General features: G+C 40.9%; 1 protein-coding gene and 1 long non-coding RNA gene across 3 annotated transcripts; both read left to right on the top strand.

Moving 5' to 3' along the window:
• Positions 1-35319: 35319 nt before the first annotated feature.
• LOC104604175 (pumilio homolog 12-like) lies at positions 35320-40087 on the top strand. Of its 2 annotated transcripts, XM_010268437.3 has the most exons (7): positions 35321-35548; positions 36143-36289; positions 37229-37830; positions 37913-38075; positions 38310-38473; positions 39037-39286; positions 39666-40087. In XM_010268437.3, exons 3-7 carry the CDS (start codon positions 37259-37261, stop codon positions 39780-39782), a joined length of 1266 nt encoding a protein of 421 aa, XP_010266739.1. In that variant the 5' UTR covers positions 35321-35548; positions 36143-36289; positions 37229-37258; the 3' UTR covers positions 39783-40087. The 2 variants fall into 2 exon arrangements, with proteins under 2 accessions (XP_010266740.1, XP_010266739.1); XM_010268438.3 differs by having other exon boundaries at positions 35320-36289; positions 39037-39276.
• A 10576-nt stretch (positions 40088-50663) lies between these two features.
• Positions 50664-66619, top strand: LOC104604174 (uncharacterized). Its single transcript, XR_736371.3, has 2 exons — positions 50664-51547; positions 66135-66619. It is a non-coding gene; the product is annotated as an uncharacterized LOC104604174 (long non-coding RNA).
• Positions 66620-72089: the final 5470 nt, after the last annotated feature.

Genomic DNA, 72089 nt, shown 5'->3' with positions numbered 1-72089 from the left:
GGTAGTCGCGACTCCCTCCCCCTACAATGCCATAGTAGGTCGGCCCATAATGCATGTTCTACGCACGGTAGTATCCACTTACTATTTGGCGATGAAGTTCCCAACTGATTACGGGGTGGGAGTCGTGCGAGGTGACCAACTCGAATTGCACAGATGCTACGTAGCTGCTCTTAAAAGAAAAGTGAAGCTAGGAGAAGATGTCGAGCTCGAGCGACCTGCGAAGTACACCGATGAGTGAGCTACCCCGACAGAGGAGACGGTCCACATACCGGTCTCTATTGACGAACCGGCCAAGACTCTCTAGATCGGTGCCTCAATCAACGAACCACTCCGCACCCAGCTAGTAAGTTTCTTACTCGAAAATTAGATATTTTTGCTTGGTTCGCGTAGAAATGTCTGGAATTGATTAAAAAATTATAACTCACAAGTTGAACACCGACCCTTTAGTTAGGCCAGTGAGGCAGAAGAAGCGTATCCTCGCCCCGGAACGTTGGAGGGTAGTCGATGAAGAGGTTGGGAAGCTCCTAGCGGCAAACTTCATCAGGGAAGTCCATTACCCGAGCTGGGTGGCTAACCCGGTTCTGGTGAAAAAGGCTAATGGCAAGTGGCGCATGTGCGTCAATTACACCGACCTGAATAGAGCCTGTCCGAAAGATTGCTTCCCGCTACCCAAGATCGACCGCCTAGTGGACGCGACCTTAGGGCATGAGTTGCTGAGCTTCTTGGACGCCTATTTCGGTTACAACCATATTAGGATGGATCCTGTTGACGAAGAGAAGACCGCCTTCATAACCAAGCTCGGGTTATACTATTACAAGGTCATGCCCTTCAGATTAAAAAATGTTGGGGCAACCTTTCAGAGTGTTATGTTGATAACATGGTTGTAAAGACCCAGTTTTTGGATTTTTTATTGAATGATTTAAAAAGTGTTTTTCAAATTTACGTAGATATAACATGAAGCTAAATCCAAATAAGTGCATCTTCGGAGTCACATCGAATAAATTTCTAGGCTATATAGTCGATCGACGTGGCATCGAGGCCAACCCGGATAAAATAAAAACCATTCTAGTATGAAACACCTCGGAAAATAAAAGAAGTTCAGAGACTGACTGGTCGGGTAGCTACCCTAAGTCGCTTCATGTCCAAGTCAGCAGATCGGTGCTTACCCTTCTTTAAAGCGATAAAAAAGAGTAAGACTTCGAATGAACTGAAGAATGCCAACTCGCCTTTGATGAGCTAAAAAGATACCTAGGTACCGCCCCAGTTTTAACCCGACACGAAGAAGGGGACGTGTTAAAACTATATCTCTCTACGAGCGACGAGGTGGGCAGCTCGGTACTAATCAAAGAAGTAGATCAAGTCCAATGACCCATCTACTATGTTAGTAAAATTTTGCAGGACATAGAAACCAAGTATCCGGAAATCGAGAAATTAGCGTACGCACTAATCATAGCAGCTCGAAAGCTTCGCCCATACTTCTAGGCCCACACTATCGTTGTTCTCACCAACAAACTTGAGGCAGATCCTGCTCAAACTCGAGGTATCTGGGAGATTGACGAAGTGGTCCATCGAACTGAGCGAGTATGATATCCAGTATAAGCCTCGGCCAACAATCAAAGCTCAAGTATTGGCCGATTTTGTAGCAGAATGCACGTTCAGCACAGCGACCCCTGAGTTGGTCAAGCTCGATCACATGACGGGAGCTTCAACCAGTGTGGTGCCAGTCCCGGTCAGAGCGGAACCGACCTGGGACAAGGAGCCCTGGATCCTCCACGTTGACGGCTCGTCCAACCAGCAGGGAAGCGGTGTAGGACTGATACTGTATGGCCCGAGCGAGGTGAAGCTGGAATATGCTCTATGGTTCGGATTCGAGGCGTCAAACAACGAGGTGGAATACAAAGCATTGGTCACTGGGTTAACCTTAGCAAGGGAAATGAAGGCCAAGAACCTCATTGTATGTAGTGACTCACAACTGGTGGTTAACCAAGTCACTAGCGAGTACGAAGCCCATGACCCCACTATGGCAGCTTACTTGGCCAAAGTCAAAGAGATCCTGTGCAACTTTGTCTCCTACTACATCAGGCAGATTCCGAGGTCCGAGAACGTTGAGGCCGATGCCTTGTCACGACTAGCTATCACAAGCAGCAGTTCCATGTGAACTGTGTACATAGAGGATATACCTCGGCTCAACATTCTCGGGGGGCAGAAGAGGTCGCTCCCATATCACAAGCGGAACCGAGCTGGATTGACCCGCTCGTGAGTTATTTGCTCCATGGGACCCTACCTGCAGAATGTAACACAACCCAAAGGGTAGAGCGCCAGTCAGCTAAATACGTCCTCATAGACGGGCAGCTGTACAGGAGGTCTTTCACACACCCTTACTTGCGCTGCTTGCGACCTTTAGAAGCTGAGCATGTGCTTCGCAACACCTATGAAGGCTTGTGTGGCGGACACTTGGGGGGCAGAGCTCTCGTACAAAAAGCGTTAAGGCAAGGCTACTATTGACCCACGATGAAAGCATATGCACTCGAGCTCATAAAAAAATGTGACAGGTGCCAAAGGCATGCCAGCATTCACCATCAACCTGTTGCTGATCTGAAATACCTTACTAGCTCGTGGCCTTTCGCGTAGTGGAGAATTGACATCCTTGGTCATTTCCCCCCCAGCAACAGGGTAGAGGAGGTTCTTCGTTGTAGCAGTAGATTACTTTACGAAGTGGGTGGAAGCTGAACCCTTAGTAACGATCACAACCCGCAATGTACAAAACTTCTTCTGGAAAAACATAGTATGTCGCTTCAGACTACCTTGGGTGCTGATATCCGACAACGGGAAACAGTTCGAAGATATTAAGTTTCAAAACTGGTGTGCCGAAATAGGGATCCAACAGAATTTTACCTCGGAGGCACACCCTTAGGTGAATGGGCAAGCAGAGGTCACTAATAGAGTGATACTTCGTGGACTGAAAGCTTGCTTAGCTCGAGCCAAAGGATTGTGGGTGGACGAATTACCCAGTGTCCTTTGGGCCTACCGAACTACTATTAAGACTGCCATAGGTGAAACCCCTTTCAACCTCATGTATGACACAGAAGCGGTGATCCCAACGGAAATCAAGGTGCCCACATTGCGGTTGGAGGCTTACGATAAGGAGGCGAACGGTGACAAGCTCCGTACCAACCTAGACCTAATAGAAGAGGTACAAGACCTGGCTTACATTCGAACCATTGCTTACCAACAAAGAGTAGCTCTGTACTATAACGCCTGGGTCAGAAAGCGACATTTTCGCATCGACGACCTGGTTCTTCGGAAGGTTATGGTACCTGAGCCCAGTGTTGGCAAGCTCGGACCAAATTGGGAAGGTCCGTACCAAGTAAAACGGGTATTCGGGGAAGGCACATATGAGCTCGAAACTTTAGAAGGGAAGCAGGTACCCCAAGCATGGAATATTGATAACCTAAGAAGGAATTACTCGTGAACTTGCAACCCAGAGGTGAAATTTTCCCACTCCCAGAAGCCTACGGGCTACGGCATCGAGCTGATAGAAGACCTCGACAATGCAACAAGTCCTAGTCGCCTCCTTGGCATTGGCAGACTCGCCTCCTCGGCATTGACAAACAAGTCCTAGTAGCCTCCTCGGCATAGGCAGACAAGTCCAAGTCACCTCTTCGGCATAGGCGGATGAGTCTTAGTTGCCTACGAGGCATAGACAGCTCGGGTGCAAACCCTATGGTGTCTAATTCACCTCGGTGTACAACAACATAAGGTTAATTCCACATGGAGCCTAGCTCGTTAACTCGACATTTAGGGATAACCGACACTTAGACAAATAAGAGACCCAGGCATAGACAGGTCGGGTATGTACCCTACAATGTCTGATCGTCCTGGCATGCAACAACAATTAGATCATTCCTAGTAGTGTCGAGCTCACCAGCTCGGCATCAACCTATACTTAGGAAAAGTTCACTCCTATTTGGTTTAGCTCGCTAGCTCGGGAGTAATTTACAGTTAGAAAAATTTTTGCACACGAAGATTGCCAAAAACACTCATATTTCATTCATGTAGAACTTTGAGTACAAAAAAAAAAAAAACTATTATAACCGAGCTCGGAGGCCCGGACTGTACATTGCATATAAAGAGGTCCAAGAAAAGAGGCACAATTATACGTCCAAACTGCCAGGTAGGTCGGTTTCCATGTGATCCTCCTTCGCGTCCTCTCGACCCGCCTCTCTTGACGGCCCTACCTCAAGGACTTCATCGTTGCTTTCCTCTTCGGAGGAGTTGGGTTCTTCATTAGCCTCCTTCGCCATCTATGGAGTGACATCCGACATGGAAACAGCTCCGAAGTCGAGCTCGGGAAACTTTCGCCGCATCAACCACTTGCAAAGTTTGAAACCGGACCTGTACGAGCTTGACCCCTACTCAACCTGGAGATCGTGAAACTCTAGAGACTCCTTGAAATCTTCAACGGCGCACTCTCTCTTCTGAACCCGCACCTCCTGGATGGCGGTGTCAAAGATCTCGGTAAGCTCCTTGATCATTGCCTCGAGGTTCTCATTCTCACGCTTGAGTTTCTCCTTCTCCTCCGTCAATATGATGATCATCTCCTACTAGCTTTGAGCTCCCTTCTTAGCTCGAAAAACCTCACCTCGAGTTAAGTCCAGCTCGCGGTAAAGCTTCTAAGTGTTCTCCTCGGCTTCTCGAGCTCACTTCAAGCGGGTCTCGGACTGATAGACAAGTGAATGAATAGTGGAGTTCACCTGGCGAATAGAAAGCAGATGTAAGTACCATTAACAGAAGAATAAGGAAACAGAACAGAAGGGCAAGTTACTCACCACCATGCAGTAACTGGTTGCCCTACCCCCGAGCTGACTTGTGGGCATGTCAGCCCATTTTGCGACTTCTGCAGGAAAAACGACGTCCTTACTCTTGAGGAGCCCGAGCCACGAGGTCATTATGCTTTCCTTTGAGAGCTGAGGCTCGAGCACCGAAGCACCCTTGGGCTCGTGAGGCCGGGCTTCCTCATCCTGGTCTTCGTCTAGGTCTACGACTGGAGGTTTGGGATAGACCTCCTCCTCCGGGAGCTCGGTCGAGATCGGCTCCGGTGCGGCGACCTCGGATTTATTGGGAACCGAAGCACCGGCCTCCCCCCGACGAGACTTCTTTGAGGCCTTCCTCTTCTTCCCCCTCTGGACGCTCCTCAGAAGGTTTTATGCATCCACGTCTCTCATAGCTTCTACAAGAGAAAAAGGAAGAAGTTAGTTACGAACTGAAGTACAAAGTAAGAAAGAGTAGTATGAGCACCGAGGTGGAGGCCTACCAGGAGGACTAAGCCCAGCTCGTACAAGCTTCTCCTCAACCAAGAAATCTTTTATTTCTAGGCCGAGGTCCCTCCAGGAATTAACGACTGCCCTGGTCTCAGCATATAGCCTCACCCCAGGGTCCTTGATGGCCACTCGCCAGTGAGTCGGGAATGGCCACCCCTCAGGGTTCCTAACGAAAAAGTACCTCCTCTTCCAGGGCGGTACTTTGTTCGGGCTACTGAACAGGATTTTGAACCCGGGGCGGGGGGAAATGTAATAACTCTATTGGGTATCCCTACGCAGGCAAGTGGAGTTCTTCTTGATCGAGCAGATCGAACTAAAGGTGTCTAAAGAAGAGGTTGGTTATACTCGTGGAACAAAGAGATCGTGCCAACTATGGTTCGGATGGAGTTCGGGTGTAACTGGTCGATGGTAATATCAAAGAACTTAATAATCTCTCTGATGAAAGGGTAGAGCGGGAAGCACAACCCAGCTACGAGTTGCTCCTCAAAACCGCGAGCTCATGATGACCGTGAACCCAAGGGTACTAACCCAAAGGAATACTAAAAGTAAGGGTGTCGGGAAGACGGTAACGGGCTACCAAGGACAGCAATCTGTCCGAGGTCATCATGGAAGGGTCAAAGTCATCCGGATCTCGACCCCGAGAAGAAGATAGGACCCCCGCTCTGGAGGTCGGTCCCTCTACCCGAGCTTCAGGTTCCTCAGGCCGAGATGGCCCGATGTCGGGTAAAGATGTTTCTCCTAAAAGGTGAAGAAAGGATCCCTTCGGCGAAGAGCTAACCCACCGACGGGAGCCGAGGACTGCACCTCAGCACCCTCGGGCTCACTAGAATCACTAAGTAGCCTATATATACTAGCACTAGACGTACTGGACAGGAAAAGGAAAGGAGAACAAACTAATGAAAAAAGACGAACTCACCAAAAAGACAAAAACAATCTCGGAAACAAAGGAAAGAGTGGCGAGCTAAAAGACTCCGACGCGACCTCAGGAGAGCTCAATCACAAGACTTTTGGCGAAGAAAAGGGGCCCTTCGGTCCCCTATTTATAGTTCACCGCATAACGATCAACGACTGAGACCTATGCGATCCAACGGCTCCCATGAAAGCTGGCTGCACAATACCCGAGGATGAAATTGGTTGAGCGCGCTCTTGGACATCTACTGAATCTATAAACAGTGTGACATTCGCGCATGCCCGAGACATGACCTGGGTCATTTCGTGGTCGAGCCTGACGGTTGAACTGGCCCGACCAACAGTTTGCTCTCCAAATTGACTGGACCTCGCGCCAAATCCACCTAGACCCTTCGTAAACTCCTCGCACCGGGTTGGGACCCCTGGCATGAGGAGTGGGGGGCAATTGTTGAAGGGTGATTTGACACGACCTAAAAGGAAGGGGACACGTAGGCGCGATCTGATTGAAGGATGACAACTCAGCCAGGCAAGCCCAGTTCGCAACATTCGCAGTTCGGGCATCCAGCCACCTCAGCCCAAAACCTACCTCGACATAGAGGCACCTCGACATCCAATTCAGTTTGGGACTGAAGAATCGAAGTTCCAGCTTGGAATTAACGAAGCCAAAGCGTCGTAACCAACTCCAAAAGCCTCCCCAATAGATCCCTAATCTCTTCGGGTCACGATGAGCCAACGGATCCCAAATCTCCCGAGATCATCATAAAAACTCATCCCAGTTCCGCCTAAATCGGAGGTGGACGATAAGCCTCATCCACGTACTGCTCTCCTTCAAAAACGGAACCAACCTTATCTCTACAGCCTGGAGAACCCGGAGCTCTTTCGTAAAGCCCACGGCTACTCCAGTATATAAAGACTCAAAATCTCAAGGCAAAGGTACGCGTGATTACTCTACTCACTAGCACTCAAGCTCTCAAGCATTCAGCTCGCATTTACAGCATAATTACTAACTTAAGCATCGGAGCGACCTCACTGGGTTAGCTACCCCGGGTTCTTTGACACACTGTTTTGCAGATCAATCCAGCTCGACCTCCACCTGGAGTTCGGATCGCTCTCTAGCTAGGAGTAGTCAGATCGTGCTCCATCAATCATAAACAAAAAAACTAACCTTCTAATGGCACAAAAAAAACCCAAGAACACCCAAATCTATTATAAACAGAATGCACTGAGCAAAATGCAAATGGAATTTTTTTTAAATATATTTTAAATGTTAGCAAAATTATTTAAATGTTAACAATATTATGGAAAATTATTAACACTAATATTTGTAAAATTTATTAAATATATTTTAAAATACTAGAAAAATTATTTAATAATATTTAAATGTTTTTGATTTGATAAATTATTCAATAGTTTTGTTTAAGCATCTGTTTGGCATCAATGTCGTTGCTCTAGAAAATGGTGACAAATCAGCGCCACATCGGAAAAACAGTGCTCCAGGAAACACCTGTTTGTTTGGGATCATATTTTCATAAAAAGTGGTGCTCCAAGCCACGCCTTGGAAATTGAGAAGGCATGGTTTGGAGCAACGCCAAATTTGGCATTTTCTCATATTGCAGCTTGTTGCTGCCAATGAGGACATGATGTGGTAGTGACGTGGACTTCCTATAATGGGTACCAATGCTGAAAACAGAAATGGAGCGCTGGTGCCAAATAGAAAGTGTTGTTGTTGCTCTAGGAAACATCCTTAGCAATGTTTCCAAACAGAAAAAATACACCGTTCTCAGAAAATGGTGCTTCCAACCCACACACCAGTTGTTGTATCTGCAGCATCGATGCTAAACATATAACAAATGTTAGCAATTTGGTTTCATTATGTTTAAAATTATTAAATATATTTTAAATGTTGGTAATTATAATTATTAGCAATATAACAAATTTGTTTATGGTAAATTGTGGTAAGTTAGTAATTTTTTTAATTTTAATATTAATTGTCATGATTTTTAGTAATAATTTTCTAATAAACTTTGTTAATTTTGTGGTAAGTTAATTATTAATATAATTAATTAGTACTGTTAATTATTAATAATTAAAAGTATCAATACTACTAATTAATAGTGTTAATTAAATTTTTAAAACATGTCGGATATGGGTCGGGTAACAATCATATCCACATCGAACCCTGTCCATTTAACTTAAGCCACGTCACATTATTAGTTAAATGGGCCGGGTTGAATATTGTAACCCGTACCCAGAGCACCAATCATCTTCGAGAGGGAACATAGTAGATGTAAACAGATAAAAAATTGCTCGAAACAGCAAGAAAAGTCATTCTCAGATGGGTTTTAAGGGTCAAAACGAATATCAAAGACTAAAAAAATTAAAAATATTGCATATAATAGACCAAAAACGAAAAAAAAAAGTAAATAACAGACCAAAAAAACACAAAAAGTAATTAGAAAATAATATACTTGTGTTTCAGAAAAATCCAAAGTTAGATGGAGTAGATTGATCAAGTGGTTGAAGTAGATTCAAAGAAATCCAAAGATCCGATCAAACTATGAAGACAAAAAGCTGTGAATACAAAGAACTGTTTCGCCCCTGCTTCGTCCAAAATGATGAGTAATGGGAACATAACTGTGTTTCCAAAAAGAAAACCAATACTAAGAGTAGATGCAATGGCACAGGAGATTCAAAGAACTGTGAAGACAAAACAGTTCCACCCTGTTTTCCACAACTCCGAAGACATTGTGTCAAGAGAAAGAACTATTCTGCCATGTTTTCTAGAGAGTGATGATTATAGAGAGAATGGCGATTAAGGAATGGCAGGATGTGGAGAAAAGGATGGGTTAGTTACCGAGGATAAAAGGATAGAAGTAATGTGTTGGCACTGCATTGACACGTTATTCGAAAATTCGATTTAGAATTCGATATTCAACATAATTGTATCGAATTTGGATAATTTGAATATCTAATTGGTCAAATTTGGATATTCTATTCATACCGAATAGTTAATCGGATTTGAATTCGAATATGACCTGATTCGATTCAATAAATATCTGAATTTGACTGATTATTTAATTCTTATATGTAATATATAAAATATTTTATATAATTTATATATAATAATTAAGTTATATAAATAATTTATATATTTATATACTTTATATCAATAAAATATTTATTAATTATCTAAAATAATTAATTACTCGAATTCGAATCGAATATTCGAATATTTAATCGGATTCGAATTCGGATATCGAATTTTCTAATCGATTTGAGTTTGGATATTGCCTGATCCTATTCGAATTCAATCCATTTACATCCCTATGTTGAGGTGGCCCTGTTTTCTTGTTTTTCTTCCTAAATTATTGAGGCAAAAAGGGGAAATTTCCGTGTTGACATGGCAACTCGTAGTGCTCCTAGAGGGAATTTTGCACCCCCTCTAGAATTGTTCCCTTGGGGTAATGGAGCACAATGAGTATATATGTATATATATATATAGATAGATAGATAGATATACATATAGATATATATATACATAATATATAAGAATATATATATATATATATGTATGCAAGTATATATATGTATATATCTATATGTATATAGATAGATAGATAGATAGATGACCTGTAGTATATATATGTATGTATGTATGTATGTATGTATGTATGTGATGCTGCTTAATCCGAGGTGGTGCACGAACTAAGGAGAGCAACTAGATAGTCCTTGCTGACAGGGCGAGGCCGAGCTACAAGGACGAGGTCGCGCTTCAAAACCTGTGATCAAGAAAGGAGAAGTCAGAGGCCCGAGGAGTTATCCCTGGGTAGGTACTCCGACGCTCAAGTCAGTAGAAGGTAGTGGATGATCGGGCCGAGCTACATAGGTGCTGGTCCGAGCTGAGTAACAGTATGGGTGTCAGAAGTTAGATGCCTTACCTTGAGCATGGAGTACCTTTTTATAGTCGAAGATCTGTGTCCTTGTCGGATTGGGCTTCCGGGGTTGTCGGGATGAGGTTAGCCATCGAGGTATTCGGGATTGAGTCCCATTCCCCAGCGGAGTCATCTTCCTTACTCTTCTTTGTCCGGAGTTGTGCTCATCCGTGTGACGTGTATCTGACGTGGTTGAAAGGATAAGATGGGGGGCCATAATAATAGCGTAGCTCGACTGAGCTAAGCCGACGTGGTCGGGCGATGACTGGGCGGCCACGTGTCTCTCAAGATCAGCTCAGCCATGACCCGAACACCACTCCCCCAGTTTTGAAGTCGAGGAATGAAGTATTCCCAATTTGTTCCTCAGCTGAGGAACTTCCAAGTTGAAGTCTGGTCCCTTTGGTGTTCCTCTGCACCTACCATAATCTTGGGGTCTGGGCAATATGGAATGTGGTCGAGGAATCCTTCCATCGTCGGCTGTAGAACTCCAAGAATTCTAACTTCAGAATCCGATAACCACTCCCCCAATTCTAGAGCCGAGGAGGGGGAATTCTCGGTCCAAAGTGTTGCACGGTCACGTAGCTCAGTAGAGCACCGAGGTGTCGAACTGAGTTTCGAGGTCCATCTTCTTGGTGGGGCCGAGGAAGGGCTCTCTGATTCCCGATGAAAGTCGAATTTCGGTGTTGAGGTCACTGTGAGGCTGAGATTCGGAGTTGATGTTGTTGCGATGCTTGGCCATGGTGCACCGAGCTACGAAGTCAAGGACCTTAGAGGTGTCGAGCTACATAGCTGAGGCCATTGTGATGCTCGGCCATGGTATGCCGAGCTACGGAGTCGGGGTCTCTGCTCTTCGACAGAGGAACTTGTACTTGAAATTTTAGAATTCGAGGACCACTCCCCTAGTTCCGAAGTCAAAGGGTGGAGTGCTCGTCTAAGAAACGGTGAGGCCTCCTTTGGTCGGTATTTGTTGTTCGGCGTCCCGAAGAAACCAGAGAAACTGGTTGACTCGATGGTCCTAGGCGAACCTCGAGCATCTGCGACGTTGGTTGGATTGCTGCTACAGGGTGGGCCGGGGAAGTTAATGCCTTGGCCATTGCTTGTCAAGGTCATCGCTTCGGTTCCCAAGGCCTTGCGCATGCAGTAGCAGTTGCGCCAATTGGTCTTCCCAAGCTTTGTTAGAGCAATGCTTGATTCTCATCGTAGATCTGGCATCGATTCGCGTTCCTGTGAGTTATAAGAAGGGGTGGACAAGCATTTTCCCTTTGCCATTTGCAAAAGGAGTTGCTTGGATAGCTCGATAGGGTGTTGTCAGCGTTGCTCGGCATTTGTTTTTTATTCTTCGGCTTCAAGCTCGGTAAGATGTCTTCCTCATCCTCCCATTCTTCTTCCGCTTCTAGCTCTTCGGGTTCTAGTGAGTCTGATTATGAGTCCGAGGTTGGGGATTTTGAGGATGCCGAGGTTGAGGAGGCTGAGGTTGGTCCCTCTAGGGTGGAAGCCGAGCTTCCCTTGTAGACTAGTCGCAAGTTTGGAACCACACCCTGCGTCTTGACCCTCGAGGATATGGCTTGGATCCGAGCTATGTACCACATTCCTGAGGAATTTTGGGTGAGGTGCCCGCAGCCTAGTGAGATGGCAACCAATGCTTGGCCCGACGAGATTTGTGTGTACAAGAACAATTTGGAAGTCGGGCTATGGTTTCCTCTGAATGAAGGGGTTGCCAAGGTGCTTGCATGGTACCGGGTATTGCCGGTGCAGCTGATCCTGAACTCCATTAGGTTTTTGTTTAGCTTACGTCCTACTGCGCTGTTCATGATATCAAACTGACCCTAGGTATGGTGAGCTTCGTTCTTCAGCTCAAACCTCACCAACAGGGCTATTACTACTTCTCGACTAGGAAGAACATCAAAATGCTGGTATGGGCCCCTTCCTCTATGAAGCATTGGAAGGAGACTTTCTTCTTTGTCCACTGTCCCAGGGGCCTCCCCTTCCTGGCGGTGCTACAAGAGCCGAGGATGAGAGTGCCCCCAACCTCAATGGTCTGCACTTACCTGGGAGGAGAGGTTGGCTCTGAGCATGATTCACGAGATAGACGTAGCTGCGTACACATGCTGGGAGATATTGATGCTCAGCGGGTTGATGCGTAGGTTGGCCGGTCCATCCTTTTCGTTGCTTTGTTTGCTCGTACTTTCTTTGCTTCCTTGATCTTGTATTTATTATCGTGCTTCCGCGGTGCAGGTGTAGAAATGGCGAGTGAGGAGGAAATTGTACATTGGATGAAGGAGAATCGATAGAGGCAAACTGAGCTGGCGTGCTGCCACAGGTCCGTCCCGAGGAAATTCCTCCTCCAAGGTCTACTGAGAGGGTGCCTCGTCGCTAAAAAAGAGCTCGACAACAGGGAAATGACGATGAGGATGTTGTGGTCGTGGATCCTAGGGAAGATCGCCAGGCTTCCTTCCCTTCGCAAGTTGAGGTGGGGAGCAGTAGCTCAGATATCCATATGCCGCGTTGGATGGTCCATAGCCAGGACGGGCTAGAGACCCCTGGAGTTCCCAAGCAGTTGCTCCATGGGATGATGACGGCATACATCACCAAAGAGGTCGGGAGTACTGTGTGTAGCACCTTAGAGTGATCACTTATTTGGGTTACGGCTCAGGGAAGTTCGTACTTGCCTTTGTTGTTTTAAGCATGTTTCTTCGTACTAAAAATGCTTCTTGTGTCCGCAGAATGCATGCTCGGCCATTGTCGTGGTTGATCGTCTTCGTCAGGGGCAGAGATTGTATGAGGAGCATACCGAGAACATATAGGTGAAGGCCCAATTGGCTGAGCTTCAGGCAGTCGGGGAGTAGTTCGCTGCATTCGAGAAGGATGTGGCTGAGTTGAAGGCTTAGCTGGCCGAGCAAGTAGATTTGGTCTGTGGGCTAAAGCACGAGATTATCAAGCTAAAGGCAAAGAGGGAACAACTTAAGCAAGAGGCCGCCGAAGAGGCAGTGGCGTGGTACAAGGACTCGGTGGAGCTTCGATAGGACATGGATCAGTTGCCTCGGCTTTCTTCGAGGTTGGGTTCAACATCTTCTAGCGGAGAGCACTGCACCACTGTCCTGAGCTAGCCGGCATTGTGCAGACTTGGGAGGCCAATGACGACGAAACACCCTCGGCCTCGGATGAACTCGTTGATGAGGAGGGCAGAGGTGGCGATGATGATGAAGATGGTGGTGATGAGGCCGCTAATCTCCCTTCTTCGGGTTGAACTGCTAGGGGTTCTTTCCTTTTTTTTGGTCCTATAATGGCTCGGTATGCCGAGCTTTCATCTACTGTACTAACTATTTGACTTAATGAAACTTTCTGGTTCTAAACTTGTGTGCATTCATAAATTTTTTTTTGGGTTCCTCGGCCTTACCTTGTCCGAGACCTTCAGCCTCCGACTGGTGAAGCGGGAGTGTATTCCGAGCTCTCATCTTTGGGATCCTCAGTTTCCGGTCTCGGGAGCCTTTGGGGCCCTTCGAGGGTTAGCCGTGGCTCGGCTAGCTCTGACCGAATGTTAGGCGGTAGGTGAGTGGAGTTAATGACCATCCTCAAGCCATGATGGACGGGGGCGTTCTTCTCTGCTTTAGGCTCAGGCCATGGGCAGTCGAGTCAAGTTGGTCGGAAATACGCTGCCGAGCTATGCATTGTCGGCTTGGGCCATTCGGAGATCAGTCGAGTCAATGAATTGTACTAAGCTACACATGTGTTGTGTAGTCATGTAGCACAGTCGTGTAGCTTGATCGTGTAGTGCAGTCATGTAGCTCAGTCGTGTAGCGCGGTCGAGTAGAGTGGTTGTGTGGCGCGGTGCTCATGCAATGTTGTGTGTGCACTATGTTGCATCGTGTAGGGTGCGTGTATGTGGTGTGTCGGGCAATCAACACCTTGCTTGAATAAGGTACGCTTCATTATCATCGAATCATTGATAGTACATTCGATGGTTTCCTATGTTCCAACTCCTCAATATTGGTCGGCCATCAAGGTCTTTGATCCTGTAGGTGCTCGGACCAAGAACCTTGGTGACTCTACATGGACCTTTCCAATTTGGTCCGAGTTTGCCTTCCCCGGGCATGGGCACAATGACTTTGTGGAGGATGAGGTCACCTGTCTTGAACTTGCGTTTTCTGACTTTGGTGTCATAGTTTTTTCCATCCTCTGATGCTGTGCTACCATCCTGACATGTGCTTGGTCCCAGGCTTCCCCGATCAGGTCTAATTCTGTATGGAGATCCTTGTCGCTCTGGTCTTCATCGAAGAGCTCGGTCCAGAGGGTTGGAGAGCCAATCTCTACGGGTACCATAGCTTCGTCTCCGTTGGTCATGCTAAAGGGAGTATCTCCGGTGGCCAACCACGGAGTAGTCCTATATGCCTAGAGTATGCTCGGCAATTCCTCGACCCACCTCCCCTTGGCCTAGTCTAACTGAGTTTTCAGGTCGTGCAATAAGGTTCGATTGGTTACCTCAGCCTGCCCATTGCTTTAGGGTTGGTATATGGCAGTGGTCCAATGGTCGATCTTCAGGTCGGTGTAGAGGGCCTTGAACTTTCGATCGGTGAACTGTGTCCCGTTGTCTGTGATGAGGATGTGTGGAATACCAAATCGGCAGACAATACTTTACCAAAAGAAGTTCCGAGCATTGTGCGCAGTAATGCATGCTAGAGCTTCGGCTTCCACCCATTTGGTGAAGTAATCCATCACCACCAGGAGGAACTTTTCTGTGCAACCGCGGTGGGGAAAGGGCCGAGGATGTCCATCCCCCACTGTGGGAACGGCCATGGGCTGGTGATCAGCTTCAGGGGGACTACAGGCTGATGATGGAGATTGGAGTGTCGTTGACAACTATCACATTTCCTAACCAGCTGGATTGCATCTTGCTTCATCGTCGGCCAAAAAAAACCTTGTCGGGGTGCCTTGTGTGCAAGGGTGCATGCACCAGGATGGTCTCCACATATACCTTCATGGATTTCCCTGAGTATGTAGTTTTCATCGGATGGGGAGAGGCATTTCAGGTAGGGGAGAGTGTGTGAGCGGCGGTAGAACTGACCTTGGATAGGGTAGTAAATGAGCTGATCTGTGCTAGAGTCTCTTTGCTTCTACCCGATCATCTAGAAGTGTACCTTCTCAGAGGTACTATGTGATGGGGTCCATCCAGGACGGATCGTGCTGTATCGGGAGGATGAGGGGAGCTGTCAGTGTGATGCTTGGCTGGGCTAGTGTGTCCAACCGTGTTGTCTTGCTGAGATCGGTTTTTGGAGAGCTAGCTAACTTGGATAACGCATTGGCTCGTATGTTCTTAGCTTGAGGGATCTACTGGATGTTGAAGTGCTCAAGTCGGTGGATGAGCTCTTGCACCTTCTATAGAAAGCTTGCCATTGTGGAAATTTGTGTCTCAAACTGTCCGTGGATCTGGTTGACTACCAACTGAGAATCACTGAAGGCTTCTATTCTTCGAGCTCCCAGGTCTAGAGCAAGGCGTAGTTCGGTGATCAAGGCCTCATACTCAGCCTCGTTGTTGGATGCTTTAAACACGAGCCTGAGAGCATGCTCTAACACTGTGTCTTATGGGCCAAGGAGAATGAAGCTGGCCCCACTGCCTTGTTGGTTTAAAGGGCCAACCACATGCAGGGTCCATACTTGTGGTGGCGGGGCAGGATCCTCAGCGGTGAATGTGCATTTGGCAATGAAGTCGGCTAGGGACTAAGCTTTGATCGCGGGTCGGGGTGCATATTCGATATCGAACTCACTTAACTCTATGCTCCATTTGATCAAGCAGCCAAATGCTTACGGCCTTTGGAGGACTTGTTTGAGCTATTGGTCCATGAGTACTCGAATACTGTGGGCCTAAAAGTACAGCCTAAGCTTTCTGGCTGAGGTAACCAGAGCTAGAGCCATTTTTTCCAAGTTGGAGTACCGGGTTTCCGTGCCGCTGAGGACTTTGCTGGTGTAGTAGATCAGCCTCTGTACCCGATCTTCCTCCTTAACTAGCATCGAGCTGACGACCTCATCCTCGACCGAGAGGTAGAGCAATAGCTCATCCCCTGGGATCGGCATGGTGAGGAGAGGCGGCGAGCTCAGGTACCGCTTCAGTTCTTGAAAGGACCGTTTGCATTCCTCGGTCCACTGGAAGTCCTTTAACCGCTTGAGGGCTTTGAAGAAGGGCAGGCACCGGTCCGTGGATTTGAACATGAATCTGCTAAGGGCGGCTACTCTACCAGTGAGTCGTTGCACCTCTTTGTGAGTCCGGGGCAACTACATGTCGAGGATGGCCTATATTTTCTCTGGATTCTCTTCAATCCCCCTTTGTGTCACCATGAACCCCAGGAATTTATCGGAGCTGACCCCAAAGGCGCATTTGGTCGGGTTTAGCTTCATCTTATACTTCCTGAGGGTGCCAAAGACTTCCTTTAGGTTGGCAAGGTGATGCTTGGCTTTTTTGCTCTTCACGAGCATGTCGTCGACGTACGCTTCTATGTTTCGGCCGAGTTGATCCTTGAATACCTCATTCACCAGCCACTAATAAGTGACGCCAGTGTTTTTTAGGCCGAAGGGCATCACCTTGTAGCCTTACAAGTTGCGGTCGGTGATGAAAGCCATTTTCTCCTGGTCGACTTTGATTGTACCCTGAGAATGCGTCCATGAAGCTTAAGAGTTCATGCCTTGTTGTTGTGTTGACGAGCTGATCGATCCTCGATAGGGGGAAACTATCCTTGGGGTAGGCTTTGTTTACGTCATTGAAGTCGATGCATATCCTCCATTTTCCATTGGCCTTCTTCACCATCACCTCGTTGGCCAGCCAATCGGGGTATTTGACTTCCCGGATGAAGTTAGCATTGAGTAACATCTGCACTTCATCAATGGTCACTTGCCACCGCTCTATAGTGAAGCTTCTCTTCCTATGCTTGATAGGTTGGTAGCGAGAGTCAGCATTCAAGCAGTGTGTGATGACGTCAAGGTCGATCCCCGGCATATCCGTCGCCGACCAAGCGAACATGTCAGCGTGATCTCTTAGTAGCTACACAAGTTCTTCCCGGAGGTGGTCATCTAGAAGAGAGCCAACCTGGACCGTCCTCTTGGGGTCTTCTTCATTGAGCGGCACCTAGATGAGGTCTTTGACAGGTTGGCCGCATTGTGTTCTCACCTCGTCCCTTAGGTCATAGGCTTTTGCCATCAATGTTTCCGCGGTCGGGCATGGTCCTCGACAGGAGAGCAAGTAGCACTGTCGCGCAGTTCCTTGGCCCCACGTGCTACCCCTATGTCATATTTGGTGGGGAACTTCATCGCGAGGTGGAATGTGGAGACCGTAGCCTGTAGAGCATTAAAGGTCGACAAACCGAGGATGGCGCTGTATGAAGAGGGACAACGAACCATAATGAGTCCACCATGGTTGTCGTAGTAATGTCACCATCTCTAATCAGTATGGGAAGGGTTATCCTCCCAGTGGGCAGGAGTGGCTCCCCAGAGAAGCCCATCAGGGGAGTGTTGACGGGGGTGAGGCGCTCTTTGTCGATATCGAGCTTCTCAAATGCGTCCTCGAAGAGTACATCGGCGGAGCTGCCAGTATCAACCAGAATCCACCATATCTTGAAGTTGGCAACCTTGCTTGTGATTACCAAGGCGTCGTCATGAGGGGTCTGAACCCCCTAGAGGTCATCGCCGGTGAATGTGATAGATTGGTCTTACTTCTTCTTGTGCCCCCGGTTGTCAGTCTCGTACAGTCATGCATACTTCTTGTGCCCCGAGCTACTTTCCCCTCTTGCGGCAATTCCTCCTGATATGACGTGGATCACACCAGTAGGAGGGGCTCTAGGCAGTGACCAAGCATTCTCCGCATGTTTTTCTTCCTGTGTCGGCTTCTCGCTTTTGTCGACGAACCCATGGAGGTACCTGCACTTGATTAGGTCTTGATGTGGTTGTGCAGGTCGAAGTAATTCTCTGTGTTGTGGCCATGATCTCTATGGAACTCACAATACTTGTCGCGGTTGCTTTTGTTGCTTTGCGTTTTCATCTTCTCAGGCCAACGAACGTAATTGCAGTCACGGATTTGCATTAGGACTTCAGACCACGGCATATTGAGCAGCGTGAAGTTCCGATATGTCAGCGGGGGTGTTCGTGGTCTATGATCGGGTCGGCGGTCTTGCTTCTTATGGTTCCGGTCTGATCTTTCTAACTTCCGCTCCTTAGTATCTCTCCTCTTCTTGTCGGGCCTCTCTTCCTCGTCCCATAGTTGTGTTTATGCCTCTTCTGCATTGATGTACTTCTGCACATGACTCATCAACACAGCTAGGGTTTGCGGAGGGTTCTTGGAGATGGAGAAGTTGAATGGCGATGGGCGGAGGCCATGTTGAATAGCGGTGACAGCCACGGACTAGTTCAAGTTTCTGACCTGAAGTGCTTCTTTGTTGAATCTCGCTAGCATGGAGGCAGAGAGGAATACCAGGTTAGGGCTGGACCTGTGAGGGTGGCCACTAGGGCTTTGCACATTAGGCCCTTGGAAGATCCATGCAACATTAGATGAGCCTTCAGTGCCTTGATGTGGTTGGCAGGATCTGTGTTTCCATCGTAGTTGTCAAGCTGAGGTTCCCGCCATCCTGTGGGAGGTACCTCGTCCACAATCTCCTAAGTGAAAGGTGGTTCCTTGGCAGTTGGCGCAGATAGTTGCGCGGGCTGATCTACAACCGGCGCCGTGCATCTCTGGCCTTGGCTGCGCTCCATCTCTTCCAAGCGCTATCGGAGTTCTCAAATCTCGTTATCCCTATGGTCCAAGGCCGTAGTGTGCGTTGCCCTTTCCTTCTTAGGGTGTGCGGTGCGGTCTTTCACGGAGTTGGACTTAGTGATGGAGACCATGCAAGGTGGCGTTCATCTACCGAGCCTTTCTTTGCCGGGGATCCGTGTGGTTTGGTGCATCCTGCTGTAAGAGCGGACGGAGGGGCCGACCTTCTTGTTGTATCTTGCTTTTCTTGGTTGGACCGCGCTACACCCTTGTCCGCCCGGCGTTCTTTGGGGTCCTCAAGGTGAGGATCATCCTTCGTACGCATCGAGGCATGAGGGGGGATGGTCTTGTTAGGTGGTGCTGCGGATCCTAGGCTCTGCATCATTTCATAGATCTTGTCGACCTTCTCTTGCATTGCTTGGAACTGTGCAGGATCAACTGCACTGGAGACTATGGAATTTCTTGATGCGGAGGGTTGCGATGCTAAGACTCCCGAGATGGGGATCATCCTGTTGATTGTTCAGGCTGGTTCTTGGGCATCTTGATCGCTTTCTTGATTGCACGGTGAGGAAGGAAGGATTTTCGGAAAAGGCTTTTTGTGTGTTTCCTACAGACGATGCCAATCTGATGCTGCTCAATCCGAGGTGGTGCACGAACTGAGGAGAGCAACCAGATAGTCCTTGCTAACAGGGCGGGGCCAAGTTACAAGGATGAGGCCGCGCTTCAAGACCTGTGATCAAGAAAGGGGAAGTCAGAGGCCCAAGGAGTTATCCCCGAGTAGGTACTTCGACACTCAAGTCAGTAGGAGGTAGTGGATGGTCGGGCCAAGCTACGTAGGTGCTGGTCCGAGCTGAGTAATAGTATGGGTGTCAGAAGTTAGATGCCTTACCTTGAGCATGGAGTACCCTTTTATAGCCAAAGATCCGTGTCCTAGTCGGATTGGGCTTCTAGGGTTGTCGGGATGAGGTTAGCCGCTGAGGTATTCGGGATATAGTCCCATTCCCAACGGAGTCGTCTTCCTTACTCCTCTTTATCTAGAGTTGTGCTCATCCATGTGACATCTAGCTGACGTGGCTGAAAGGATAAGATGGGGGGCCACAATAATAGCATAGCTCGGTCGAGCTATGCTGACGTTGTTGAGCTATGCTGACGTTGTCGAGCTATGCTGGCCGAGCTAAGCTAATGTGGTCGGGCGATGACTAGGCAGCCACGTGTCTCTCAGGACGAGCTCAGCCATGACCCGAACAATATGTATATGCCATGTCACCATGGTTCGACCCTGGTTGAACCTCTGACCTGTGAACCTCTACCTTCTTCGGTTCTAAGCCCAGTCTAGTTCTCTAAACATTGATGGAACCCAAAGTGTGATTCCAACCTATGTTGTGTAAGGTTTAACTGTGTTGAGTAAGGTCTAGCTATGTTGGGTAATGTCTAGTTGAGTTCGGTGAGGTTGTGATACTACAATACCCAGGGTGTGGTTCAAACCTGCACTAGGTAAGATCTAACAGCATAGGGTACTAGGGTGCATGGTCAAATCACAATTGGTATTGTAACAATGCCTACCTGCGATTCTCATATTGCAATTGGTATCAATGTGATGTCAATTTGCAATTTGATCATGATACCAGACTATGATTAGCATCTTTGTAGTGTCAATCATGACTCCAAATCGCAATGAACATCAATTTTGTGCTAATTGCAATTCAAGATTGTGATTGATATTGCTAATTAAGATGCTAATTGCGACTCTAAATCACAAACTAGCAATACTTAACTTCGTAAATTTGAACCTAATTGCACACAACTTGGGTGAAATGTTAAGCCTAAGCAACTCCTAATAATAGTCTATAACTTATCTCCCTCGTGAAGTTGCTAATTATAAGCTCCAAGAAGCTTATGATTGGCTCAAGAAAAGGAGTCGCCACCCATTTTTCTAGAGGAAACGGGCCCTCATTTCAGCTTAGAAATTTGACCTTATTTTCTTGATAGTTACTCCAATTCTCCATGGCAAAAACATTCAACCAAGAGATCTTGGATTCAAATGGATTGAGAAGGGAAGGTGTTTGACACCTTTCTTTGTAAGTTGCTAAGCAACCCAATATGAGAGTTTTTAGGCTTAATTTTTCAAGGAAACCAATAAGAAAGATTGTTAAAAATTTCCACCATCTTGGGAAAAAATGCTTCCAACTTTTTCTAAAACTTGTTTGAGGAGATGTTATTGGGCATTAGGTGCTAATTTTCTTAAGACCCTCACCTCTCTTATTTATGCAAGTTCATTTATTTCTTGGAACTTACAACAACCCAAAACTAGAATAAGCCAAGGAATTAAGAACCTAGGGAGAAAAAAGATAGAGCCAAGGAATTAACCTTGACAAGGAATTTTTAGTCGAACCAAATTGAAATGATGTTTGAATGAGCTTTTTAGCTTGTGATGTGCTTCTAGTCAAGGGAAATTTGAAATTGTCAATAGGGGTGAGTTGGACATAATGGGGAAGATTTGAAGCTCAATGCTCAAGACTTAGAGATTTCTTGTTAGAAAACACAAATAGGAACTCTATAAAGGTTGGGAATTCTGCCAAGTTCTCTTCTCATTCCAGGCTTAATTCAGGTCTCTTTTGTATTGATAAGAGGGGGAAATAGGTCTAGAACTTTCCAGTCACAAAGGTAGGATTCTAGGCAGCTGTTTTCATGAAATAGCCAAGGTTTTTCAAATGAAAATTGTTTGCATTTAACCTTTCTTACTAGGTGCTAACATTTCTCCTATATTTGGGTATAATTTCCATGGGCTTTGTGAGTCCAATGAATGTTTGGGGGCTCTTGACAATAGAAGGCTTGTATTTGGGGCTCCAATAGCATAAAATATAAATTTGAATTAACCATAAATTCCATTCTTTGAATTTTGGAGCATTTTAAATTTACTGGACTCAACTTTATTAGTCCAGGTGTTTCAAAAGGTTAAGTATAGGGTTGACATCAGCCCCTACCCTCTTAATGTCTTAGGTTGGATCCAATTAATGTGTCAAATAATCTTTCTAGTTTAATAATCAAACGAGTGAATTTAGTTGTGAAATTTAACATACTAGGTTTTCTTTTGGATCTTTAAGCATGCCAGTGAGGTTTGGTTCATCAAATGAGTTTTTGATGATGGAAATTTACAGTTGATAAGCTCTAATCAATGAGATTTGTTGAAACAAAATTAACTTGATAACAGGTCAAATGAAGGAATCTTGGGTTGAAATTTGGTCAATAGGAATTTTTTACTGTCTTGATTATGATGGAAGAGATGGATCTTTGGTAAGAGATGTGGTTTAAAATATTTGACTAAGATTAAGGTTTTACCTTTTGGCTCATCAACCAATGAGAAGACTTAAAATGGAATATTATGTGTTTTGGAAGGGAATGAAGAAATTTTAGATTGAATTTGGACATATGGGTTATTCTTAAGATTTTGGACTTAATAAGAGGGGGTTGTTGCTTGGGTTACAATTTCTTATATGATTCAATCATAAACATTAAATTGTTATCTTTGTTGATCGTATGATTAAACAAATGAAACTTGAATTAAAATTTGGCACGCAGGTAGGGGTGGATTTGAGTCGAGCTGAGCCGAACACTTGGATATTCGAGCTTGGCTTGCTGAAATTATGTTAGGCTCAAGCTAGAGCTCGGCTCACTTAAAAGCTTGCAAGTTCGTGCTTGGCTTGGCTCGAGCTCGATTGTAAGCCAAGTTTTTTTCTAAAAAATAAAAATTATAAATATAAAAATATTTTTATTTTATATACAAAAAATTAAGAATTATAAAATGTATTTATTATTATACATATAAAAAATGTTTTTATTTTACATACAAAAAATAAGAATTATAAAAATTATTTACTATTATACATAAAAAATAAAAATATTATATATAGTAAAAATGATTTATGATATATATTTATATATGTATATATATGTATATGTATGTATGTATGTATGTATGCATGTATGTATGTATATAGTAAAAAATATTTATTTATTATACTAGGCTCGATTAAGCTCACGAGCCTTACGAGCTGAGCTACATTAAGCGCGAGCTCGACTCTGCTCGATTAGAAAACAAGCCTACATACCAAGCTCGAGCTTGGCTTGAAGCTCATTTTAAACTGAGTCGAGCTGAGCTTTTCACAATCCAAGCTCGAATTGTTTGTGAGAAGCTCGGCTCGTGGCCACCCCTACATGCAGGTATGGATTAAGATGAGGAATCGAGTGATAGGTTTGGATCTGAGAAAGAATTTGTCAACTTTGGTTGTCTAGTTTTATTCATCCAAGGCTATCAAAATGAAATCTTGGATTTTTTATGATTGATCATTGTAAATTTGAGGTAGGATTTTGAGGTTGATTATATCTTGTATTCTTAAGGCAATTGATGTATCGGATTTGATTTTGTGAAGTCAAAGTTCAAACATTACGTAGATTGGGATCATTAAGTGGAAGCTTTTAGATCAAAGAATGAATTTTTTTATCTTGGTTGTCTAGTTTTATTCATCCAAGGTTGTTCAAATGAAATCTTGGCATTTTTATGGTTGATCATCGTAGATTTGCGGTGGGATTTGGGGGTTGATTGTATCTTGTATCCTTGAGGTAATGGATGTGCCAAATTTGATCTTGTGAAGTCAAGGTTTGAAAATTATGTAGATCGGGGCCATTATAAGGAAAAATGGTATAGTGAACGGTGGATTGTTGTAGTTTGGTCATGAAATTCAACATACAACTAAGTTATAAATTCAAAAGTTTGGGGATTGTGTTTAATTAAGGTACTAAAGCCTATGTATTGTTAGATGTTGATCTCAATGTTCTCACTAATTAGAGGTTAACTGTATTGGTGTAGCTTAGTCAAGCATTTGACATATAGATTGTGGCAAAAAATAGAGAGAATTTTGGGTTTTGGTAGGTTTTTAATTCTTTTTTATAAATAAAAGGCCAAAATTTGAGTTTTTTATTGTGGAGTTGCAACCTTGTAACCCGTGACCCAATGGTTGGGACAAAAGGGTCAATGGTTCAAGTGCCTAGATTGAATAAGTCTTTACTAAATCAGCAATTTTTAACAGAATAGTAGATTTAAGAAAAACTAGAATTGTGAATAAAGCTAAGTCATTATTTGAACGATTTAGTCTGCCAAGTCAATGATGGTTTGAAAACATTGAATAAAACATCATAAAAATTATAATCCATTTATATTATATTTAAAAATAAAAAAAAAATAATTAACTATAGTAAAAATAATTTTGTACATTTTTTAAATAAAATAAAAATAATTATTAATTATTATTATTGATACAAGTACATTTATAATATAATAAAAATCAATTAACTAATAAAAACATAAGATAAATTAAAAATGATATCTATTTAAAATTAATATAAAACTAATACAAATTTATCTAAAAATATTAGTTTATAACTAATTCCTACTAATTTAAAACCAACTTGAATTCCATTGAAAAATAAAATATTTAATATATCTAATTAAAATAAGTAAGGATTAATAAAAACAAAAAGTTAATAAAATTTATTCAGTTAAATATAGTTTAATTAATTTATAATCAATTTAAATTCCATTTAAAATAGGGAAAATTATAATAACCTTCTTTGGTTTTCTAATAAACCTATGAGCCTCCCCTATGTTTGGACCTTAACAAAAACCTCCCCTATTGTTTTGAAAGAAAGGTAAAATATCTTCCTTCTGTTAGTATTCCAAATGGAAAATCTTGTGTAATGCATTAATTTTTATAGAAAATCAAACTTACCCTTAGCCAACTTCATTCAAATGTAAATTTACTAAAATACCTTGAAAAAAAAGATTTGCTCCGTTTTCCTTCGCTCTAGCCTTTCAACCTTTGTCCAAAAAGAATAGAGAGAATTACTCTTTGAAAGTTGTCAAGTAAATTAAATTAGTGGAGGACAAAGTTGAAACTTTAAATTATGAATCATAACACCTTAACAATGATAAGGGTATTTTAATAACTTCAATGTCTTTGTTATTGAAAAGCTAATGGAAATGAGGTATTTTCACTTTTCTCCAAACTATTGGGGAGGTTTTTGTTAGGACCAAAACAAATGGGTGGTTAATAGAATTGTGATAAGGGAAGCTCTTTTATATAATTTTACCTAAAAATAATACAAAAAACAATAACAAACCAATAAAATTTAAAAAATAACAAAAACAAGCATTAAGATATATATATATATATATATATATATATATATATATATATATAAAAACAATACATGCAATGCTAGCAGCATGCCTCTCCTTTCACGAAAACTTATCTATTTCTCTTTTTTTTGTTTGCATTTTTCTTATCTTATTTTACTTTAAAAATATGAAAAAAAATCATTGTCAATTTTGATTGGACAACTATATCATGTCATCAATAAAGGTGTACACTATTATGGTAGGCACATAATTAAGAGAGAGAGAGAGAGAGAGAGAGAAGAGATATCATATTATTAAATAGAAAGAAACGTTTTGGTTTTCCAAGGCATATCATTTCAATGCATGTTATTATACATCTAAAAAAGACATTCTAGAGAGAGAGAGAGAGAGAGAAATGGAGGAAATAATAATACAACATAATACAATAAAAATATCAATTTAAATTAACCAAAATACATTTAGGCTAAAAAAATAAAAGTATTGTTCTAAAAAATAATAACTTCCACTTAAAAATAATTACTAATAATGATTAATAAATCAAATAACCTAAATAAGTTGAGGCTAAACAAAAAACATAAAACAACACAAATAAAAGTATAATTTAAAAATATTAATTCAAAATCCATTAAATTTCCACTTAAAAGTAATAACTATTAATAAAACTCAATAAAAATTAAAATACATGTATCTTATAAAAGTTAATAAAAATTAATAAATTTGGTTTCCTTAATGTGTTAATTAAAAATATTTCAATTCCACTTAAAAATCAAACCTAATAAACATGTATAAAAATAAGAAATTTAAATACAAAAAATATTAATGGATAGTTTTAATAATATTATGATTTAAAATCCATTGGACATAATAAACACAAGTTTGATATATTGCACATAGAACTCGTGTTCTAATGTTGTATCATTTTTTGTTTATTCTTTTTATTTTATTAGATAACTATATATTAATGCATTTTAAATTAATTAATAATATTATTAAAATGAATAATCTTTTTGAGTTGGGACCATTACTATGCATAATGCACAAATTACATAAGAGACTTATATAAAACAAAGGACCCGATAAAAATGATATAATATAAAAAATAATACAAATTTTAAATCCATTTAGATTCCATTTAAAAAAGTTTGGGTTGGACTTGGACTACCTCAACTCAAATGGGAATTATCTTAAAGCTCCTTTACAACATTGTGAATAAGGATTAAGGAGAGAGGATCTCCCTACTAAAAGCCCCAACTATTCAGAAAATAGAGAAAGTTGTTGAGAGAGAGAGAGAGTGGTCATTTTTTTGGGGTTATGTCTAGTTTATTCAATCACAATCTAAGTTGCACTTTAGTGAGAGTGGTCAATTTCCTATTCTCTCGATATATTTTTATTATTTTTTATCTTAATTCTAATTTTTTTAATTTTTTTGAAAAAGATTTTCTTTATTAGTTTTTATTGGTTTACTATTTTTGTATTATTTTTAGGTAAAATTATAAAAACCATCCTCTTATAACAATTCTATAAACCACCTTTGTACTTTGACCTAACAAAGGCCTCCCCATAGTTTTGAGAAAAAAAGTGCAAATACCTCTTTCCCTTGGCTCTTCGATAACAACGACATTGAAGTTACCAAAATACACTTATCATTGTTAATGCATTATCATACAAAACTTAAAATTTCAACTTTACCCTACACTAATGTATTTTGTTGGACAACTTTCAAAGAAGAATTCTCTTTACTCTTCTTGGACAAATGTAAAAAGGATGAAGTGAAGTAAAATTAATGCATTACATCAACATTTTTTTATTTGAAATGTTGACTAAAGGAAGGTATTTGCATGTTTTTTCAAAACAATAGTGGAGGTTTTCGTTAGGGTCAAAACATTGGGGAGTTTCATAGGATTGTTAGAAACCCAAGGAGGTTTTCATAATTTTCCTTATTTTTAAATGGAAATTAAATTGATTTTAAAATAATTAAACTATGTTTAAAACTAATATTTTTTTTAATTTTTGAAATTAGTAAAAATTGAATTTATTTAAATATATTTAGGTTTTATTAAATTTAAATTCCTTATGAAATTTAATTAACTATATAAATTCTTATTTTTTAGTGGAGATTAAGTTGGTTTTAAATTAATAAAATTTAATTATAAAACTAATAATTGTTAGATAATTTTGTATTAATTTTAAATTGATATTCATTTTTAATTTATCTTATTCCTTTTATTAATTAAATTCTTTGTATTATATTAATAAAATATTTTTATCAATACAAGTAATTAATAATTATTTCTATTTTATTTAAGTAGCTTACTAAATTATTTTTATTTTAATTATTTTTTATTACTTTCAAATAGAATATAAATGGGTTATAATTTTAAATGGAAGTAAATTATTCAGTGCAATAATATGTCATTGAATATCTCATTTTTAATATAATTAATCATTACTGATAATAACAGTTTAATGCAAATATTTCTAATATATTATAGTTAAATTAAAATGGATATATATAGATAAAATTAATGAATTTTATGCAATTTAATGGAGTAATGGAGATAAGAGAATTAGTAGCACGAGTAGTTATTGAAGGAGAGAGTTAATGGCATAATTAATTAGAAGAGGTTATTAAAAGAGTTAATGGGAAAAAGGAGAGAAAGAGAGAGAGTTAATGATGTTTTAATGAGTGTTAAAAGTCTTAAAGGTGATTGGCCACTTGAATTATTTTATTCAATTTTAAAATTATAAAATTCAAAAAAAAAAGACAAGTACCTTTTAAGAAGAAACCAGAAAAAAGATAAGTGTCTTTGACAATGAATCATAGGACAGGAAAGTGCCAACTTGGCACATAGAATTTTAATATACAGATATAGATTATAATGACATACATCGAAAATTCGACTCAATAAAAACACACCTTGTGGAGCTAAACCCGGATCAACTCTTCATAGTCACAAAGCACACCTCACACTGACTTCACAGCCCCATCTCATCGTATAATGGGAACATCTTTCGTACTTTGTGTTAATCATGGGGGATGTTCCTAATACACGGTGGGATGGGGTTGTGATCATGTTGGTGTGAGGTGCATTCTATGAGGCATGTGTTAATATAGCATGATGACAACCACTCGACCATACATTATCCACCTCACAAGCCATGATAGGAGGTGGGACATGTGCAATGAGATCCACGGTTTTAAAATCTGGATCAGAAATGAAATCATTTTGACCATTGATTGGGTCAAACAGTTGACTGCCTGGTTCAACACCAGGTTAGACGGTTTTGGGGTCTAAAATTGGGCCTGAATCCATAACCATTCCCAGGTCAACCAGTCCAATTTTCAAAACCATGCCAAGACCGGCTCCTCCAACAGATGTATCATAGATTGCCACAACATGATCAATGGGACAAATGATCTAAGTTGATTTGAGCTTGTTTATTATGCCAGATTTCATTGCAACCTTCTACACTTCTCCTTTTCTTGCAGATTAATAATCATCTTCCGAGAATCCGAGGTGCCTCATCACCATCCTTTGGTTTGGTGACTTTCGACATCAACAATTATAAAGCACCAATACAAAGAAATTATCAGGACCGACATTAGTTTGAAGTCATCATCGTTAATGTGGGGTGTTGGAGGTGAAGGGACAACGCTCGGGGAGGAAGATGGGCATTGTTGTACCAATTACATATATCTGAGAGTAGATATCGGTTGTTATGTTTGTCAGATCATGCAATAGAGAATAGCTCTTTCTGTGGATTTTTAGGATAGTGAGAATGTGGGCTTTGATTCTTCTGGTTGTATGATATCTTCAAGGAAAAAGTTACAATCTCTATGTTTGTATGAAAAGAGAGGTTAAGAGAAACGCAGAGGAGCAAAAGTTAATGTTGAAAAGTAAGAGTGATAATTTTGCAATTTTCTTTTATATTTTGTCTTTTGTATTAAGTGAGTTGCCTTGGGAGTTGGGAGCTGAAAAGTCAAGACCGTAAAAGTAAATCTCCTTTATATAACTTGTAATCTGAAACATTTCGGTAATAGACCTCAAGAAACTAAGAACAAAAGTAAAACTTCAAAAGAAGTATGGGATATTCTCAAGAAAGAGTTTCAGGGCATTGAAAAGGTAATATCCATAAAACATCAAACTCTTTAGAGAGATTTTGATAATATAATGACGAAAGAAAGTGAATCTATTTAAGAGTTCTTTTCTAGAGTTGTTGGTATTGTAAATCAAATCAGGACATATGAAGATGTTATCTCAGATGAAAAAATTGTAAAAAAAAAAGTTTTGAAGAGTTTACCAGTTAAATTTGATCATGTGGTAGTTGCCATTGAAGGAGCCAAAGATTTGACTAAACTATCCATGCATGAGTTAATGAGCTCACTTGAAACTCATGACAATAGAATGAAAAAATTTTTATCTTCTTCATTGGAGCAAGATTTTCAGTCCAAATTCACCATTGCAAAAAAAAAAAAAAAAGAAGAATGATGGTGAAAAGGAAACTCCAAGAAAATGGTCATATTAAGGCAAAAGAAGAGGATATCAAAATAATGGAAGAAGACAAAGAAGAGGTAGATCGTATGGAAGAGGAAGAGGTGAAAAGAAAAACAATGGTTCTTTTATTTGCAAGAAAGACAATCATTTGCCCCAAAAGATTGCAGATTTAAGGAGAAAGAACAAGCCCACTATACTAAAAATGATGATTTAGAAAATCATCTATTTTACTTTTGTATGAATACCCAACAAGAGCCAAAAGAAGTTTAGTATTTCGATAGTGGTAGGTAGATCGTATGGAAGAGGAAGAGGTGAAAAGAAAAACAATGGTTCTTTTATTTGCAAGAAAGACAATCATTTGCCCCAAAAGATTGCAGATTTAAGGAGAAAGAACAAACCCACTATACTAAAAATGATGATTTAGAAAATCATCTATTTTACTTTTGTATGAATACCCAACAAGAGCAGAAAGAAGTTTAGTATTTCGATAGTGGTTGTAGTAACCACATGACAGGAAACAAAAAAAAAAAACATGTTTTCTTGAGCTGAATGAACATGTTAATTATCAAGTGAAGCTTGGAGATGGCAAACTCCAAAGTGTTGAAGAAAGGGTGTTGTTGTAGTCTAAACTAAGCAAGGTAATTCTAAATTCATCACATATGTTCTTTATGTTCCTGGTTTGACTCAAAATTTGCTTAGTGTTGGACAACTTATACAAAAAGGTTATGAGGTGCACTTTGACAATAATGAATGTATAATGACCGATAAGAAAAAAGATCAAATCATTGCTAGAATAAAAATAATTGCAAACAAAGTTTTTCCATTAACCATGTCCTATGATGTGAACTATGGACTAAAAAGTAAGAAGTTGGATGAGTCTATGTTATGGCACCTAAGATATAGGCACTTGAATTTCAAGTCTCTTTTTGTTAATTCATATGAGTATGATGATTGGGCTTCCTCAAATTGATAAAGAACATAAAGTATGTGAAGGTTGTGTCTATAGGAAACATCATAGGCTACCATTTTCAGAGAGATCACGGAATTTAAAGGCACCATTAGAGCTGGTTCATGTTGATATTTATGGTCCCATAAGGACACATTCCTTCAACAACAAGAGGTACTTTTTTTCTCTTTGTTGATGATTCTACTAAAACGATGTGGGTATACTTATTAGATGCAAAATTACAAGTATTGTCTATTTTTATTCAATTAAAAGCTTTAGTTGAAAAGCAAAGTGATTACAAATTAAAAGTTTTAAGAACCGATAGAGGAAAAGAGTTTAAATGGAGAGAATTTGGGAAGTTTTGTGAAGAACAAAACATCAAAAGAGAGTTGACAATAAAACATACCCCACAACAAAATGGGATAGCTAAAAGAAGATATAGAACCATTGTAGAAATGGCACAAAGCATGATGCAAGGTAAAAATCTTCCCAAACATTTTTGGGCTAAAGTAGTTCATACTGTTGTCCGCATACTAAATTGCTTTCCCACCAAAGTCGTGCAAAATAAAACACCTTTTGAAGCATGGCACAAAATAAGACTATTGTTAGCTCATTTAAACTGTTCGGTTTCATTGCTTATGCTCACATTTCCTCAAAAAAGAGAGAGAAGTTTGATGGCAAAGGTGAAAAATGTATCTTCCTTGGTTATAGTGATGAATTCAAAGTTTATAGATTGTTGAATCCAATAACAAATGAGTTGGTAATTTCAAGAAATGTAATATTTGATGAAGAGGGGGCATGGAACTTTGAAGAAAATTCCCCACTAACAAAAAAAATATGTTATAAAAAATGAAGAAGAAGTGGTTCCCAATGACCATGAGCATGATACAACTACATCAAATGCAAGGCCAGCAAATTCAAGAAGATTAAGCTTAACAAGTTTCAATCCAAGAATGGATCCCTCGAGTTCAAGAAACTAAAATCCATGGAAAGTAAGCCCAAGTGATATAGATTCGGATACTCTACCATGAAATGTATATTCATTTCAAGAAATCTTTGATTCTTGTGATGTTGTATTTCTTGCTCTAGAACCACAAAAATTTGAAGAAGCTTCAAAAGAAGAAATTTGGGTGAATGTTATGGATGAAGAAATTGAAATGATAGAGAAGAATAAGACATGGGAATTGGTTAATAAACCAAAAAAAAAGAAGTGATTGGACCGAAATGGATTTACAAAACAAAGTTCAATGAAAGATGACTCAATCCAAAAGCACAAAGCAAGGCTAGTGGCTAAAGGCTATGCCCAACAACTTGGGGTAGATTTCCATGAGACTTTTGCACCGGTTGCAAAAATGGAAACAATTAGAATTGTACTTGCACCTACCACTCAACTAAAATTGTAAGTATTTCAATTTGATGTGAAATTAGCCTTCCTAAATGGAGATTTAGAAGAAGTTTATGTTGAACAACCACAAGGATATGTGATAGAAGGAAAGGAGGACAAGGTTTACAAGCTTTGAAAAGCTTTGTATGGCCTAAAGCAAGCACCTCGGGCATGGAATAACAAGATTAATAAATATTTCCGTAAGAATGGATTTGAAAAAGTCCAAATGAGCCATTACTCTATGTCAAGAAGGAAGGTATGCATGATTTTATTCTTATTTGTCTTTGTGTTGATGATTTGATTTATATAGGTAATAGCCCAAAATTGTTGAATGGATTCAAATTGGCAATGGCCAAGGAATATGAGATGATTGTTTTGGGATTAATGAGATATTTTCTTGGGATTAAAGTGAAGCAAAGAAAAGTTGAAATTTTTATGTCTCAAGAGATGTATATTGATGATTTGTTAAAAAGGTTTCATATGTCAACATGTAAACCCCTATCTACTCCTATGGCTGTCAATGAAAATTTGTCAAAGGAGAATGGAGTAGAATTGGTAGATGCATCAATCTACAGAAGCCTTGTTGGTTCCTTGATTTTATCTTACCAAACAACGAATAGTGTTCTTGCTGTGAGCATTGTTTCAAGATACATGAACAATCCAAGTAAAGTTCATTCTGGAGTGGCAAAGAGAATACTTAGATATGTGAAAAGAACCAAGAATTTTGGGTTGAAATATGAAAGTGAAAATGACTGCAAGCAAGTTGGATTTTCATACAATGATTGATTGGTTCTATAAGTGACCGAAAAAGCAGTAGATATGTTTTCTCTTTAGGAAGTAAAATGATCTCTTGATCATCCAAGAAGCAAAATACTGTGGCACTTTCTTTAGATGAAGCAGAATACATTTCAACCACTAATGCATCTTGTGAAGCAAATTGGTTTAGAAGGCTTTTGAAAGACCTTCAATTTGTGCAAGATAGCCCAACTACAATCTACTATAACAATACTTCAGTTATTGCAATGACCAAAACTCCAATTTTTCATGGAAAAACAAAGCATATTGAGCTTATTGATAAAGGAGAGATTGAATTGAAGTTCATCAAGACTGAAAATCAACTTGCTGTGTCTTCACCAAGCCCCTAACTTTTGAAAATTTTCTGCATTTTAGATATCTAATGAAAATTACAAATTAAGAGGGGGTGTTTTAAAGTAAGAGTAGTAATTTTGTAATTTTCTTTTATATTTTGTCTTTTGTATTAAGTGGTACTAGAGGAGTTCAAATCTGCACCCCACAAGGAGGTGCCCCATAACGTCCCACAAGGAGGTGCCCCAGGGATGTGTTGTGGGATGTTATGGGGCACAGATTTGAACTCGTAATAGAGCTCATTCGAACATTTTGATAATAGAGCTCAAGAAGCTAATAACTAGGTCAGTTCATGGGTCAGGTTGGGTCGGTTTACTAGTTTTTTTCACCAAAACCGACCCTCTATTAAGTAAAACCAACCCTCTATATATTTTAGAAATATATTTAAAACTAATATATATATATATTTAAAACTGAAATATACATATTATATAAAATATTTCAGTGAGAATATATTTATTGAAAATGCATTTAAAACTGAAATATATATATTTAAAACAATATATATACAAATATATCAGAATATATATTTTTGGAAATATATATTCCAGAAATATATATATGATATATTACATAATATATATTTTTTCAAATATATATTTATTATTTAAAACTAAACTATCTATATTTAACATATATTTTTCAGATATTTCAGTTTTTATGCAAAACCGAAATATCTATATTTAATAGTTTTAATTATAAAATATATATTTAAATTAAAGCTGAAATATATATTTAAATAGATTAGGTTTTTATATGAAACTGAAGTTTTTTGTGCAAATATATCATAAATAACTGGATTTTTTTCAAAGCTTAAACAAAACACAAATAAAATTTATCAACTTTTAATGTGCATTAATTTTTTAAAATATTAAATAAAAAAATACTAACCTGTGAATGTGATGCTTGAGTCTTGAGAAGTTGAAACTTGAGAGTTGAGAGACTGAGAGTTGAGATTTGAGAAGATGGGAGAGCCAAATGAATGAGTGATGTTGAAATTTGAAAATCTTGAGAGTGCTTAAGCCTTGAGGAGGCGGACCAGGAAAGAATGAATCAAAGAAGAATGAAATTTGGAAGAAGACTAGGACTTGCAATGCTTAGAGAGTAGAGAACCTCTAGTCTAGGAAAGAAATGGCTCCTATTTGCCTATTTGGTGTAAAGGATAGTAGGATACCTTAGAGAGTACAAAACCTCTCTTTTAATATTTCAAAAAATGTAAGAAGCTAACCTTTCTAAAGGTGTAGGGACTAGGGATTTTGCTTGCCTTGCAATGCTTGCCATTAATGTCAATCCTAAAGACTAGAAAGAATAGATAACTAAGTTAGTAAGTAACTAGAAAGAAGTAACTAAAAAATTAATGCTAAAAATAAGTAACTAAGTTAGTAAGTAACTAGAAAGAAGTAGGATAGAGATAACCTAGTTAGATAACTCGGTTCAGTTTTGGTTTTCATGTGTGAAAACTAAAACTGAACCAAATTATCGATTTACCCATCTTTACAACTCAAAACCGACCAATGGTGAAGAAAAACTGGCCAAATCGGGTTTGGTCAGGCCAGGCTGGTCGGTTTGGTTGGTTTGGCATTGTTTGTGAACAACCCTACTAATAACAAAGTAAAACCCTAAACACATTGGCTTTTCATTTTTTCTCTTCTCTTCATTCTATACTAGTGAATGACCCCGTACTAAGAAAATGGAATCAGTAATGTTAAATTTATATTATGGAATCAATAATATTAAATTTATATTTATTAATATTTTAAATGATTATTAAAATTTCAAGAAATATTTATTTCAAAAACTAACTTTTCAATAATTATTAGAATATGGATAGTTTTCTTTTGTTATGATACGTAGAGGGTTAATGATTAATTGAGATTGATAGAATATAGGCAGAAGTTGTTATGAATAACCACTTTTGCATTTTCTACATTTTTTAGGAATGAATTGAAAATGGTGGTAGTGGGTTGTAGGCTTTAACAGCAACTTCTTAGAAAATGCCACCTATATACCTTTCTAGAAAAATGAGAAAGCATGTGTCTGAATGGTAGGGAGCTATAGCCTAGTAGTGGGTTGTAGACTTTAAGAGAATTTCATCATGTGTCTAGCTTTCTATAAAATGAGAAGGCCACTTATTTGTTATGGGCTTTCACAACAACTTATTAGAAAACCAATGTGTCTAAATTTAAAAAGGCCACATGAACCTTATATATATATATATATATATATATATATATATATATATATGTTAGATTCGTTTTCTCTTCCGTTGCTCCAACGGTTGCTGAGAGAATGTTATTTAACGTTTGGAAATGGAGTCCTAAACTTCAAGAAGAGGAACGCAAAGTTTCAGGGATGAATTAAGACAGGTTTGAAAGATTTCTTAGAACTTAGGACGGAGACAGCTGAGTCTTCCAGAAGGCATGGGATTATGTGTTCATGAACCATACAATCTCACTCTCACCGTTGCTGCTTTCTCTCAAGTCTCAAGAAGTAAGCATTGTTTTTCCTCTCTATGTAGCTGGCAGTAATAAGATCAGTCTTACTTTTCCTCTCACTGCCGCTGCCGGAACCTCCGAACTTTTAGTCAATATCGATTGAAATTTGAAGACAAATCCAATCTGAGATTCCGATTGGCTGGTACACGGCGACACGATATCTTCATGATAGGTGTCTTTCCTTGATTGGGTGGACTCCGAGATTGGCGGAGTGATAAAACAGAAGACTCCGTCCCGGAGAGTAATTCTCGTCGGACGCAGTGGCCCCCGACCGGCATCCTTAAAGTTAGGGAGGAAGAGGAAAGGGGAAAGGACGGAGAGAGAGAGAGAGTCCGAGCCAATCGGTTCTCTTTAGGGTGTGATGAGGGCCTGAAGGCCAGGCGAATGGCGAGAAATAATTGGTTGACCTAAACTTTTGCCAGCTGTCAAATAGGGTAGGAGTAAGTGCGAAAAAAGTGCGGGGACTCCCATCAGTTTCCTGATTTAACTCAAAGAAGACAGTTAGCGTTTCAATTTCCTAATTCATTCATACTAACTAGGAAGCAGCAGTTCTCTTGCTAAATCCGCTTTCTCAACCCTCTTCTTGCAGTTTCCTAATTCAATTATGATTGGAACAATGCCCAGCTACTACTTATATACTAATCACTCACTACAATCAGTTAAACGTTTACCCACGAAGCAGCAGCAGCCCGGAACAAGAACAAGAACAAGAAGAAAAAGAAGAAGACTTTTCCAGGTTAGTTGTTCTTCTTGTCAGTATTGTCTAGGAACTAAGATTTAGACTGATTAACTGATTATTCTGAAATCTCCTACGGAGCTGAAGCTCTGAATATTTTTTTTTTCGCCGTAATGAATGGTTAATCTATGATGGGTCCTTGATATGTAAATGAATATTTGATTTCCGATAGGTTCTGTTGATTGATCATCACCCAATCAAGATGGTTATATTCTTCTTAATGCGAAATTCAAGAATCAGGGGTGGGGTGTGGATAGTTGTTGATTGATCATCACTGTCGATCGATTTCAATGATTTTTTTTTTCCGTAAACTTCTTTAGAAGTTTATTTATGGGATTCAGCAGTAAGTCTAGAATGGGAAATTCGATTGTAACTGCAAAGGCTTGGGACTTGGAGAACTACCGTAAGCAAGGTTTTGTTTAGTACACTGAGAAACTAAACATTAGGTATATGATAAATTTATGAGCTATCTAGCAAAAATAACTCCTAACTCACCACTCTAAACAGAACTTTGCTCATTAGGTATATGATAAAATTATGAGCTTATGTTTGTTTCTCAGTTAATTTCTAGGATTCCCGGGACAGAAGCTCTTCTGTTGTAACCCATTTGTAGAAGTGTATTTTCACGCTCTGTTGTGCTTTCGCACTATCTGAAGTTGTTAAACGATCCATTAAATGGAGTTAGAGTTTCAACTGTAGCAGAAAAATTGATAATGATTCAATTTGGATTTCAGAATCTGTACATTTTAACGTAGCTTATCAATGGGTTGTAAAGCATTGCTCATCCAGGCCCCATCTGAAATTCTTGTTAATAAACGTTGAATATTTATTTCTTCACAGTAACATGCAAATTCAGGGCGTTATTCAATACTATTTTGGTGAATATTTATCTTTTAAATTTATGGTGTCAATTCTAATCTGTTTTTGAATTTATTGCAGGTTATACTCTGTTTCTAGATCCTCCCAAACATGTCAGAAAGTGAGACCAATACAAGCACTTCAGATATTAAAAACATGGGATCTCACGTTTTTTCACCTTCAGATCCTACCCTAATTCCAAGCTATGGAAGCCCTCTTGTACAAAGCAGTGAAGGATTATTTGACCCTTTTAGTATAGGACAAAATCCTTCTTTAAATCAAATATTCAGAGCAAGCCCACAAGAAGACTTCCAATTAACAGATTATTCTAATGGAGAAGCAGCTTTGGATGCCAACTGGCTTTTCTACAATTATATGGGGATTTGGGGAGATTCCGCTTGGTATACCCAGGATGCATTGAATAATGACATAGTGTTGATGGCCAAGCATAAGCAGGGCTGTCAGTTCTTGCAGAACATTTTGATTGGGAAGGACCCATGCGGTACCAAGATAATATTTGAAGGAGTTTTGGAGTGCATTGTTGATCTCATGTCACATCCGTCCGGCAATTATATTTTCCAGAGGCTAGTGGAAGTATGCAGCATTGACCAGTTACAAGAAATTGTGCTCAGAATTACCAGAGAAAGAGGTGCACTCATACATGCTGCAGTCGATCATTTTGGGTAAGAACTTAATCTTGTAGTGTTTTCTGTGCTTGTGCTCATAATATTCTGCTCAATCTGATGGTTTATTGTGTTTGATCAGAACCCGTTCTGTTCAGAAACTCGTAAAGATGACCAAAAAGTTACCGTTGATCACGTATGTTATATCAGCTCTAGCTCCAGGAATACTAGCTTTGATGCTCAACCAAACGGGAAGCCATGTGATCCGTCATTGTTTAGTTCACCTGGATAGTCAGCAAAACAGAGTAAATCTTCTTTTCTTCATTACACATCTGCTTCAAATTTCTCTCTAATTGTCATTGATATTTATAAGAATTAGACTACTAATAAGATTCATGACCTCCTGCTGCTGATCCTTAGTTTGTGTGTGTAAATATCTCACATGCAAACAAATATCAATTTATTATAGATTCTATATAGCCCCCATCAGCTATTCACTGCAAATTTATAACAACATAGTTTATTTCATTTCATGGCAGGTCATATTCGAGGTTGCAGTGAAGTATTGTTTGAGACTGGCCACACATGAACAAGGATGCGTCTCCCTGAACAATTGCATAGACTGCATTAAGGATCCCCATAGAAAACAACTCATAAACATGATCTCAGTGAATGCTGTGCAACTTTCACAGGATCCTTTTGGGTATTCCATCATATTTCCCTAACCCATAAAGAAATATGTTTGATTCCTTAAAGCTCATTTTGTTTGCAGTACAAATTTCATTTGCATTGACATAAATGCATGAGAAGAGTGCAAATCATAATAACAAACAAATAGATGCAAAACTGAAGCATGTGCAAAATTTGTATTCGGTCCAAATTTGCAATGCAAACAAACAGAGCCTAAAGAACTTTCCTTCAACTTTCTGTTTCTCTTATTTTCTATCAAACCGAGCACAACAGAGAATGGATATGAAGAAAAAGAAAAACTCAATTTCCATCTTAGTTGAAGATGCCAACTGCCTTGCTTGTAAAATCTCCATTTGGTTGTAGTGGAGGCTTGTAATCAGTTCCCACCTTCATCAGGTTGGGGCTTTCAGGTGAGTTCACATCTGCTGCAACCATCAACCCTCCAATGAATCATGAACATGCCAGCAATGGAAATAAATTTATTGGGGGCCTTAAGAGAGTGCTATGACCATGGTTGCCAGGGTATATGCTCTCGGTTGGGCTTATTCACTCATCTAAGTTTGTGGTTTCCTGCAGGAACTATGTTGTCCAGCGTGTCCTAGCACTCCAAAACCCAGAATTTACTAAGATTATATGCTATCAACTTCAAGGCTATTATGTGCTTCTCTCAATGCAGAAATGTGGGAGCCATGTTGTAGAGAAATGCTTAAAATCTCCTTGGATATCAAATATTGTCAATGAGTTTCTAGCCAATGACAAACTAGTCCAGCTTGCTCGGGATCCATTTGGAAACTATGTCATACAAACAGCACTCAAGTACACAAAGGTTTTTTTTTTTTGTTTAATATTTATCTGTTTATCTGTTTTTGCTTGATATTATAGTTATCCCACAGTTTGAACAAGACCTGATTGATTTGGTGCCCAGCATTCAAAATAAACCTGGTTAATTGAATATCAGTCATTTGAGGGATGGATTCTTCTATGGAATTCAATTTGACCAATGATCCAGATGAATGTGAGAAATCAGATGATATGATCATGCATTCATCTTGAGTTGTTTACCCACCACAAAGAACTCCTGCCTGGGACCCTGCCACCTACATATAAATTTGTTTCGATTAAATTTTGAATTTCCCCGTTCAGTATAAAATTACATTAACTGCATGCTGGTCTAAAATAACTTTTTTTTCTCATCATTTGGTCAGGTTATGCACTATGGCCTGTATCAGCTTCTGGTGATTGTACTCCAACCTCATCTGTCGGATCTCCAGTACCATCCAAATGGAAGGAACATATTCAAGTTTATCAATGGTAGCATTTAAGTTAAATACTGGACAGTATAACCTTGGATGGAGACAAGTTCTATCAAAAACATGTTGCAAAATCTTGTTCGTTTTTTTCTTGGCTGGGAGGTTTTTTTTTTTTGTTATTTGAATGAACACTGTGTCTACTGTCTGTAGTTTAGGGTATTTGGAAGGGGGGGGGGAGCGCGTTATGCTTCAGTTCATTGGAGTTTGCAGAGAATCAACTCTGTATGTAGATGTACACTATGGCTTTCAACTCTTTGTTTGTTCCTACCTAGTATGTTTCTTTATTATAATACAGAGCTGTCTGATCCTCTTCTTTGTACATTATTTTGCTCTGAGGTTAATTTGTAGTTGCAGTGCTTTCCACTTTTTCAACTTTTCATATTCTACTTTGTTGAAGAAATTTATTGTCCAAGCTTGTAAGCTCAGATGCAACCTTATAAGTTTCCATGATATGATTTTGAGGTCGTATAAAATCGCAAGGCTGCGTTTGAAAACGATGCAAATGGAGTGTAAATCCCGGTTCAGGGTAATTTTGCACTCTATTTCACTTCTGCCTGTGTTTGGCAACATTACATTTATGCATTGACAAATGATAGACCAATGCATATTTACATTGATAATAAGATGTAAAAGTACATCAATAAAAAAGAAGCAAATTTGCAATCAAGTGGGCTTTTGAATTTTGATAAAAAAAAGCATATGCTTTTTTGAAATTCATGTTTGCATCTATTGCCATGTGGATTGGTCGAGGGCAACGAGGTAAATTCACTCTTCAGGTTTCAAGTGTTAGCCGAGGACCTCGGGGCCTCGAAAGAAATTGACTGAAGCCGAGAACCGCAGGTCGAGGTGAAGTATTCCTTTCGAGGACTATGGTAGCCGAGGACTGCAAGTCGAGGCGAAGTCCCTGGTGATCAAAGATACTACAAGACAAGGAGTGTCAGAGGCCTCGAGGTGGATACCCGAGGTAGAGGCTCCGATGCTCAAGTTAGTACGAGGTGTAAAGCAGGGGAGAGTGCAAAAGAGCTCCTAGAGAGAGTCCTCGGATGCACCAGATCTCCCTAAATTAATGCTAGGTAGACAATATAGGTGCAGGAAGTAAATGAGTGAGTGATCTTGCAGTTACTCCATTCCAGCCCCTTTTAAGGGGTAGTTACTTCTTTTTTATACTTGAGCGTGCTAGGGGTAGGTGAAGATGAACGCCCCGGATGAGGGCCATACGAAGTCAGGCTGTAGACCCTGGCGGGTATGCCAGATAGCTATGTGATTGGTTTCGTACGGAGGCAACAGGGCTCCCTAATTGTTGTTGACGCTAGCAGGCGTTAGTGGGCTAGGCATCCCATTCCTATATGGGTTGGGCCAAGCTAACCCACATCACTTGCCCCCCACTCCCGAGATCGAGGTGAGGCCTCGGCTTTTTCCCGTAATGAGGGTAGTAATCGAAGTAAGGCTTCGGCTTCGGTCATTGGGAGTAGTGGTTGTTATGCCTTCGGATTCGTCAGCCGAGAGATGTCCTACAGTGGCATCATTTTCGTTGTTCGTGTCGTCCCTCTTTAGTTCGGAAGCGCGAGTGATGTGGATGCCTCGGCTTGGCGGGGGTGTCCCGTATCACGCACAGGCAGGTAACATTAGCGGGGCTACCGTGCAAGGGACGACCATCCCAGGAGTCCAGTGTTTGCCGGGTTGAACAGTCCACCCGGTGGTCCATGATGAGTGGGCCTTTTTGGTTCGCTTGGCAAGTTACCGCGGGCGATCTTCGCAGTCCACCCGACGTTGTTTTGCCTTCCAAGAGCATGTGCTAGGAGGTGTAGTGAGACTGGTTCGTAGGAGCGGGGTGCTCCCGCATCCGTTGGATCTGCGTCGATCTAAACTATTGCTTTGGGCATCGTTTCGTCTCCCGAGGGCATGTGCCAAGGTGTGGTGGGACAGATTCACAGGAGCGGAGAGCTCCCGCATCCGTTGGATCTGCGTCGATCTGAACCGTTGCTTTGGGCGTCATTTCGTCTTCCAAGGGCTTGCGCTAGGTGGTGCGTCACAGTTGGATGGTGGAAGCGGATTTGTTTCAGCCGTCGGATTTGGAGAAATCCAGGTCATTCATTTTCTTTTAAATAGGGGCCCTAGTAGTGATTTTCTTCTCCATTTGAACTTAGACGCCCTTGCTCTCGAGTGAACGCAACTCCCCAACTCTCAACTCTCCAGAACTTTTCTACTTCTTCCATTCTTCGGGACATTTCGCCCTCTCTTAGGTAATTAGAACATGTCATTTTCAAACTTTGGTCCTGAGTGCCATGAATTCCCGAACATCTCGATAGGGATCTCTCCTGCAACCCCCTATCCCCTGCCTTCTCTAGGTTCTTTAGTCGTAGCCCCCCTTTGATGGGAGGTGACCATTTTGAGGGAGAGGTTAACCTCAGGGGGTGTCGAGGGAAATCCCCAGGGAAAGGACTCTCCCCATGAAAGCATCGCCTCGGTGTCGCCAAGGGAACCCGAGGGGTCTTCTCTCTCCGAGGATGATGCCGTGGAACTCGTCGCCGGACCAGTGGGAGGGAGTGCTATCCGAAGGGTGGCTGACACTGATGTCCCACGTTCGGAGTTTGACAGCTCCTTAGACGTGTGCCAAGTCAAATCCTTGGCGAAGAGGTTCCACATACCCCGGTCTTATAACTTGGGGGTCCCCGACGTAGGCGATAGGCCGTGGGCCCCCGAGGAGGGGAAATTTGTATCTACCAGCATTTTTTAGAGTCTGGCCTTAGGTTTCCCCTCCCAACCTTAATCTCTAAACTACTGGAGTGGTACGGCATCACTATTAGCTAGCTCGTACCCAACGCCCTCAGGACCATCGTGGCAATGATGGTGTGGGCTCGGCTCAGGGGCGTGGAGCTGACGTTGAGACTGTTCTGTGCCATGTTCATGCCGAGGAAGCATGGTTCTGAGGCCAACATGTATTACTTCCACTCGAGGAGGGGGAAGCCAGTGCATAACCCCTTGTCCATTCATAGGTGGAAGGACAAGTTCTTCTACATCTTCTGCCCCGAGGGCTAGCGTTTCAGGTCCGACTGGGGGGAAGCCTACATCATCGTCGAGAGATGTCCCCCACCACTCCGAGACAAAGAGGCTGCAACTGTAGCTCACCTGCTTGTGATGGGGACATTCCAGGCGAAGCCGTTGGTGGAGGAGGAGGTCCCCCTAGTCTTCGCTAGGATTAGCCCAGCCCCCCTCGGTAGGAGAGGTTCTGTGGTTAGTGCATCTTCCATGTTCTTTTCTTTTTCGCTAATGTGCTAACTACTTTCCTTTGTTGTTTCACAGAAGTGCCAATGGATTCCAAGGAACGTTTGTTGGCAAAGGCCTGGGGAGAGCAGGCTGGGAAGAAAGTCATAGGACAAACGCTAAAGAGGCCCGACGATGAAGCTGCCCCTGCCGTGGCACCAAAGAGGACCGTTGAGGCTGAAGAAGCCCACCACCGGGGGAGAGGCACTGAAGAGTCCTCTGAAGGGGCCTGAGGCGGGTAGGAAGAGGCCCGCTGCTAACATGCCGAGAGAGGAGTCCCCGTAGAAGCTTGCCAACACGAATAGGCAGGCCGAGGAGGTGGTGCGGAGGTCCACACTTGGGGAGTGCCCATCCGGGCCTTCGTCAGCCCCTCCATCAGTACAAGTTGTCTCTGAGAGGACCGAAGGGGATGGTAAGACCTTCCACCCCCAATTGCAGCTCCGAGAGGGGGGCTCCATTCGTGACGAGGGGGTCAGTAGGAGCTGGTTAGCATATCCATCCTGCCGAGGGATCGCTACCGCCTTCTACAAAGCGACCCCAAGTCCATTTACGATGAGGGCTTGTACCATTTGGCCAAGGTAAGACGGTCTTCCATATTTCATCATGTATATATTTTTATTTTTTATTTTTGCTGATCGGTTTTGTGGCAGGCCTGTCTGCACTTTGTCGGTTTGGGGGACCAAACAAGACTGGCCATGGGTCGTGTCGACAAGGCAGAGAAGGAGAAGGCCGCGAAGGTGAAGCTCTAGAGGGAAGGGAGAAGCTCCAGAAGGCAACCGCCGCTGCCAAGGATAAGCACCAGAAATTTCGAAAAGCGCTTCTGGAAAAACAATCGCTTCAGGAGCGCCTTGAGGCTTAGCTGAAGGAGGCACGTCAAGGGCTCTCCAAAGAGCAAATGGAGCGGGTGCAACTGGAAAGCATTGTCATAGAAATGGAGAGACGAGCTGTCGAGGCCGAAAAGAAGGCTGCCAAGGTGGAGGCGAGGAGGTGTACAAGAAGCCTTCCGACTACCTGGATGCGTTGGCGGAGTATGCTTCATCGTCCTACCTCGACGGTATTGAAGATACCAAGAAGGCACTCCTACTGGTGTTGACAGATTTTGATGTCGAGAGATTGCAAGTGATCCTTGATGCTCTTGCCGAGGCTTACCCAACCGAAGAAGTTGTTCCCCCTCCTGCCAATGACGAGGCGCAGGCGTAGACTTCCCCCCCCCCCCTTTTTTATTGTTGTAATACTTGCCATTTGTTTTGTTTTGTTTTTTTGAAGGCAATACAAAATTTTTGTAAAGGCTATACAAGACCAACACTGAATAGTGAATGAAGCCATTTTTTGTGTGTACTGTGTTTCGTGCATGTTGTCTCTTCCCTTTTCTCTTTCTCTCTCTCTTTTTTTTTTGTGAGAGGTCTTTGCCCCTCCGAAAGGTTGAAACCACGATACACAAGGCACACACGATTCACTCGTAGTATTTGTTTATTTGCACGCTCATCTCGGCTTGTCGGGATATTGGGAGCCGAGGTGGAGTCATACATCCGAAGCAGGGCTCGCCTGGCTTCCAAATCCCGTGCTATCCCAAGCAAGGCCAAAGAGACATGGCACCCTAACTGAAGTCTAGGGCCGAAGTATACCGCCGAGGTACTTGGGTGGATGAAGAGCCACAGCGGAGTAGCACCATCGGGGTGCAGCTCCCCTGACTCATTCTTACCAAGTGTTTTCTCAGGGGAGGCCAAGGCTTCCCACCGGCAAAGCCGAGGGCTCTGTCTCGTTATTTTCTTTGCGCTAAGTGTAGATAGCTGAGGGGGTCACCACGCTCTGAGGTGACGAGGTGACTTGGTGAGGTGAAGAGGAACTTTGCTTCATTCATTCATTCATTACTTTCATCAAAAAATTACATTCATCTGAAGTACATCTGGAGGTTCTCCGAGTTCCACGTCCGAGGGATGGGTCTTCCATCTAAGTTTTCCAGCCGAAATGTGTCGGGGCCGAGAGCTTGCTTAATCCAGTTGGGGCCCATCTTCCCTTCTCCAGGTTCAGGAACCATGACCTTCCTGAGGACAAGGTCTCCCTCTCTGTAGTGCCTTTCTTTCACTCTGCAGTTGTAGTAGAAGGCCACTCGCTACTGATAGGCAGTCATCCTAATCTGTGCTTGTTCTAGGGTTTCTTCCAGTAGGTCTAAGTTTGCTCTGAGCGCCTCGTCATTCTTGGCCTCAATAGACCCTTGGTTCTGAAGTGCTGGTTGGCCAATCTCCGTTGGGATCATTGCTTCTGTGCCGTAGGTCAGGCCAAAAGGGGTTTTTCTCGTCGCTAACCGAGGTGTGGTTCGATACGCATAGAGAACGTTGTGTAGTTCATCGGCCCACAAGCCTTTAGCTCTATCCAACCTGGTCTTTAGCCCGTCTAGGATGGTTTCATTCGTGACCCCAGTCAGGCTGTTCGTCTGTGGGTAGCCTACCAAGGTGTACTGTTGCCTGATGCCTGATGCCGAGGGAGGGTCGTTCGTGACCTTGGCCAAGCCGTTCGTTCATGACCAACATGTGGGGGAAGCCGAAGCGGCAAATAATGTTCTTCCAAAAGAAGTTTTGAATTGCCCGCGTAATGATAGTGGCTAGGGGTTCCGCCTCTACCCACTTAGTGAAGTAATCCACAGCTACGACGAGGTACTTCCTGCCTCCCGTTTCCTGAGGAAAGGGGCCAAGGAGGTCCATTCCCCACTTGGCAAAGGGCCAGGGGTTGCTGAGGGCCGAAAGGGTGGTGGCTAATTGATGGCAGAGGTTAGCATGTCTCTGACACTGGTCGTGCTTCCTCTGACTCATCTTCACGAGGCCGGTCGAGGGGCCTGCTGAAAGTGCTTTCTGCTACGAAGTCAGCCAAGGCTTGTATGTCAAACTCTGATAGTTCTATCGTCCAGTTAATTAGGTGTCCCAAAGTCTCTGGCTTGGCGAGGACGTTCCTAAGGGGCTGATTTGTTAGGACCTATGGAGTGGGCTTGGAAATACGGCTTGAGCTTTCTGGCCGAGGTGATGAGAGTGTAAGCTAGCTTTTCCACTTCAAGGTACCTGGTCTCAACGTCGTAGAGGACCTTGCTGACATAGTACACAGGTCTCTGGACTCCGTCATCTTTCACCAAATCGAACTAACGGCCTCGTCTCCGGCTAATAGGTACAAATATAGGGTTTCCCCTAATATTGGCTGAGCGAGGAGCGGGAGTGAGGCGAGGTATACCTTCAGCTCATCGAAGGCACAGTGGCACTCCTCCGTCCACTGAAAATCTTTTAGCTTCTTGATGGTGCGAAAGAAGGGAAGGCAGCGTTCTGCCAATTTCGACATGAAACAGTTGAGGCCGGCTATCCTGCCGGTGAGTCTTTGAGTTTCCTTTACTGACCGAGGGGGTGTCATGTCTAGTATGGCCTGTACCTTGTTTGGGTTGGCTTCAATGCCTCTTTGAGTGATGACATAGCTTAAGAATTTTCTCGAGGTAACCCCGAAGGCACACTTGTTCGGGTTGAGCTTCATGTTGAATTTACACAGAGTATCAAAGGTCTTGACCAGGTCTAAGGTGTGCGCTTCGGCCTTCAGGCTCTTCACCACCATGTCGTCCACGTAGGCCTCGACGTTCCTCCCCATCTGATTCTTGAAAACCTTGTTGACAAGGCGCTGGTAAGTTTCCCCTGCAATCTTAAGGCCGAACTGCATTACCTTGTAGCAATACGTTCCGTGCTCAGTGATGAAAGATGTCTTCTCCTCGTCGTCGGGGTGCATCTGGATCTGGTTGTACCCAGAGAAGTTATCCATGAAGCTGAGTAGTTCATACCCTATGGTGGCGTTGACGAGGTGGTCTATCCTTGGCAAAGGAAAACTATCCTTTGGGCAGGCTCGACTAAGGTCTGTGAAGTCAATACAGATCCGCCATTTCCCATTAGCTTTCCTTACCAAAACCACATTATACAGCCAGTTGGGGTAATGTACCTCACAGATGAAGCCGGCGTCGAGTAGCTTATCAACTTCCTCTCCTATAGCCTTCCATCATTCCGGTGCAAAGTTCCTCTTCTTTTTCCGAATTGGCTTAGAGCTCGGGTCCACACTCAGCCTATGAGTAATGACCGAGGGGTCAATTCCGAGCATGTCAACAGCGGACCAAGCAAAGACGTCGGTGTTAGTTATGAGGAAGCTTACCAGTTTAGATAGGCGTTTAGGGGGGAGGTTGGACCCAACACGGACTGTCCTTTCTGGGGCTGACTCATCCAGGAGAACTGAGATGAGGTTCTTGGCTGGTTGGCCTTAGATCACTGGTTCTTCTCGGGGGTTGAGGCCTTCTAGTGATAAGGCCTCCTTATTCTTTCCTGTTAGCGCCGCCACGTAGCTTGGCAGGTGATCTGTTGGTTCCCACGAACAACTCCAACGCCGTGCTCGGTGGGAAACTTAAGGGCCAGGTGATAAGAGGACATCGCTGCCCCTAGTGCATGAAGGGTTGGTCTTCCCATTATCGCGTCGTAGGGAGAAGCAACCTTCACCACTAGGAACTCATGCATCCAAGTCACCTGGTGTGACGTTGTCCCTACCATGATGGGTAGGGTAATTTTTCCTTCAGGCCTGGTGACATTGCCGGAGAAGCCAACGAGGGGAGCATCGACTAGCTAGAGTCACTCTGACACGAGCTTCATTCTCTCATAGGTGTCGTAAAAAAGGATATCGGTTGACGAGCCACTATCCACTAAGATCTTCTTCACCATAAAATTGGAGATGATGGCTACGATCACGAGGGCGTCGTCGTGGGGGACAGTAACCCCCTCTAAGTCCTTGTTGGTGAAGACGAGGGCATGTGGACAGCTGGATGTTGAGCTGCCTGGCGTAGGCTTTTCAAGCCAAGGCCAAGGCTCCACCCGAGGCCATGCCCCCGGTGATGATGTCGATGACTCCTACCACTTGTTGGTGCTACTGCTTCTGTCGGGATGACGAGGCGCTGGCCTCTCCCCCGATGAACTGCTTGAGGTGTCTTCGGCGGATGAGGGACTCTATTTCATTCTTTAAATCGTAGCAGTCCTCGGTGTCATGCCCGGTGCTGCGATGGTACTTGCAGTACTTCGTAGGGTTTCCCTTCTTGGGGTTCTGCTTCAGCTTCGCTAGCCACTTCACAAACTTCTCTTCCCTTATCTGCATCAGTATCTGGGTGCGGGTGGAGTTGAGTGGCATGTAGTCCTTGTAGGCCAAGGCTAGAGCCGATGGCTTCTTGTTGCCTTTGCCGCCATTGTTGTTGGGGTGGCGCTGGTCCCCACCTTTCCTCTTCTTCTCTGGGGATCGTCGTGGCGCTTGGCTGCCCTTTCTTGGTTGTCCCCGGCCGAAGCCTCTTCGGCAACGATGTATTTTTGGGCCTTTTTAAGGAATTCGAGTTTAGTTTTTGGCGGGGTCTTAGCAACCGAGCACTTGAGAGCTGAGCTGGGACGGAGTCCGTTGATAGCTACGTGCATGGAGACCATAGGGTCGAGGTCTCGAACTTCGAGCTCTTCTTTCTTTAAGCGGTTGATGTAACACTACAGGCTTTCACCCGGCTCCTGTTTGAGCAACATCAGAGAGACTACACTCTTCTGGCATCGTCTATTGCTGATGAAGTGGGTGAGGAACAAGGTTATAAATTGCTCCCATGAGCTGATTGATTGAGGAGGAAGGCTGGAGAACTAGCGGCGAGTGGCCCCCCTGAAGGTAGCCTGGAAGGTCTGACACGTCAAGGCATCGGAGTAGCCGTATAGTATCATGAGCGCCCTGAAACCCTCCAAGTGGTCATTGGGGTCAGTGCTTCCGTCGTACGTCTCCAATGCGGGAGCCTTGAAGTGTAGGGGGAGAGGCTCCGAGATGATTTCCAAGGTGAATGCGTCCATGTGGCCAACGGAGTTGTCGTGAATGGTTGAGGGCTCGGCTCGGCTCTCCTTAACCTGGCAGAGCTCGTCCTTGACGGCCCCAATCTCAACTCACAATTTGGCGAGCCCTAGGTCAGCACGGGCATGGGCGTTGCTCCTGTCTTCGCAGACCCAGTGGGTGTCGGCTCAGACTCCTGAATATTCCGAGACAGGGTCACGGGGTCCTCTGCGGGTGCGGTGATCGTTCAAAATGTCCCTAAGATCTGAGACGGGAGGTGGGGTGGGGTGGCATCGGCTCTCGCTTCGGGAGCGAACTCCAGGGCGGCCAAGGTGCCCGCCATCGTCTCAGGGGGCCTCCCTACGGCGGCGGTGGTGCTGCTCCGAAGATTGATGACTGTCTTCGGATTGAGCGGGCCTCCCTACGAGGTGAGATCGAGAGGCGGTTATTGCCCAATTCTGACAGTTCAGCCACCGGATTACCATGGCCGAGAACCGGTGGCTCGATGTTCTCGTGTCGGCCCTAATCTTCTGATACCCCAGCGGGGGGGTCGCCTTGAGAGGGACCTCCTGCTCGGGGGAAAACTTCCTCCATTTGTTGGGTGAGGTGGTCCAAATGATCAAGGATGGCCTGAAATTGCTCGTAAGTGACCAGGTTCTGATTGTTCTGGGCTCTCCTCACCATGACTTTCGAGCTTATGGGGGGTTTGGATTTTGAGTATTATTACTTTTTATCCTAAAGTGGGTGTCGCCTTAGCAACTTTTCCCACAGACGGCGCTAATTGTTGCCGTGCGGATTGGCTGAGGGCAACGAGGTAAATTCACTCTTCAGGTTCCGAGTGTTAGCCGAGGACCTCGGGGCCTCGAAAGAAATTGACTGAAGCCGAGGACCGCAGGCTGATGTGAAGTATTCCTTTCGAGGACTATGGTAGCCGAGGACTACAAGTCGAGGCGAAGTCCCTGGTGACCAAAGATACTGCAAGATAGGGAGTGTTAGAGGCCTCGGGGTGGATACCCGAGGTAGAGGCTCCGATGCTCAAGTTAGTACGAGGTGTAAAGCAGGGGAGAGTGCAAAAGAGCTCCTGGAGAGAGTCCTCGGATGCACTAGATCTCCTTGAATTAATGCTAGGTAGACAATATAGGTGCAGGAAGTAAATGAGTGAGTGATCTTGGAGTTACTCCGTTCTAGCCTCTTTTAAGGGGCAGTTACTTCTTATTTATACTTGAGCGTGCTGGGGGTAGGTGAAGATGAACGCCCCGGATGAGAGCCATACGAGGTCAGGCTGTAGGCTCTGGCGGGTATGCCAGATAGCTATGTGATTGGCTCCGTACGGAGGCAGCAGCCTCCCTAATTGTTGCTGACGCTAATAGGCATTAGTGTTGGGCCAAGCTAAAAGTTTGTTTGTTAAGAAGATAAATTTGTCAGTGTAAAACTAACCCAATTCTGCAATATATATGAACTGTTTTACACTCTACATATTTGCATCGTTGCCAAACGCAGCCTAAAGCTCTAAAGAAACTTGGTGGTGGGAAAAGGTGGGGGGGCTAATTACTTAGATATACCCTGTGGTTTTACTACACTACTTAATACCTAACAACTTAAATATACCTTGTTTACCATCTAGCCGTTAAGATTGACAGAAGAAAATTAAAGGACAAAAATGCCCTTGACCGTTTTTTAAATTTTCAAAGTATGCACTTGTAATTTATTCCTCTCTCTGCTCAGTGATACGTAAATCAAATCAATCAAGGTGATCTAGAGTGTGAACTGGAGTCTGGAGAAGTTATAAAAGTCACCATGAAAAAATCAAACGAAAATGGGGAACCCGATGAATGTCTTAATATCTGTGACATTTCCTCTTCCATAGCTTTTACCTCATTTTTCTTCTCCGTTACTACCTCATCATATTAGAAGTCAATAGCAATGGTAGCACTGCCCCTATCAGGTTCAAAGTATCCATATAGTCCAATATGCCGAATTGGGTGTAGCGGATTTTGTATCAACACACTTTTATTATTTTTTTCAAACATGCTCAGGGGTCGGTTAAAGGCCTGACTACCCCTTGAAGCAGGTCTTACCCCGAAATTCCCTTTATTTCACGGTGACCCACTGATATAATACGTATCGATACTTTAAACCTCATGGTGTTTCCACCATCAAACCTTCTTCAACATTAATCTCCTCTTATGGATTTTCAGCCTCATCCAATCAAGCCATGAATGATAGATTTGTATTGGACTGTTATATCTGTAATGCTTTTGCACTATTGGGGGACATACCATTTTACATGGCACAACTTCTGAAGGTCGACGATAGCGATTTTCCTGAGTCCTGACCTGGGTTTGGAGCATTGAAGAAATGGGAATGGGATACAAGAGAGGACTGAAGGCTCACAGTGCTGTGCAATGAAACGTTTGAAAGTTCGGGTTTGCTGTTTGCTCCTCCCGCGTCTCTCTCTACTCTCGTTTCACTCTTTCAGTCTTCCATTCTTTGTCTATCTCTCTCTTCTCTATTTCTCTTTGTCGGCTGTTTGCTGTTCGTGCTTTGCAATATTGGTTGGTTGGTGTTGAAGGATTCGTAGGATAAAGAGCTATTTTTTCGTCTGGATGGCTGCAAGGAGTGAAATCAGAGTAGGTCGGTCTTTTCACTTGTGGATTCTTCTACCGGTAAGACTCTGAAACTTATTTTTGATAAAACAAAATTCGTGGACCTTGATTCGGGCTGGGAGCTCTATAATCGATTAGAGGGATGCGTAGATTTGTAGAAGATAGTTGAAAATTTGTAGTGACAAGAACAGATTTACATAAACCCTCGGGCTTCCGCTGATTTATCTCTCTTCAAATCAAAAGAAACAAAACCTAGGCCTTAAGATCGTCCTTGTGCTTTCCACTGATCCATCTCTCTACAAATTTCTGCAATGCCAGCCTCACCTCACAAGTCCAAATAGCTAAATCACTTTCCTGATTAGGGTTTGATTATGTTCTGTGGTTTTGTTATTATTTGTGTAATGGATATTCATTCGTAGGGTTTTATTTTTTATTTTTGGTTTTTTGGATGCATAATAGAAATCAACTAACATTTGTTTGAGCAATAGGTAAGTAACAATACATGTATCTTTGCTAGACTAATGTTCTTCTTCATCGGTAATCAAACATGCTTGCATGTTTTATATATTTCCATCATACCACTCTATATGTTCTCTTTCCCAATGTTCTTTCTCAGCTTGCGTTTATAGAAAAAGGCATTGAATCTTTGCTTGCAATCATCCACATAAATTTCCATAAAATTTTCCAAAACTCTCTCACCTAATCTTCTGGACTTGCCTCTTGATTTGACTATTCTATTAGGATTGAGAAGGAATTTTTGTCTCTCAGATTCTGCAAAAGTCATTATTTAATATCTTTGTTATTCAATATCTTCTAGATGACTGAAGAAAAAAAAGGATGAAACGGAAAGTTAGCACAATAATATAGGGCCCTTTTGATAAGTCTTTTTGAGAAGATGTTCTTGTAGCTTTGACAGTCAAAAGACACATTGAGCTTTTGACATAAGATCTGGATAATCCGAAGATCGTTTGACAGATGCGCATCTTTCCGTAAGCCATTTTGGGTCTTTTCACACAAGATTTCGGGTTTTCCGGAAATCAGCCCAAAATGGGCTTCACGCATCTTTTTGGTGTTTCGTCTTTTGGCAGCTAGATATTTTGTGTGCCAAACGGAAATAGACCGATTTTTGTTCTTCCTAACTTGTAAATAGCCAAAAGACCGTGTAGAAAGACGCACCAAATGGGCCCATAATCTTTCATTTAGTTAAAAAGGCAAATATTAATGCTAAAAAATATTTTCTGAGAAGATAAATTTGCTTACAAAAACAAGGGAAGTGGGAGGAGGGAAGGGAAAGACAATTAGGCTGTATTTGGTTTGAAGGAAAATTTGATGGCCCATCAGAATTTTAAATGGGGAGGGAAGTGGGAGGAGGGAGGGAGAAGACAATTAGGTTGTTTTTGGTTTGAAGGAAAAGGTAGGGAATGTTATTATCATAGTAGGAAAAGGTTCCCTACTTTTTCCTTGCAGGTGCAGCAATTGGGTAGTTTTCCTGGCGCATTGATGGGTGGTGACGTGACAGGTCCAAAACATTCATTCCATGATGGTTCCTCTGGCTGAGCGGTGAACCAAACGTATAATTTCCTCCAAATCACCCTCAGACCTTCCATTTACTTTTTGCTAACATATATTAATTAGCTATTAATTTCTTCAACCTTATTAATGGCATTGGTGAAGAAAAAGGACTCTATTAATGAAGTGGCAAAGGGTCATTGGGATAAAACATGCCAAAACAGAGAGAGGGAGCAGGGGCCGGGGGAAACAAGCAACCCATTTCAGGAAGCCACTTCAACTTCCATGTGTGAAATCATGGGGAAGAATGCCTACATGTTTGCATGCTTGACCATGATTTGATACTTTTATCCAAACTTATCTTTTTGCCAATCATCCTTATCCCAATAGAATGGGCAAAGAAAATATTGTAAATGTGACAAAGGAAGGCTTGAGGATCCTTCTCTGATAAGTCTTCAAGATAATGAGGAGACCCTAGGAGATAATGGTTCTAGAATGAGCCTTGGTTCTTGAACCACTCCCAAATCCTTGGTTAATTTCCTAGACCTTTCTAAAGCAGTATTTTTGAACTTAGCATCTGCAGCAAAGCGTCAAGAAGACTTAGTTATGTGGCAATTATTAAATCAATAAAAGGCTTAGAGACACAAGAACCATATGGTATGAGTTTCATAGTATCATGTTCTGTTGGTCTTGCTATATTCTTTCTGAGTTTCATAGCATTTGCAAATCACTTAAATGATCAGCAACTATCTTATCTATCTCTGTTTCTTTTTTCACTTAAAGGGAAACATGAATTTATTGAAGTTAATGGTTCTTCTTAGTTTATTATGTCTTGTTTCCCTTAATATTATTTACTTATATTGATTGTTGTAAATTCATAGGATTAATTATATTCATAAGGCATTCTGCATGGGCTTTGTGACATCTAGATAGCTTTGGAAAAGGATGTAAGCAAGGTTTCAAAAGAACTTCAACTGAACATTTAAACTTGAATCATGCTTTCACAAAGACATGTTTTTCTGAACATTTAAACTTCAAAAGAACTTCAATTGAACATTTAAAGTTGAATCATGCAAGAGACATGTTTTTTTGGACTTCTTGTCTTAGTAACACATAACCACATCACCTGTCCAAATAACAGGTTTAATAATCTGTCCAAGTAACAGGTTCGACAACCTGTTCAACTATAATCTTTCCCAACAATAATTTGTTCAATAACTTGCTGAGAAGATCATCAAAACATGGAATAAATTCATTAAATTGTTCAGCTCTGTGCTGATTGATGCTTGGCAGGCTTAGTTTAGCCAATCAAACATTTTCCTAAGATCTCTGCTGCAACCATCTCATATAAGAAACAATTATCAATGCAAATTCCAATATTTATTTAAGGAGAACATAGAATAAAAAAGGAAAATAAACAAGGATACCTCATTAATGGTGCCATGCCCCCCCCCCCCCCCCACACACATATACACACAAAACACAGATAAAATGTTTAAGACTGCTGTCTTAAACATTTTATTAACAGGTTCTCTCGTGTCAAGTGGGACTATCCAATGAGGTATAGTTAAATAGTTTTAAAAACTACAGGGTATATTCAAGTAGAAATGACACTAAGGGATTAAACTTATGAGCCGCATTATAAAACTTTGTAAGAGAATAATTATTCAAGGTTACAACATTAAACGGAACTCGGATTTCCTACTAACTTTAATCTGCTCTCCTCTCTACTAACCCAATTAAAATACGCCACCTGTCCCTACCCATGTTGGAAGAGATTTAACCTTCCAACAACTCACCAAACCTTAACCTCCTTTAAAATAAATCCCTATTTTTTAGTTACCCACATTCCACAAAACATCCCTTTCCCCTTTCTCTCTTGCGCGCCAAGGATGAGTTTCCAGAAATGCAAATTTCAAACCTAAGTTATATAGATTCACCAAATAATGAACATTCATTAGCTTCCAAATTCACATGGTACTATCAATACTCATTGGTTTTATTTATTTGGTAATTTTGTGATCCTTCTTTCCCAGCATTGTGGCTTGACAGAATAAAGTTGTCATTTGCCAATTAAGGAAAGACAGATTGGTTAAAGAGGAAATTTATTATTGGTTTCCCTGAAAGACTTTCAATTGAACCAAAAGGTGTATATTAGCACAAGAAGCAACCTGTTCATCTTTGTTTCAGTTAAGAACATTGAACTTCGTCACTGTTATAGGTTTGAGATGCCTCAAATTAGAACCTCACAGGGCTTGTTTTAAACATTGCACTTCGCATCATCCACAAAGATGAGCCATTCTGGTCTTTTATCATGTTATGTTATCAAATTTATCAGTTTCTGGGTTGAGAAGTGAAAGTAGGGAGTAAATTCCTCAGAAAATCCGGGCCAAATATATTTATATATTGCAGAGGATTCAGTTAGGCATCTGTAATAGTTCCCTGTAGTACATTACCAGAAACTTGGGGAGAATATCAGATTCCAGAATCCAGATCATGTTATTGACAACTAGAAGTTTTAAGATGCAGGATGGTAGATAGCTTGGTCTGAAATTTGCCATTTCTGGAAACTCCTTAGCTCACGAGAGAGAGAGAGAGAGAGAGATGAGTGTTTTGTGGGTGACAGGTGGTGTATTTTAAGTGGGTTAGTAGAGAAGAGAGCAGATTAAAATTAGTAGGAAATCCGATCTGCATTAAACAAGTATATTAGAAAACCAATTTAGCTTTTATGCCAGGAAAATTAGCAATGAAACTTAATTCCATGAGGCATGTACTTCCTTGAGAGTACTTGCAAAATTCATTATTCTCAATCAATTAACTACGATTTTAGCAAATATAATAGCTTTTCATGTCAGTGAATTATATTATTTAGATTTCCTACCAAGTAAAATTGAGAATAAGTTTATCAAAAAGAAAAGTAAAATCGAGAATAAAGAAAACACCTTTCATCTAAACAAACAAATTTTGCATATTGTTTTTGCTTGTTATTCATCACTTTAATACTAAATACCTTTCATCATAAGCAAACAGTTTAAGGGGAAACCTATCTGATATGTGCAAAACCCCTTTCACTACATTGTTGTGGATCTTTTCAGTTTTCAACTTAATTATTAGTTCTTTTTATCCTAAATGCATAAGCTACAGTATTGAAAACGTATCAAAACTGCTTTTCTTCACTTAATATGAAGTGGATTACACACCTTCCATTGGGAATTATCTAATGTTAAACCTATCAAAATGATATTCTTTTTAATTAAACACAATGGTCACTTGGTTCAATGAATATGATGATGGATAACTTAAGGGCGTGGCATTGCTGTATTCCGCTTCAGATAGCATTGGAGCCTCTTTTTCTTTTCTTTCTTTCCTTTTATTTTGATAGATAAGCTGTAAGGCAGTTCAAATTGGACCCATGGAGAAGGTATAGATGAACTACCTTATTGTAAATAAGAAGTACAAAAGCCATTGAAGATACATGCAAGAGCCAGCAGTTACAAAGTAGGGCATTGCTATTCATTAGTTAAAACTTAAAAAAAATAAAAAATAAAAATAAAGAAACAAACCATTTAGCCACTATTTGCACATACATAGGAAAAATCTATGATGCCGAAAAGATAATGCATGTTACCGGAAAGGCCTTCACCAATCCCCCTGTGAATTTTGATGAAAATCTGCCTTATTAGTTATCACTTCTATGATGCCGGCTGATTGGTTACAAGTTTTTCCCGTATCTAGGGGTGGCAATTTTCCCCATCCCCGACGGGTACCCGGGCTCCCCGACCCGATGGGGTCGGGGATGGGAGGTACCTTGGCAGGGTCGAGGTCGGGGTCGGGGATGGGGCTACCCATGAATCCCCGATCGAGGATGGGGACGGGGGACGGGGAATGCAATCCCCGCCTCAACCCGTCCCCGATTAATATTGTATATTATATAAGTATAATAATTATTAATTTATTTATAAAACAGTAAAAACTAAAAGTCTAAAACATAATTCGAAGAAATCAAGAACACTTGAAAAGTTGGAAAACCCTTAACCCTCGACTAAACTAGTTACCAGTCTTCATTCTTTTGTCTTCAACAGAGAAGACTCAAGAGAGGCGACTGAACCGCAAAACCAGTAAACCCTAGCTTCGTCTTCGTCGTCGATTCGTCGACCGCCGACCGCCAACTGCCAACCGCCGTCGCTGACTGTTGCCACTGCCCACTCGCCTGTCGGACATTGAACAGAGGAGAGGCCAGAGAACTGAGGAAGAGACTTTGTCTTCGTCGTCGATTCGTAGACCGCCAACCGTTGTCGCCGTCATCATCGTCATCGCTGTCACCCTTCGGACTCTCTCGCATCAGTCATCATCGACATAAACTCTCCCAAGTCTCAACAGTCCTCTCTCTCTCTTAGTTACGGGGATTCGGGTTTCCAACAGGGAATTCATCCCTGTCGGAATTGGGGATGGAGGGGGGATTCCTTTCCCCGTTGGGGATCGGGGATGGGGATGGGGGGTTATTTGGGGGTCGGGGTCGGGGTCAGGGTCGGGGATGGGGAATGTACTCTCTGCCCCGTTGCCATTCCTACCCGTATCATAGTTAAACTATTTTTTGGAGCATCGTCATAGTCAAACTAATATATATATAACATTTTATTTCTTGTATATATGGCATCATGGGTCAATGGTTTGACCAGTGGCTGGATTGTTTGACTCGTGGCCTAGTTGCCTTTTGGTTTTGTAAACAAGCAACTAAAGGGATTCTCTATAAGCAAAAATTATCCACACAATGTGAAAGTATGAGAATCCCACAATGTATTGGAAACATGATCCCATGAATTTAGCATAAATTTATGAGAGATATTCTTAATGTGTGGCTAGATACTATGTGAACAGAATTTTTACTTACAGGAAATCTGAGCTTTAATCTTATAAGTTACAACTTTAATTCTAAGGGGGCGTTCTTTTTTCCGATTCTGAGAGGGGGGAAAGTTGGTCAATGGGATTTTGGTTCCCATTGACCAAGAATCTCATGTTCTTTTTTCAGATTTATATGGGGACCAGGGAAAGTTTATTTTCTTATGTGTCACTTACCCGGGTAAGTGATGCCAATCTCCTAGATGGGTAAATAACTTTCCCACCTAGGGGGAAAGTTGCCAATACTTGAATGGGACAAAAATACCCTTTTTAATAAAGGATTTTTATGGCTAAAATGGTCATTTCCTTATTTATATGAGAAATAAAAGAATATGGGTAAATGCACTTACCCAGGTAAGTGTTTATCAGGAAAAACTTATCCAGGTAGCTGCATTTACCCAGGTAAGTAACTTATCGAAAAGCGAATGGGGCCTAAGAAACACCGCCAATTCAGCAATTAGGCCTGCGGGCCTGACCTCGGGCCCAAAACACCAAGGCCAATTGTGTGTTGAGATGGGCTTGGGATTTGTCAAAAAAGACCGGCCCGGGCTGACTCATTTATATAATATAAAATATATAATATTTATTAGATATATATATACATTAATAATTTAATATATACATTTTTATTTTTTTCTTTATAATCTCTCTCTCTCTCTCTCTATTCAGCCGCTTCAGCAGCGGCATGAGCTATATACTACGGGCTCGGGCCGAAGTCCGAGCTTCGGGCTTTTTATAAAACAGTAAAAACTAAAAGTCTAAAACATAATTTGAAGAAATCAAGAAAACTTGAAAAGTTGGAAAACCCTTAACCCTCGATTAAACTAGTTACCAGTCTTCATTCTTTTGTCTTCAACAGAGAATACTCAAGAGAGGCGACTAAACCACAAAACCAGTAAACCCTAGCTTCGTCTTCGCCGCCGATTCGTCGACTGCCAACTGCCAACTGCCAACTGCCAACCGCCGTCGCTGACTGTTGCCACTGCCCACTCGCCCGTCGGACATCGAACAGAGGAGAGGCCAGAGAACTAAGAAAGAGACTTTGTCTTCGTCGTCGATTCGCAGACCGCCGACCGTCGTCACCGTCATCGTCGTCGTCATTGTCACCCTTCGGACTCTCTCGCATCAGTCATCATCGACATAAACTCTCCCAAGTTCCAACAGTCCTCTCTCTCTCTCTCTCTCTCTCTCTTAGTTTCGGGTATTTGGGTTTCCGGTGGGGAATTCATCCCCGTCAAAGTCGGGGATGGAGGGGGGATTCCTTTCCCCATTGGGGATCAAGAATGGGGATGGGGGTTATTTGGGGGTCGGGGTCGGGGATGGGGAATGCACTCCCCGCCCCGAACCCACCCCGTTTCCATTCCTACCCGTATCATAGTTAAACTATTTTTTGGAGCATCGTCATAGTCAAACTAATATATATATATATATATAACATTTTATTTCTTGTATATATGACATCATGGGTCAATGGTTTGACCAGTGGCTGGATTGTTTGACTCGTGGCCTGGTTGCCTTTTGGTTTTGTAAACAAGCAACTAAAGGGATTCTCTATAAGCAAAAATTATCCACACAATGTGAAAGTATGAGAATCCCACAATGTATTGGAAACATGATCCCATGAATTTAGCATAAATTTATGAGAGATATTCTTAATGTGTGGCTAGATACTATGTGAACAGAATTTTTACTTACAGGAAATCTGAGCTTTAATCTTATAAGTTACAACTTTAATTCTAAGGGGGCGTTCATTTTTCCGATTCTGAGAGGGGGTAAAGTTGGTCAATGGGATTTTGGTTCCCATTGACCAAGAATCTCATGTTCTTTTTTTAGATTTATATGGGGACCAGAGAAAGTTTATTTTCTTATGTGTCACTTACCCGGGTAAGTGATGCCAATCTCCTAGATGGGTAAATAACTTTCCCACCTAGGGGGAAAGTTGCCAATACTTGAATGGACAAAAATACCCTTTTTAATAAAGGATTTTTATGACTAAAATGGTCATTTCCTTATTTATATGAGAAATAAAAGAACATGGGTAAATGCACTTACCCGGGTAAGTGTTTATCAGGAAAAACTTATCCAGGTAGCTGCATTTACCCAGGTAAGTAACTTATCGAAAAGCGAATGGGGCCTAAGAAACACCGCCAATTCAGCAATTAGGCCTGTGGGCCTGACCTCGGGCCCAAAACACCAAGCCCAATTGTGTGTTGGGCTGGGCTTGGGATTTGTCAAAAAAGACCGGCCCGGGCTGACTCATTTATATAATATTTATTAGATATATATATACATTAATAATTTAATATATACATTTTTATTTTTTTCTTTATAATCTCTCTCTCTCTCTCTCTATTCAGCCGCTTCAGCAGCGGCATGAGCTATATACTACGGGCTCGGGCCGAAGTCCGAGCTTCGGGCTTTTTATAAAACAGTAAAAACTAAAAGTCTAAAACATAATTTGAAGAAATCAAGAAAACTTGAAAAGTTGGAAAACCCTTAACCCTCGACTAAACTAGTTACCAGTCTTCATTCTTTTGTCTTCAATAGAGAAGACTCAAGAGAGGCGACTGAACCACAAAACCAGTAAACCCTAGCTTCGTCTTCGCCGCCGATTCGTCGACTGCCAACCGCCAACCGCTGTCGCTGACTGTTGCCACTGTCCACTCGCCCGTCGGACATCGAACAGAGGAGAGGCCAGAGAACTGAGGAAGAGACTTTGTCTTTGTCGTCGATTCGCAGACCGCCGACCGTCGTCGCCGTCATCGTCGTCATCGCTGTCACCCTTCAGACTCTCTCGCATCAGTCATCATCGACATAAACTCTCCCAAGTTCCAACAGTCCTCTCTCTCTCTCTCTTAGTTTCGGGTATTTGGGTTTCTGGCGGGGAATTCATCCCCGTCAAAGTCGGGGATGGAGGGGGGATTCCTTTCTCCATTGGGGATCAGGAATGGGGATGGGGGGGTATTTGGGGGTCAGGGTCGGGGATGGGGAATGTTCTCCCCGCCCCGAACCCACCCCGTTTCCATTTCTACCCATATCATAGTTAAACTATTTTTTGGAGCATCGTCATAGTCAAACTAATATATATATAACATTTTATTTCTTGTATATATGACATCATGGGTCAATGGTTTGACCAGTGGCTGGATTGTTTGACTCGTGGCCTAGTTGCCTTTTGGTTTTGTAAACAAGCAACTAAAGGGATTCTCTATAAGCAAAAATTATCCACACAATGTGAAAGTATGAGAATCCCACAATGTATTGGAAACACGATCCCATGAATTTAGCATAAATTTATGAGAGATATTCTTAATGTGTGGCTAGATACTATGTGAACAGAATTTTTACTTACAGGAAATCTGAGCTTTAGTCTTATAAGTTACAACTTTAATTCTAAGCGGGCGTTCATTTTTCCGATTCTGAGAGGGGGGGAAAGTTGGTCAGTGGGATTTTGGTTCCCATTGACCAAGAATCTCATGTTCTTTTTTCAGATTTATATGGGGACTAGGGAAAGTTTATTTTCTTATGTGTCACTTACCCGGGTAAGTGATGCCAATCTCCTAGATGGGTAAATAACTTTCCCACCTAGGGGGAAAGTTGCCAATACTTGAATGGGACAAAAATACCCTTTTTAATAAAGGATTTTTATGGCTAAAATGGTCATTTCCTTATTTATATGAGAAATAAAAGAATATGGGTAAATGCACTTACCCAGGTAAGTGTTTATCAGGAAAAACTTATCCAGGTAGCTGCATTTACCCAGGTAAGTAACTTATCGAAAAGCGAATGGGGCCTAAGAAACACCGCCAATTCAGCAATTAGGCCTGCGGGCCCGACCTTGGGCCCAAAACACCAAGCCCGATTGTTTGTTGGGCTGGGCTTAGGATTTGTCAAAAAAAACCGACTTGGCCTGACTCATTTATATAATATAAAATATATAATATTTATTATAATATATATATACATTAATAATTTAATATATACATTTTTTATTTTTTCTTTATAATTTCTCTCTCTCTCTCTCTCTTTCTCTCTATTCTGCCGCTTCAACAGCGGCATGAGCTATATACTTCGGGCTCGGGCCCAGGTCCTAGTTTTGGGCTTTTTATGAGGGCTGCGCTCGGGCCCAAGTTGTAGACCCGATGATCGGGCCGGACTCAAACTCGGGCCTTAAAAAAATCTGTTAATGCAGAGTGAAAGCCTGACCATGAACAAGCCTATTACTGACCCAGCTGATTGGATTAGTGATGGTCATAACACAGGTTTGGATCCGGTTTGGATCAACTTTCAATGTCATTTTAGAAAAAAACTTTTAACTTGGTCAACAACCATTGATTGCGTGAGTGATTGAACCATTTATCCATCTAACCCATTCAATGGGTTATTAGGTTTTCTTTTCTTTTTTTCCTTTAGATTTTTTATGTAAATAACATCAGAAATTGACCCATTGACCTGAATGGTTGACGGCTGACCATTAACTATTGACCCAGAGGATAAAACGCTTTGACCATGAAGACCTTAGAAAGTAACACCTTTTTGAGATGCTGAGGTAATGTCTAAACGGTAACAGATCCCATCAAACTTATCGGGAATTCAAGACAATAAACTTCTTTTTTAAGCCTAAAAAGGCACATTAAGGTTATGTTTGGTTTGAAGGAAAAGATAGGGAAATGTGGGGAAATCTATACAATATTTCTAAAGGTTTTCCTATATTTCCCTTCCTTTACCTACTTTTTCCTTTAAACCAAACATAACATAAATTGATAAAATGCTCAGATTACAAACAAGATCAAACAATCAGCACAACGCATGAAACCAGGTCTGAACATGACCCAAGAAATAAACCCAACATCAAGCAATAAATTTCCTTCTCAACCTTCATGGCTTCAATTCACATAAGCCACCAAAACCCTAGGAGAAATATAGTGAAACTAGGGCAATAATAACACTTGAATGGCTTAATCTAAACAAAGAAACAACGATTTAGTTTTACATTAATAAATTTTGTAATCCTGCTAAATGGTTTTGGTTGTAATGGATACAGATATGAATTCCGAGACTAATAGTCTCTCGCCTCTCGTATGTGACCTTGGCATGAGTTTTCCAGCAACTAAAATAGGCTAAAATGATGTTAAAATGAATTGCTGAGTTATGGAAACACTTCTAGTCAGCTTTTAATGTCAAGAAAAATCTAAATCTGTTAAAGCTTAAAGAGTTTTTGCAAATCTCCAGTCTGAACACAATGGAAGAATTTGAAGCTAAAGGCTCAAATAATTGGAGAATTCTGGCGAATGAGATCTTTACATAGGTCAGCAATGCTTCTAAAATCTCCTCTTCCTTCTTTTGGGCTCAAGTTGGATTTTTATTGATAGAGAAAGGAAGAAAACTAGGTTTAAATCTCGCTAATCACAAAGCTTGGTCTTCAAGAGAATGTTTTCATGGAAAAAGGGCAACGATTTTTAAAGGAAAAGCTTTGTAGTCAACCTTTCCTTTTTGATGCAACATTTCTCCTTGATTTGGGGTTGATTTTCATGGGTTTTGTGCATCCAATGAGAGTCTTGGGCATGCCTATCATTTCAGTCTTATATTTGGAGCTTCTAATGGTATAAAACATAAATTTGACTCACCAATAAAAACTATTTTATCTTTCCTTAACTTTAAGTGGGGGTATCTTTGGGTTTTTAAAGTATACTAGGCTCAATTTTATTGGTCCAAGAGTCTTGATAGGTCAAGTATGGGGCTGACATCAACCTCCACCCTCTTGAGGTCTCTAGTTGGGACAAATGAAAGGGCGATTTAATATGGTGCATTGAAATAGAATCTTTCTAGTTTAATGGTCAAATGATGTTTGGATGATGGGATCTATAGTTAGATATGTTATAGTTAATGAAATTTACTAAAACAAAATCTTCGTTTAATAATGGGGTAAACGAAAAGAATTTTGGGATGAAATTTGGTGGGTAAGAATTTTTGAACATCTTGAATCTAGTGAGAAATAAATTTGTGTTTAGAGTAGGGGTGCAAATGGATCAGATCATGATATGATCTTATTTTGCCGAATTCGGATCTCCCCAGTTCAAATCTTTGGATTAAATAATAGGATCCAATAAGAAATCAAATCGGATTCGGATTACCCCTATCTAATCCGAGAAGATCTACTCCAATATATATTTTGTTTATTTATTTATATTACATTTTTGTAAATTTATTATATTATTTATTTTTTTATAAAAAACATGTATATATATGATCACAATAGTTGAAAAGATACTTGTATTTTTTTGTGTTTCTTTATTTAAATTGTTATATTTGACTTTTTCTTTTAATAATTTATTTATTGTTTTAAAATCAAATTGGATTGGATTAGATCCAAAGATCTGACGGTCTCATCAGATTTGAATTCAAATCCACATTTATGAGATCTCTCCCCTTAACAGTATCGGATCGGATTCAGATATACTTTGATTCGAATCCGGTTCAATCCGTTTACATCCCTAGTTCAGAGGTGTGGGTTAGAAGATTTGGTTTATGTCATGGTTTTAACTTATGATTTATCAACAATTGAGGAGGCTTGAAATGGAATCTTGCCTATTTGGAAGGAAATGGGGTAATTTAAGTAGGGATGGCAATTTTCCCCATTTCCCTGATCCCCGTGGGGATCCACCCTGAATGGGGCGGGGATGGGGACGATTTTCCCCCTGCAAGGATGGGGATGGGAAAATTTTCATCCCCGTTAGCGAGGACGGGGAGATCAGATCACTCCCCGCTCGCGGGGACTCCAATCCTCGCCTTGTAGGATCCCCACTAATATATATGTATATATGTATGCATACGTCATATATGTATATATGTACACATACATCTATATATTAATATTTTTAAAAATATGGTTGAATCTGTTTGAATCTTTTCTAATAGGATTGTAAATTTTAATTATTTTATTTTTCTTTTTTTAAATAAAATAAAAAATAAAAACAAAATGGTTAACATTATAAAAAATCACGGGGAATGGGGATCCCCGTAGGGATGGGGACGGGGATTTTCGCGGGGACGGGGATGGGGAGAAGCTCCCTGTCCCTGCCCCTGCCCCGCCCCGCCCCGTCGCCATTCCTAAATTTAAGTTTGAAATTGGATGGGTGGGTCATTTTGATAATTTTAAAGTTAATGAGAGGGATTTGGTTGCTTGGGTTATAATTTTTTGTGTAATTTAATTGTAAGCATCAAATTGGAATCTTTATTGATCACATGGTTGAACAAGGGAATTTGGAGTTGAAATTTGGCATGTGGGCATAGATTTAGATGAAGATTTGGGTGGATAGTTCAAATATGAGAAACTGTTTGTTCATCTTGTTTATCTAGTTTTATTCACTCAAGGCCGTTGGATTGAAATTTTGGCATTTTTAAGGTTGATCATCATATATTTGATATGAATGTGTTGAATTTGATTTTGTGAAGTTAATGTTTTAAATTGCGTAAATTAGGACTATTAGAGAGGAAGTTAGTGTGATGAACGGTGGATCCTTGGAGTTTGATAATGAAATTCAATGTGTAATTAGGTTATAGTTTTCTAAAGCTAGGGATTGTGGTTGTTAGATGTTGATTTCAATGTTCTCGTTTGATGTGTGGATTGTGCCAAAAGAGGAAATTTGGGGTTTTTGTAAGTCTTAAGTTGATGTAGTTATGCTTTTAAGCTTTGGGTATCAAAAGAGGGTATAAGGAGGTGGATTGAAGGGATTAAGCAAAAATTGGGTGCTGACACATGTTGTTGTCCTAGTTGCTACCTATGGTATACAAAATCTATTAGTATTAAGGTTGATTGGTCAAAACTTAGAAGTTGCACTTGACTCCCATATTCTTAATGATAAAACTCTATAATCTTTTTGAAATGATGGATACCCAAGAAAGATACAATGGATAAACTTATTATAACCTTCTTGGAAAATCTACACATGACTAGGCCATTTGATTTTGCTTATTGTTATTGTTATTGTATATTTGCATCTTGTGCATTATTGATTTGTTAGTCACCTAATTCTCATTTATTTTTTTTGCTCTTAAACATGAAATCACTTAATCATTGCAATTAGAACTTTTCACTCATATAAGCTAACTTTTGGTCTTTAAAAAAAGAGAAATTGGTGCATGATGTGTGTGCATGCTACACATTGTTTTTATTGTTTTATACATGGTTTTGATGATAATTTTTAATGGTTTTTACCCTAATTGAGATGAATTTCAGGAAAATAGGAATTTGGGACAATTTAGGGTTAATAGAGCATAAAGACAAGGTGATATGGCGGAAAAGGGAGCACTTCAGCCCAACAAGAAGAGAGGCCCAGCCGAAGCCTTATGGGAGGCTCCAAGAGGCGGCTGACTTTAGCAGAGTTTGAAGGGGAGTAGGACTCTCAACCAAAAGCTGTAAGAAAGAGTATAAAAGAAAAAGAAAAAGGAGAAATTAGGGTTCGACCCCTTGACACAAGAACAGAAAAGAGAAGTGCTAGGAGAAGGATCACAAGGCTGCCGAAGGAGAATTGAAAGGAGATCGAAGATTGATGCAAAACTTCTGAGTTGTCTTCTTCTTTAATTCAGCATTTCGGTAACCTAGGTTCAACTAGGGTTTTTCTTTGTTTGAATCTTTCTTTCTTTCTACTATGCGAACCATGATTAATGTTAATTCAGATCTGTAATTAATCTTTTAAGCTAATCCGATTGATAGTGATTCAATCTTGGGATTTCTTGATTAGGGTTTTCGATAATAAGAGTAATTTTGGCTGAATTGCTCTTGTTTCTTGGATTACTTAAATCGCTTGAAAAAAGGGTTTAGGAAATCAGATCAACTGATCAAGAAGATGGATTGGATGTATCTTAGAGATAATTTGCATGATTCGTTTGGCATTCATTCATCAAGAATTGACTTCCTTCGATTTCCTTGTCTTTAATGCATCTATAACAATTAAATTCTTGACAGAAATATAAGAGTTGTTGCTCGTAGATAGATGGGTATGTGCTCGAAAGAGGCTGCTCATGCAATTAGGAAATAGCCAACCCATAGCTGAAATCAACTTTAGTTGGATAGCTTAATGATATAATTGTTCGATCGGTTCTGCTAGCATTTTCGTGAAACACTTTCTCTAATTTCTTAAGGTGGTCTAATCCGAGAATACATAGGATAGCTCGTTAATTAGGAAATCAGTCTTTAGATTTCGGGCTGTTAGATAACATAAGGCAGATCTAGTACTAGTAGTTGTTGGATTAATCCTCGTGGGAACGATACTCTATTCATTAGAGTGAAAAACAATTGGATCTTGGTTATTGAAGTGGAAAACACTTGATCTTTCAAATTGATACCAAACTTATTTGGTGGCCTTATGTTTTTGGGTTTTACAAGGCCTTATTATGACTTGTTCTAAGTTTTATTTTTTCTTTTTGAAAGGTAAATACTATATTAACAAACATAAAGGATAATAAAGTCCTCAACCCTAGGTATCACTTCTAGATAATCTGAACTTACAAAAGAAGATGGTGAGTTAGTCTTAGCTAATTGGGATACCGCATGGGCAGTTTTGTTAAATAATCTATTTACATAACAAAAGTTAACTTTATGAAGGTTCCTTAATAACATCCTGGTTTTTGAAAAAAGCCATTGGCAAGACTAGGGAATATCCACATGCTGCATAAAGTTTCTTATAAGTTGTTGTGCATTGGAACATAGACAAACTTCTTCAAAATTCCCGTAAAACCTGCAAAATAGCAAATAGTTCAACTTGAATGACAGAATTAACTTGAGAGGTTCGTCCTCCAATTATTTTCATGTAGGACAAATTTCGTGATAAAATGATGAAGCCATAAGTATATAGGGAGTCTGAAATTTTTCCTACATTTGTAAAAACAATAAAGCCTGTAGTTGACTTATAAGAAGAGAGAATTTACTTTCCCTTAGTTGATTTAAAAGAGATTGAGAGTCATTAAGGCAAGCCATGGAGAGGTGGAAAGAGTGATTGACCATATGAGCAATTGAAAAGCTAAGATTTGTTTATTTTGAAAGGATTGTTCATTTCAAGCATACCAAATGTAATAATAGGCCATGGCAATCCAACCCAACACATGCATAAAAAGAGATTGATCAGGGATTAAATTATGCAAAATTTGAATACCCAAAGTTCAAGAATTTTGAAAAATATGTTGCAATTGAAGAGTCCAAGGATTGGCAAAGAGAACTGCTTGGGCAAATTGGCAATTAAGAAATAGATGATTTGAGGATTCTATTTCAAATTTGCAAAATACACAAAGTTTTTGATGATCTTCTAAGCAAAGGAGTTCTTTTACTGGGATGAAGTTGTTAATGATTCTCCATAAAATTAATTGGAAATGGGAAGGGATAGATAATTTCCATATTTTTGCGAGACAAAATTTTAATTCAAGAGTGATATTCGGAAGAAATATTTGCATTTCATTCTTTCATTCTTATAATTTTCCTTGATCGAATATTTTCCAGACCTATGGTTTTGCCAAATCTAGGAAAGATCATTGTTAGCAGGAAAGATAGGGGTTCCTAGAATTTTGGTAGCCTCTGGGAGGAAATAAAGAATAAATAAGGTTCTCATTCCAAGTCCTAAAAGGAGAGGAAGATGATTTTGCAGAAAAAATGGCAAGGTTCTTTGCAAACGCCTAGAGAAGACAGATCCCCTTTCTTGTAGAAGCCTCCAAAGGAAAACTCCCTGAAGATCAATGTGGATGGCTGTTTTGTGAAAGTGGGTCAAGCTGGTTTTGGCGCTATCAACAGAGATCATCTAGGATGCTATGAAGCTGTTGGTTTTGGGCCTGCTTCAGCTCAGTCACCTCTACAAGCTGAAGCTTTTGCTTGCCTCCAAGGCACTAACCTCGCAAAGAAGTATTGCAGGGGTCCTTTTGTGCTCGAAAGTGATAGCAAGATTCTGATGCAAGCATTAGCCTCAAAGAACCCAATTGGAGCTCATGATGCTTTCTTTTTTTGTAAAGATATTTTAGATTCTAGTAAGGACATGGATATTTCCTTCGCTTTCTCAGGCAGGGAAAGCAATGTGCTAGCTCATAGCCTAGCGAAAAAAGGCCTTTCGAACTCGGGTGTTCATATTGAAGCAATGCCTTTGTGGCTTGCAAATTGGGTGAATTTTCACCCTGATCTAATCTTCATTTTGTGAATATAATCTATGCTTACCAAAAAAAAAAATTCCAAGTTCCTCACAAAAGAAGGTTGGAAATATTTAAATTCAATAGGTGGGGAGCTAAGGGGAGAGAAACCCAAGAGAATTTAGATTCTGATTGGATCCAAGGGATTTGAGAAATCAGGAAAGACGAGTCTTCATTTACCAAATGCCCACATTCAAAAGCTAATTCAATTAATTTTGGACAAATAGCTTTCTAGTAAATAGAGCTTGAATCCGTAGAAGAATAAGGAAAGGAAGTATGATTTTTGAGATATTTGGACTTCCAAATATGAGCCCAAAGTTTATGTTGTTCATTTAGAAATTTCTAGGCAACTTTCTTAAGTAGACTTTGATTTACTAGATTTAATTTCTTAAATCCAAGGCCTTCATGAGATTGAGGCAGGGTTGGAGTGTTCTAGGAGCACCAATAGTAAGGATGCTTACACTCAATGGTTCTTGATTGTTTTTTCCATACACTCAATGGTTTTTTGAGGGAACTTAACTAAGGTCATTGCATGAAGAGGGATGGCCTGGAGAATAGATTGAATTAAGATTCTCTAACCAGCTTGGCTGATTTCCGAAGCCCTCCAATTATTTAATTTGGCTTTGAGATTTTCTAGAATATAGTTCAAGTTAACATGCTTATTCCTGGACCAAAAAAGGGGAAGACCCAGATATTTAGAATTTTTATTAATAGGTCCAATATTAATTTGCTTTCTGATCATACGTTGTAACCTTAGATGAATATTTTTACTACAATAAACCTTAGATTTCTTCAAATTAATTAGTTGACTAGAGGCGTCCTAAAAATCCATTAGAATTTGTTTGAGGTTTGCAATTTCATCTCTATGGGCTCTCAGAAAAATCATCACATCATTAGCAACGAAAAGGTGGGAAATTTTTGGAGAAGGAATAAGAGGGATGCCTTGAATTTTCCTATCTTGTTCAACTTTAAAAAGAATTCTAGAAAGACCCTCCATAGCTAAAATAAATAAATAGGGAGATAAAGGATCTCCTTGTTGAAGACCTTGGGATGGGTAGAAATGGCCTTCAAAAGGACCATTAATAAGGACTGAAAAGGAAACAATGGAGATACATTCCTTAATCAGGAGACAGAAGTCCTCGGAAAACCCTAACAAAGGCATGACTTTAAGTAGAAAATTCCATTCTAACCAATCATAGGCTTTTGTCTTATCTAATTTTAGAGCCATATAGCCTATACCTCTTTTTTTGTGTTTAAGGAAATGAAACATTTCCTGAGTAATGATAGAATTATTTGACATTTGACAACCCGGTACAAAATCTACTTGATTGGGAGCGATACACTTGTCCATAATAGTACGAAGATGACTGGTTATTAGCTTAGCTATGACTTTATAGGTTGATTATACCTCTTTTTTGATTGTCACCTATAAAGTCATAGCTAAGCTAATAACCAGTCATCTTCGTACTATTGTGGTTTAGTCTTTTCAGAAGCTTCTTATTTTGGAAAAACTCCTGGGCTATTGAAACTATGGCTGACATCCCATCTGGACCTAGGGATTTGAGACTCCTAATGCTAAAAAGAGCCGATTTCACTTCCTCAGTTGAGGGAGTAGTTAGGAGCATAGAATTATCCTCTTCAGAGACTACTGGGGTTATGACATGTGATAGCTCTTCTAATTTATTAGGCTCTTGGGTGGTATAGAGGGATGTAAAAAATTCTAGAAAAATATGAGCAATTTCATTGTGCGAGGTTTTCTAGTTGTTCTGTTCATCTTTGATGCCCTCAATGTAATTCCATTTCCTCCTAAAGAGAGTACTTTTATGAAAGAAGTTCGCGTTTCTTTCTCCTAGTTGCAGACAAGTTTGGCAAGAGTTCTGTCTCCAATAACTTTCCAATTGCCATTTAGACTGCTCATACTCCAAATACAGGCCACATAGATTTTGGTAAGACTCTGATTGTTCTGCTTGTAAGATTTGCACTTCCAAACATTTGAGTTTATCTTTAGGTTCTACAATGGTTTTCTTCCTCCAACTAATTAAATTCTTCTTTAGATTGTCTAATTTTTTGGTTAACTTGTAAGCCGCATAATCATTGGATTGGAATTTCTAGCCTTCTTCAATAACCTGTTGACAAGAGTTATCCGATAACCACATTTCAAAGAACCTAAAAGGTTTAAGGTTTCGAGTTGGATGATCTAAATTTAGAATGAGGGGATGATGACTAGAACTCCATTTGGTTCCTAAGGAGAGGGTTGCATTAGGAAAAAGGTCAAGCCACTCAGGAGAGGCTATTGCTCTATCAAGAGTTCGTTGAACATGGCTCTTACTTCGTTTATTAGACCAAGAAATTCCACCACCTTAGATATTTAATTCTAATAGATTGTGGTCTAAAATTAGATTTCTATATTGACGAGAAGCCAGGTAAGATATATGATTAGAAGTGGGGGGATCTAAGGCATCCAACGAGGCAACCTCATTAAAATCTCCTATTAATAAGTAGGAGAGAGAAGTGGACTATAACCAATTATTTAAATGTCGCCAAAAGGAATTCCGATGATGTTTAACAGAAGGACCATAAAGAAAATATACTAACCAAGAAATTGAATTGGACTGAATTTCAAGAAAGACATACTTAGCTGACGACAACACAACTGACACTACAAAGCCCGCTTTCCAAAGTACTACTAAACCGCCAGCTCTCCCTTCAGGGGTGATAGTGACATAATTAAGATAACACAACTTAGTAGATAAATTATTAATTTTAGTATCAAGGATTTTTGTCTCACATAGAAAAATGAAATTGAGATTAATTCTATCGACAAAATCCCTCAAGACCTTGAACTGCCTTAGGGTGCCCAGCCCCATGGTAGTTCTAGCTTAAGATTAACATGGATACTGGTGGGGCTGATAAGGGCCAGCCACCTCTGCCCATAGATAAGTAAAGAAACTTGAGAATAAGATAGACTAAAATCTTACCGTATTAATATCTTTTGAATCTCTGTCAGACTCTCTACTGCCTGTAA

The sequence above is a fragment of the Nelumbo nucifera genome, chromosome 2 (assembly GCF_055504915.1).
Source record: "Nelumbo nucifera cultivar China Antique chromosome 2, China Antique-T2T, whole genome shotgun sequence".
NCBI lineage: Eukaryota > Viridiplantae > Streptophyta > Magnoliopsida > Proteales > Nelumbonaceae > Nelumbo > Nelumbo nucifera.
The sequence above is the reverse complement of the archived record's forward strand: the minus strand, read 5'-3'. Positions and strand labels throughout refer to the sequence as shown.

Bases quoted from the DNA above. Each gene is read 5' to 3' on its own strand.
- LOC104604175 (XM_010268437.3), top strand. From the start codon at position 37,259: ATGTCAGAAAGTGAGACCAATACAAGCACTTCAGATATTAAAAACATG. The intron at 38,076-38,309 runs GTAAATCTTCTT...ATTTCATGGCAG, and splicing joins TGGATAGTCAGCAAAACAGA to GTCATATTCGAGGTTGCAGT. The intron at 39,287-39,665 runs GTTTTTTTTTTT...TCATTTGGTCAG, and splicing joins CAGCACTCAAGTACACAAAG to GTTATGCACTATGGCCTGTA.